This window comes from Citrus sinensis, chromosome 4 (genome assembly GCF_022201045.2).
Source record: "Citrus sinensis cultivar Valencia sweet orange chromosome 4, DVS_A1.0, whole genome shotgun sequence".
NCBI lineage: Eukaryota > Viridiplantae > Streptophyta > Magnoliopsida > Sapindales > Rutaceae > Citrus > Citrus sinensis.
Genome location: NC_068559.1, coordinates 15,544,068 through 15,616,156, shown reverse-complemented (window position 1 = coordinate 15,616,156; position 72,089 = coordinate 15,544,068). Strand labels below are relative to the sequence as shown.

Here is a 72,089-nt window from a genome sequence, read left to right as displayed (position 1 = left end):
GCATAACCGGCTAGCCGGTTTTGAGGCAAAAAAGAAGCTTTGCAAATCCGGCTTACCGGATTTCATAACCGGATGACCGGTTTGTGTCCAGTAAGTTCCAAACTGAATCAGACTTTCTAGATTTCATAACCGGTTGACCATTTTTTGTCCTGAGAGGAGACATTCACAAAGGTTTGTCGATTTTCCAATTCGGTTATCTGAATTTTGACCCGAGAGCAAGCAAACCCAATTCGGTTTACCGATTGCCAATATCCGGCTGACCGGTTGTGCTCCAGTGAGCACCAAAATAAATTCGGCTTACCGGTTTTAAATGTTTGATTATCCGGATATGGTCCAGAGAGCTCTAAAATGAAAAACGGCTTTCCAGTTGATTAGAAGTGGTATACCGGTTAAGCTTTGGAAAATATTTTTGAAATTTTGTAAGCTCTTAGACTTGTATTATCCACACCAATTTATTTTTGGCTTAGAAATTGATTGATTTTAAATCATTTTGTGATTTAAAACATTTTAATAAGCCTTTTAATGCATGAAATATAAATGTAAACATATAACTCGTCTATCATGCATACACATCATACAATCATAAAACATGTAAGCATTCAAAGATTGAGAATTCAAGCATATCACTCATTTATCATGCTTACACATTTCATAATCATTAAAATCAAACAAATCTGTCATGATGAGTTGACAAGCTATCATCATATATAATATACATATAACCATGCATCATGATTACACACAATAATATGGCAAGAATTGTTACCAAAGCAATTAAATTATCTTACTCATCATTTTCTCTTAGATCATGATCGAATGATTATTCTCACAAGCTTTCATCAAGAAACTCTCCACCATTTCTTGATTATGGTACCTACAAAAAAATATTCAAGTTGTGCTTCTTGGTACCCAAATACTCTTGGGTCCTTGAGTGTTAGCAATGGTTCATTTTCGAACCCAAACACATTTTACTCCATAACATACTTTTCTTTTAATAGGACAACCAAGCTTCATGTGACTGTTTTGATTACAATAATGACATACAACTTGATTGTTAATAGATGTACTCTTCACAAAGTAGTTCTTATAATACTTTTGTTTCAAATTTGGCTTATAGCCAAGTCCTCCTTTATCAAACACACATTTTCGTGAATTAATCAAGTTATCCAACGTCTTTTGTCCATTTGTAAATTTTAAAATAATCTCATTTAACTCATTGCTCTTCTTCTTAAGCATTTCATTTTCCTTTTTCAAGTTATCTATGTGAGATTCTAGATGCTGATGTGAAGTGTTAGGTTTCTCATTTGATAATGCAACTCTATCATGCAATGTTTTATTCTCAAATTCTAGGCATGTAATTTTTGCACATAGAGATTTATTTTTATTTTTGAACTCTACCATTTTCTTTTTAAGACATGCATTGTTTTTACCAATTTTTATCCACTCATCATGCAGTTCTTTAAAAGCATCATATAATTTATCATAAGTAGAAAGATCATTTACCTCATCAAGTTCATCATCCGATTCATCTCCAATTGCCATAAGTGCCAAATTTGACATTTCATGAGATTCCTCCTCATTTGTAGTCTCTTCATACACAACTTCAAGTTTTCTCCAAATTTCATAAGCATTAGAACAATTTGAAACTCTATGAAATTCCTTTTTATCTAAGGCACAAAATAAAGCATTTATAGCATTGGAATTTAAAGACATATTTTTCTTATCCGACTCACTTAAACCATTCTTCCTAGGAATGAATGAACCATCACAAACTATTTCCCATATTTCATAATCTAAGGCTTATAAAAACACTCTCATCCTAGTTTTCCAATAAGGATAGTCATTACCATAAAAGAATGGAGGTCTAGTGGTGGATTGGCCTTCTATGAAAGTTGAACTAATTTGGGTTGCTATTGATCTTTAACTCTAGACAGTTAAGTCAACACAAGAGCACATCACTCTGATACCAAATGAAATACTAACTAGGCAACCCAAGAGGGGGGTGAATTGGGATTTTAAAATTTAAGCTAAGCAAACCACACAACAATTTAATCTATTGCCTTAATCAAATTGAAAACAATAAATTCAATCATGCACAATATTAAAAGAGTAAGGAAAGAGAAAACAAACACAAAGATTTTTACGTAGTTCGGCAATCCCCGCCTACGTCCACGCCTCCAAGCTCACCCGCTTGAGGATTTCACTATCCAAGCCTCCTAAGGCTTCAAGTTTTTACAATTGACTTCCAAGGTGTCAATGAACCTTTACAATCAAGAGATTATCTCCCCAATCTCTTCACCCCAAATGTTTCTCACACTTGTACACTCACAATTTGATGAGAAATGAAAATTACAACAATGAAACTCTCTTTAAGAGTGGATATACAAATGATAGCTCAATGAAGATTTAATCTATGATCATTTTCGAATTTGAAGCTCAATATAAGTTGTGTGCACTTGTTTATGCTTGCAAAGTTACCAAAAATGAATTGGATTTGAGTTTATATAGTTTGAACTCAAAAACTAGTCGTTATGCACATTTTGCTCATAACCGGCTTACCGTTTATGGACATCCGTTTAGCCGCTTATATGTTACCGTTACAACAAAAATTTGAATTTCAGATTATCCGGCACGCCGCTTTTCATATCCGGTTAGCCGCTTTCATTCCGGAAGCTTACTGCCCAAAATTCGGCTAGCCGTTTGTCACATCCGGTTAGCCGCTTGCTACAGTAACCGGTACAGTGCACTATTTTTCAATATTATATTTTGACCCTAAAACTTTATAAAACTATATTATGGCCCAAAAAGTCATAAACTTTTGCAAACAGGTCCATTTTCGGAATTTCTAAATAGTGCTTGTCATTCCTCAACATTTCTGCAATTATGATATGGCCCAAAATGCTATGAAACATTTCAAATAAGTCCTCAAAATTTCAAGCAATACTTGTTGATTTCAAAGTTTCCAAAACTCTTTCAATAAAACCATAAACTTGAAAAACAACTAATTTCATAAAATTATTTTTCCATTAAATATAAAACCTTTATAATGTGAAAATAATGATTTATTTAAAATATATAAAAAATAATTTGAGCTTAAAAGATTAATCATTCTTAATCTTATTTGTTATCATCAAAATCAACATTATGAAAACATATATGTTAACAATGTCTCGCAATTTATGCAACTTCTCAAACATGTGGAAGCTATTTCACTTTCCATTTCTTAAAGATAATGTTTTGTTTATCACTTGCTTTCTGCCTCAAATTAATTATTTGAGACGGTGACCACATTACCATTAGTCTAGTAATTTTGTTTTAATTTTATTGTCAAATCGTTTCCTTTTTACTATAGAATTAATCACATGTTCATCACGAACATGATTTGACAAACGTTTAGCCAGGATATCAATTTCACCCTAATCAACCAAGAAAAAAATAAGACAAGTCTTGTTTCGCATGCTCTCCGCTTATGTTTTTTAAATATTAAGCTTAGAAAAAATTTATCTATAGTGATTTGCAAAACTGAATGATTTGTCGATGTATCATGGCATTCACGTTATAGGAACTTTTCTATTCCTAGTTTCGTAATTTAGAACTTTGTTACACAAGAATAACTGCAACAATAAATCAGTACGTGCATGCATATAAAAAAACTTTTTGTTACCCAATTCATCGGTGTATCTGGGTCAACTATAACTATTGGGTTTCTTTTTATTAATTACGTTGGGCAGAGAAACAATTGAAAAGTTCTTCACAAGCAAAATAAATGTTATCAATTTGAATCTGAACTGCCGTTTAATTTTTGCATAAGAATTAACCTCGTGGCGCAAGCGCGACTATTTTCCTTTATACTAAAAACAAAATACACGGCTTTGATGCCGTGTTAATCATTGCATGTACACCAAATCTCACCTGGCATGTATAAGGAATAAACTGGTGGGTTGATTGGATGACGAGCCCACCATTCTTTTATAGCTCACTGCATCACGTTGAAAATTCGTCATAAAATACCTCATTTCGAAGCTTTTTTTTTCATGCAAGAACCAAAGTCATCACCTTTTCAAAGAAGCGGTGCTCCTAGCTTTCCTAGCTTCACTGCAGAGGCGCTCAATTACTAATGGTAGTTGATTTATAGATTTTACGGTCCTATTATAATCCCTACATTCAATTCGAAATGTCAAACTTGGGTTCTTGGGTCTCATTTCATCATTTTTTTATGTAATAGTGCAATAATTTGTCTTGGAGTAAATTCTAGGCACTTAGCCAAGTAAGGAAATTGGATTAAACATTTTAGAAAACTCGAGCGAGAGAAATTTAAAAGATAAAAAAATGCAACTCTAATTTGAACAATAATTTCAGCCAATGTGAGAATGTGGTATATTATCTAAAGCAAGACTAGGAGACCACTTAATTCCACCGCGCCGCTGCGATCAAAGATCAAGTTAAGATTAAGATGTTCTCTAGAAGACTCATCACACATGTCTCGCAATTTATGAAACTTTTCAAACATGTGGAAGCTATTTCACTTTCCATTGCTTAAAGAAAATGTTTTGTTAATCAGTTGCTTTCTGCCTCAAATTAATTAATTGAGACGGTGACGACATTACCATTAGTTTGGTAATTTTGTTTAAATTTTATTGTCAAATCGTTTCCTTTTTACTATAGAATTAATCACATGTCCATCACGAACAGGATTTGACAAACGTTTAGCCAGGATATCAATTTCACCCTAACCAACTAAGAAAAAAATAAGACAAGTCCTGTTTCGCATGCTCTCCGCTTATGTTTTTTAAATATTAAGCTTATCAAAATTTTATCTATAGTGATTTGCAAAACTGAACGATTTGTCAATGTATCATGGCATTCACGTTATAGGAACTTTACTATTCCTAGTTTCGTAATTTAGAACTTTGTTACACAAGAATAACTGCAACAATAAATCAGTACGTGCATGCATATAAAAGTACTTTTTGTTACCCAATTCATCGGTGTACCTGGGTCAGCTATAACTATTGGGTTTCTTTTTATTTTATATTTTTAGTAAGTTAGATCTTTCTTCCATTTACGAGAGCCGACGTTATCACTTCAGTGGATTGTTGCAATTTAAGTTATTGACACTAGTCTATCCACATATATAAATAGGGGCCAAGGCGAGCTTACCATCACAGAAACATCAAAAAAAATTCAAGAAAAATTTTAAAAGAAGGAATGGCCCAAACAAAAGTTCTCACATACACAATTTTGCTCGCCCTTCTGCTATGCATGTGTAAGTTTTTATGTTTAATCTACTCTTTTGTTCTCCTTTGTTATAAAGGGTTTTTCTCTACACCCAAGCCAGTTCACGACATATTATGATATTATTCAGTTAGGTTGCCATTAAATATAAGCTTGTCTACATTTCTCATGTATTTTACAGTTTTATTGACTCCTAACGAATTACTAATGCATGTAATGCGGCATATTGCAATGAAGTGAGCGCATCAAAATGCTGCAGAAACTATCATGACCTTGGAAAATGCCTCCCAGGAGCGGATGATAAACCTAACACTGGTAAGTGCTGGAAATTTTGCAGCACCGAATGTAAGGGAGCCAAATGCCAATTGCTGGGCCATCGTCACCAATGTCATTGTCTGTGTTGACGATCATGTAGAGCGCTTGCGACTGTATTTATAATAAAGTGTATAATATAATGAGAATAAAGAGTTTTGATATAATTGTTGTGCAAATTTTATTGAACTCGCAAGTGTACGAATCTATTGTAGAATAGATTAATGGTGACGAGTGTTGATCCCACGAGGAGGTTGATTTTAATTATGTGTAGAATTAATTTATTATGAGGATGGTTGGATTTGTGGTGAAAATGATTTGGATTATCCTAAAATTCGAATTAAAATGGCAAGAATAAATTGAAGTGAAAATCTATTAAATTGACGTACTTGCATATCTGGATCCGTATCAACATGCACCATGGGCTAAATATTCCTTATTAATACCAATTAAATCATGAAGGGGGGAATCCACACCTCATGAACCACACTCTAATCAATATGGTGTTAAGGGCTTATCGTGCCAAATAATAATAGCTTTGTACTAGGGAGCTGGTGAAACCAGGGCGGTATCTAGACAAGATTATTATTATTTGTCGACGAAAAGTCAAATCATCCACAAAAACTAGAGGGGAAGAGAAAATAAATTTACCAAATAAAGCCCATGACACATGTTGAGACTTTACCTTCAACCCAAGCTTGAAAGAAAATTCGGTACTCATAATTGAACTAGGGGCAAAAAGGAAATTTATTAAAATACATAGAAAATACAAGATGGAAAAGGAATTACAAGAAATGGATCCCAAAAATGGATTTAGAGATATCAAATTAGGGGGGTAGAGACCCCTTTTTATAGATACATTCAGTAAATCATGGCCATTGGATCGAAAACATTTCGGACGCTCAGGATTGCGCCACATCATCAGTCAATAGTACGCGGTTTGACCACGCGGGTGAACAGTAACACTGTTTGACCCGGCTTGAACAGTGACGCGGTTTGGTTGAAAATAATCCTGTGTAATGCATGTACCGTACACGAGATTTTTGGTCCACTGATATGCTGCCACGTCATCGATCAACAGTGCATAAGAATTTTAGTCCAACAGGATCGTGACACCTCATCAGTCAATGCCACATCATTGGTCAATGCCACATCATCGATCCATCTATGTGAACAGTGTCGTGAATAGTAACATAGATAGTACTGTACATGTGAATAGTACCGTACATGTGAACAGTGCCATTTTTCCTTTTATGCTCCTCCTAAGGTTTTCGACCATCCTGAGTTCAAAAGTGATGTCCGTTTTGCCGTCTGATCTCTCATTCATTGTGAAATGACTATGATGCCCCTAAAATACATAAAATACTTAATTAAAATAAAACACACGTAATTAAATCACAAGAAGGTTAATTACATAAAAGTAAGGGTGTTAGTAAAACTTGAAGTGTAAAATGACGATTTTCTCCTTTATAAATATACATTTTCTAACACTTCACACACCCCCCAACCAGCTTATTGCTAGTCCCTAGCAAATAAAGCGAAAACAAAATTTAAATCCAAAATAATTTTTTAATTTTTTTTTAACACTCATGTTTATTCAATTAGACTAATGATAGTAATCAAATAAAAGCATAAACATTATCTCCAGTCTAAAGAAACATCACACCCACATCAACCATCCACATGAATCAGCTCAGTAGACTCTGTCATAGCTACTTTTAAGAATGACATGTCAAACCCCAAAATCTCACTGGAAGTAGTGGCACTCTCATAAAGAAATTAAACCCAATAAAAATAGTCACTCCAATGAATGGTAATTGAGAGAAAATAATAAAGAAGTGATATTACATGCTCTCACCAAGATGAAAGAAATATGCCCTCAGCTTAGAAATAATACGATCTCAAGTCAAATAAAAATGCTAGTCAACCCAATTTATTTATTTATTTATTTTATGCACCACTACATCTTTTTAGCCTATATAACTAGCTTCTACTTCATACTACAGTTCCCTAAAATCAAGGACTTTTATTAGGACATAACGTAGGTTAGGGACATGACTAACAAAAGAGGGGAAATAAGGAAAACAAAGTGTATGTTTGAGAAAAATACAGAGATTTTTGTTTTTTTTTTTAAGTTGCAAGGTGGATTTTACCTATTATTGTTGTTTTTTTTTCTTTTTTTTAAATAACAATTTTTTTTTTGTTTTTGTTTTTGCTTTTGTTTGGTACAACGTTACTGAACAAAATAATTATTTACATTTTTCTCAAACATAAATAGGTGATGGAACTTATAAGACATCTGGTAATACTCCAAATTAGAGTGGGTCAAGATGATAAGTTGACAAAGAAAATGTTTTTTTTTAATTTTTTTATTTTAAGGCTCAAAAGGGTTAACTATGGATATTTCACAAAAGGGATGGCTAGAAAGGCTCAAACTAATCAAAGATGGCATTTCCATGACTTTTTAGGGCACTAAAGAATCTTCCATATCTACTAGTTAGATGGGCCTCTAGATGTAGCAACACACATTTTTTCTTTTTTTTCCTCTTTTTTTTTAATTTTACAACAATTTTTTTTAAGGGTTAACTCAAAAGAAATCTAGAGATCATGTATAAAATAATAAACTGCTAAGCTGTATAAAGAATGGGCAAAAGGGTTACTCTCCAATAAAAAAAATAGGCTCAAAAACTCACTTGGTACTTATTATGACATGTTCATTCCTTCAAGCAACTCATATTTGTCTCCGACATCAACATGTAAAGTAGCAAACATAGCGTAACATCACTTAAGACCAAAGATAATACAAATATTAAAATTTGAAATTAATCATGTCATCTAATGTTAAAACAAATCCACATATTTTTTTCAAACAACATTCTACCCCCCAACCTATTCGTGTATCATGTTCCTTCGTGTAATGCTCCCCATTCGTTGACACCTATCACATGAAGAACAGAAAGTGTACGTTGACACCTATCACATGAAGAACAGAAAGTGCAAGTTGACACCTATCACATGAAGAACAGAAAGTGTAAGCGTCTCAAAATATAGTTGGCCAATAGAAACCACATTGTAAAACTTTAGTCGCTGTTTTCTTAGCACTGAAATGGCCTCCACAAGCTTGTTCATGGCAGAATAAAAGAATATTCTTAATTTCTCTTTCTGGGACACATCATCTAACAATTTGATCTGCACAATATTTGAAAAAATACGGGTCATCCTAAAAGAAATTCTTTATTTCTGCAAAAAATTTGGTTTGTCTTGCTTGGTCCAATGCTTTGGAAGTTGACCTGTAACAAGATAATAATGATAGCAGCATACCAAGGTAATACTTCCACAATCATTAATTGTTCATCTGGAAATGACTCATTCAATGTTAAAGGTTCAGAAATTGTGTCAAAATGGAGACGAGAGAGATGATCTGCCACAACATTTTCTGTGCCTTTCTTATCTTTAAATTCCAAGTCGAACTCCTGCAAAATAACACCCAATGAATTAGTCTAGCTTTTGCATCTTTCTTTGTGAGAAGATATTTAAGAGCAGCATGATCTGTGAATACAATTATTTTACAACCAATGAGATAAGATCGAATTTCTCTAATGAAAACACTACTGCTAGCATTTCTTTTTCAGTAGTTTAATAATTCAATTGTGCATCATTCAATGTCATACTAGCATAGTAAATAACATGGGGAATTCGATCAATTCTTTTTCCTAACACTGCTCTTACTGCATAATCAGATGCATCACACATGAGTTCATATGGTAAACTCTAGTTTGGGGGCTAAATGATGGATGACGATGTCAACAACTGCTTTAATTTTTCAAATGCCATAAGACATGAATCATTAAAGATAAAATGTACATCCTTAGCAAGTAGATTGCATAAGGGTCTAGAAACTTTGCTAAAATCTTTAATGAAACGTCTATAGAAGCCAACATGCCTAAGGAAAGATCTTACTCCTCTGACTATTTTGGGAGGAGGAAGATTAGAAATGAGATCCACCTTAGCTTTGTCAACCTCAATACCTTTGCTCGAAATGATGTGACCGAGAACAATACCTTGTTTTACCATAAAATTGCACTTCTCCTAATTCAAGACTAAGTTCTTCTCGATACATCTCTGCAGAACCAGTGTTAAATGATGCAAACATTGATCAAACGAGTCACCAAAAACAGAAAAATCATCCATAAAGACTTCAAGGAATCGTTCAACCATATCAGAAAAAATACTTAACATGCATGGTTGAAATGTAGCAGGTACATTACATAATCAAATGGCATCCTCCTATATGCAAAAGTGCCAAAAGGGCAAGTGATAGAGGTTTTCTCTTGATCTTTTGGTGCTATAGGAATCTGATTATATCCTGAGTAGCCATCTAGAAAGTAATAAAATTCATGGCCCTGCCAATCTATCAAGCATTTGATCGATAAATTGTAAAGGAAAATGGTCTTTACATGTGATAGAATTTAACTTTCTATAATCAATGCATACACGCCATCCTGTAGTTACTCTAGTTGGTATCAATTCATTATCGGCATTGGTAACCACTGTGACTCCTGACTTTTTAGGGACAACTTGTACAGGACTGACCCATGAACTATCAGAAATTGGGTAAATGATACCTGCGTATAATAGCTTAAGGACTTCAGTTCTAACAACTTCTTTCATATTAGGATTTAATCGACATTGCATTTCTCTAGTAGATTTAGCATTTTCATTAAGGTGAATGTAATGTATGTAGTCTACTGGGTTTATACCTTTAATGTTTGCTATGGTCCATTATAATGCTCCTTTGTTCTCTTTTAAAACATCCAACAACTTATCTTTTTGTTCGTCATTTAAGGATGATGAGATGATTACCGGCAGAGTGCTTTCTTCTCCCAAAAATGCATATTCCAAAGTGTTGGGTAATGGTTTGAGCTCGAGTTTCGATGGTGATTCTGATGATAGGATGAGTTTCTTCTCTGATGGTGCTAGTTGTTCAACTATTGACTTCCATTTATTAATGTCTATGGATGGTGCTGAGTCAAGCAGGGCGTTGACCTCATCGACTGATCTATCAATATCAAAATCCAAATCAAAGTGAGCTAAACATGTTTGTAAAGGGTCATCACTAAGGTTTGAAAGAAAAGTGTCATCAACTAATGCTTCAATTAAATCCACATTAACAATTTCATCATCTGCATTGTGAGGTTGTTTGGCAATGTTGAAGATATTCAGCTCCATAGTCATGTTGCCGAAGGACAACTGCATATTTCCAGTTCTGCATTGAATGCGAGCATTGAAAGTTGCCAAGAAAGGTCGGCCTAGGATAATAGAGATGTGCTTCCTAGAATCCTGTATTGGTTGAGTGTCAATTACAATGAAATCAACAGGAAAATAAAACTTGTCTACCTGGATAAGTACGTCCTCCACAATACCACGAGGTATTTTCGTGGACCGATCTGCAAGCTGTAACACCACTGGAGTTGGGTGTAATTCTCTCATTCCAAGTTTCACGAAAACTGAGTAAGGTAACAAATTTACATTAGCTCCTAAATCCAACAAAGCATTCTCAATTGTGTGGTTTCCAATACTATATGAGATAGTGGGGCAGCCTGGGTCTTTGCATTTTAGTGAAGTTTTGTGTTGGAGTATAGAACTAATATTTTCTGTTAAAAATGTCTTCTTTTGAACATGAATGTTTCTCTTTTTAGTACAAAGGTCTTTAAAAAACTTGGCATAAGATGGAACTTGTTTGATAGCATCAAGTAAAGGGATGTTAACACTTACCTGTTTGAAGATTTTAAGAATCTCACCAGTGGATTTTCCCTTCTTTCCTTTAGCTAACGTCTGAGGAAATGGAGCTTTAGGAACATATTCTCGTGGGTTGGTTTCTTCTTTCTCCTCCGGTGATGAGTCCTCAACATTTACAGGTACAATTTGATTTTCTTTTGTCACCGGCATCTCCACTTTGTTGTCGACTTCTTTTCCTTTTCGCAAGGTCATGACTGCTTTGACCTCTCCATGTTGCTGTGGTGAACTAGTACTTGCTTTATGTACTCCTTTAGGATTAGGCACTGGTTGACTTGGAAATTTACCTTTCTCAACTGTCATTGCCAAGGTCTAAACTGAAGAAGCAAGTTTTCCCACCATCTTCTCGAGGCTTGAAACTGATTGAGCTTGTGAGTTGAAGCCTGCTCGCAACTCATTTCGTAGTCCATCAATGGTGCGGTTCTATTGCTCAATCGTAGAGTGAGTACCATTCTTGAAATTCTGGAATGCATCCTCCCATGGTCTAGGTTGAGAGTAGTTCTGGTTCTGATTGTATGGTCTAAATGGTGGCTGAGAGGCTTGAGAATTTTGAGGAATTGGTGGAGCTGGAGCTGCTGGTCCATTCTGTTGGAATCCTTGAGACCATGAAAAATTGGGGTGGTCTCTCCATCTAGGGTTATATGTGTTGGAGTATGGGTTGTAATTCGATGGTTTTCTCATTACACCGATGGCATTGGCTTTATCTGAGTATGAGTCATGGTCATGTGGCTCTGTTGATTTAACAGTCGATAAAGATGCTATTTGTCACGAGAGACTTTCAACTATCTCCTTGACTTCTTTGATTCCCGAAGTTGATTCGTCAATGTGAACCTCATTCACTCCTTTAATTCTTTTAGTATTTCTGAGTGACCGACTCCGTTGTTGGGAATTATCCGCTTGTCGCTGGAAGAATTCCCAAATCTCTGATGCACCTTTTTGACATTAGCTCTCCTCCACTTGTTGCCATTAGCCATTCTTGCACATTCGGCAATAATCCCTCCAAAAAGTATTGGCATTGATGCCATTTCTCATACATGTGATGTGGACACTTCAACAGTAGCCCATTGAATCGCTCCCATGTTTCGAAAAACTGCTCGTCTTCTCTCTGGGCAAACTCTGAAATTTCCCTGTGAATAACATTGATTTTATACACTAGGAAATATTTATTCAAAAATTTTGTAACCATTTGTTCCCATGATGTGATGCTATTGGCAGGTAATGTATTCAGTCATGAACGAGCTCTATCTTTTAAAGAAAATGGGAATAGTCTAAGTTTAGCATCATCATTTGAAAAATTCTCATATCTAAATGTTTGACAAACAGCATGAAAATCATTCAAATGATTATATGGGTCCTCATTTTCTAGGCCATAGAATGTGGGGAGACAATTTAGCACACTAGGTTTTAGTTCAAAACTCCTAGCAACTACATTTGGGTATCTTATATATGATGTGCTCAAATTAGTTAAGGGACTAAAATGGTCCTTAAATGGCCTCTCCTGTGGTGCTTGTAAATCTATTCCAAATTTATTTTTAACGTGCTTGTGTGTGCGGAGTGTTTTTTCTAGTTCAAGGTCTATAGGTTCAAGATTAGGAAATAATGACCTACGACCATGCATGCAAGAAATACAAAAATAAATGGGAACAAAACAAATAAAAATAAAGAAGAAGGAGAAATTACGTTACTAACCTTATCACGCTGTTAAAACCTTTCTATAAAAATACACAAAAACAAATACGTGAAATATATTAACTAAAAATAAATTAATAAGATAAACAAAAAAAATTACAAATAAAAACAAATTAAAAATTAAATTACAGAATTTTAAAGAAGAGAAAAAAAAAAGAAATACTAACCTTTAAATGTAGATTCACTTTTTGTTCTTTTTTCTTTTTTTTAAAGAAAAAAAATACAAGAAAACAATTAAATGGAATTATTCACAAAAATTAATTCTATAAATTAAAATTACTTACCTCCCCGGCAACGGCGTCAAAAACTTATTCTGTAAATTTTATTGAACTCGCAAGTGCACAAATCTATTGTAGAATAGATTAATAGTGATGAGTATCGATCCCATGAAGAGGTTGATTTTAATTATATATAGAATTAATTTTGTATGAGGATGGTTGGATTTGTGGTAAAAATGATTTGGATTATCCTAAAATTTGAATTAAAATGGCAAGAATAAATTGAAGTGAAAATCTATTAAATTGACGTACTTGGGTATCTGGATCCGTATCAACATGTACCATGGGCTAAATATTCCTTATTAATACCAATTAAATCATGAGGGAGGAATCCACACCTTATGAACCACACTCTAATCAATATGATGTTAAGGGCTTATTGTGCCAAATAATAATAACCTTGTATTAGGGAGCCGATGAAATCAGGGCGGTATCTAGATAAGATTATTATTATTTGTCGATGAAAAGTCAAATCATCCACAAAAACTAGAGGGGAAGGGAAAATAAATTTACCAAATAAAGCCCATGACACATGTTGAGACTTCACCTTCAACCGAAGCTTGAAAGAAAATTAGCTACTCATAATTGAACTAGGAGCAAAAAGGAAATTTATTAAAATTTGTAGAAAATACAAGATGGAGAAGGAATTACAGAAAATGGATCTAAAAAATGGATTCAGAGATATCAAATTAGGGGGGGAGAGCCCCCTTTTTATAGATACATTGAGTAAATCATGGTCATCGGATCGAAAACATTTCGGACGCTCATGATTGTACCACGTCATCAGTCAATAGTACGCGGTTTGACCACGTGGGTGAACAGTAACACTGTTTGACCCGGCTTGAACAGTGATGCGGTTTGGTTAAAAATAATCATGTATAATGCATGTACCGTACGCGAGATTTTTGGTTCACTGATATGCTGCAACGTCATCGATCAACAGTGCATAAGAATTTTAGTCCAACAGGATCGTGACACCTCATCAGTCAATGCCACATCATCGGTCAATGCCACGTCATCAATCCGTCTATGTGAACAGTGTCATGAACAGTAACGTAGACAATACTGTACATGTGAATAGTACCGTACATGTGAACAGTGCCATTTTTCCTTTTACGCTCCTCCTAAAGTTTTCGACCGTCCTGAGTTCAAAAGTGATGTCTGTTTTGCCGTCTGATCTCTCGTTCATTGTGAAATGACTATGATGCCCCTAAAATACATAAAATACTTAATTAAAATAAAACACAAGTAATTAAATCACAAGAAGGTTAAAGAGATAAAAGTAAGGGTGTTAGTAAAACTTGAAGTGTAAAATAACGATTTCTCCTTTATAAATATACATTTTCTAACACTCAACAATAATGAAATGCAATTAAGAATTTTCCTCAGTCTTTATGTTGCAACGATGATCAGTGCCCTGTTGTGATAACCAAATATTCAATGCTTATACATTTTGTCGACAGTTGAGGTAATATTAATTCTACAGCATGATTTGAAATAATCAGATGTGCATTTTGAAAATGAACACCAATAGCTCATAACACATGCCCTGTTTCGCATGCTCTCCGATTATGTTTTTTAAATATTAAGCTTATAAAAATTTTATCTACAGTGATTTACAAAATTGAACGAACTGTCGATGTATCATGGCATTCACGTTATAGGAACTTTACTATTCCTAGTTTCATAATTTAGAACTTTGTTACACAAGAATAACTGCAACAATAAATCAGTACGTGCATGCATATAAAAGAACTTTTTGTTACCCAATTCATCGGTGTACCTGGGTGAGCTATAACCGTCGGGTTTCTTTTTATTTTATATTTTTAATAAGTTAGATATTTCTCCCATTTACGAGAGCTGACGTTATCACTTCAGTGGATTGTTGCAATTTACGTTATTGACACCAGTCTATCCGCATATATAAACAGGGGCCAAGGCGAGCTTACCATCACAGAAACATCAAAAACAATTCAAGAAGTATTTTAAAAGAAGGAACGGCCCAAACAAAAGTTCTCACATGCACAATTTTGCTCGCCCTTCTGCTATGCATGTGTAAGTTTTTATGTTTAATCTACTCTTTTGTTCTCTTTTTTTATAAAGGGTTTTTCTCTACACCCAAGCCAGTTCACGACAAATTATGATATTATTCAGTTAGGTTGCCATTAAATATAAGCTTGTCTGCATTTCTCATGTGTTTTACAGTTTTGTTGACTCCTACCGAATTACTAATGCATGTAATGCGGCAGATTGCAATGAAGTGAGCGCTTCGAAATGCTGCAGAAACTATCCTGACCTACGAAAATGCCTCCCGGGAGAGGATGATAAACCTAACACCGGTAAGTGCTGGAAATTTTGCAGCACCGAATGTAAGGGAGCCAAATGCCAATTGCTGGGCCATCGTCACCAATGTCATTGTCTATGTTGACGATCATGTAGAGCGCTTGCTGGTGTATTTATAATAAAGTGTATAATATAATGAGAATAAAGAGTTTTGAGATAATGAAACGCAATTAAGAATTTTCCTCAGTCGTTATGTTGCAACGGTGATCAGTGCCTTGTTGTGATAACCAATAATTTGTCTCGGAGTAAATTCTCGGCACTTAGCTGTTGAGTGTTAGAAAATGCATATTTATAAAGGAGAAAACCGTCATTTTACATTTCAAGTCTTACTAACAACCCTTACTTTTATGTATTTAACCTTCTTGTGATTTAATTATATGTGTTTTATTTTAATTAAGTATTTTATGTATTTTAGGGGCATTATAGTCATTTCACAATAAAGGAGAGATCAGACGGCAAAACGGACATCACTTTTGAACTCAGGACGGTCGAAAACCTTAGGAGGAGCATAAAAGGAAAAATGACACTATTCATATGTACGGTACTATTCACGTGTACGGTACTAACTACGTTACTGTTCACAATACTGTTCTCATAGACGGATCGATGACGTGGCATTGACCGATGATGTGGCATTGACTGATGAGGTGTCACGATCCTGTTGGGCTAAAATTCTTATGTACTGTTGATGGTGACGTGGCATCATATCAGTGGATGAAAAATCTCGCGTACGGTACATGCATCACACAGGATTATTTTCAACCAAACCGCGTTACTGTTCATTCGAGTCAAACCGCGTTACTGCTCATCCGAGTCAAACCGCGTTACTGTTCATCCGCGTGGTCAAACTGTGGACTGTTGACTGATGACGTGGCGCAATCCTGAGCGTCCAAACTGTTTTTAATCCGATGGCCATGATTTACTCCATGTATCTATAAAAAGGGGGCCTCCCCCCCTAATTTGATATCTCTGAATCCATTTTTGGGATCCATTTTCTGTAATTCCCTCTCCATCTTGTATTTTCTTCGTATTTTAATAAATTCCCATTTTGCTCCTAGTTCAATTATGAGTGGCTAATTTTCTTTCAAGCTTGGGTTGAAGGTGAAGTCTCAACATGTGTCATGGGCTTAATTTGGTAAATTTATTTTCTCTTCCCCTCTAGTTTTTGTGGATGTTTTGACTTCTCGTCGACAAATAATACTAATCTTGTCTAGTACCGCCTTGGTTTCACCGGCCCTCTAGTACAAAGTTATTATTATTTGGCACGATAAGCCCTTAGCACCATATTGATTAGAGCGTGGTTCATGAGGTGTGGATTCCCCCCTCATGATTTAATTGGCATTAATAAGGAATATTTAGCCCATGATGCATGTTGATACGGATCCAGATACCCAAGTACGTCATTTCAATATAATTCTCTTCAATTTATTCTCTCCATTTCAATACCAATTTTAGAATTTATTCTCGCCATTTTAATTTAAGTTTTAGCATATTCCAAATCATTTCCACCACAAATCCAACCACCCATTTACAAAATTAATTCTATATATAATTAAAATCTACCTCCTCGTGGGATCAACACTCGTCACCATTAGTCTATACTACAATAGATTCGTGCGCTTGCGAGTACATTAAAATTTGCACAACATTAGCCAAGTAAGGAAATTGGATTAAACATTTTAGAAAACTCGAGCGAGAGAAATTTAAAAGATAAAAAAATGCAACTCTAATTTGAACAATAATTTCAGCCAATGTGAGAATGTGGTATATTATCTAAAGCAAGACTAGGAGACCACTTAAGTCCACCGCGCCACTGCGATCAAAGATCAAGTTGAGATTAAGATGTTTCCTAGAAGACTTATCACACATGTCTGAAATACTAACTAGGCAACCCAAGAGGGGGGTGAATTGGGATTTTAAAATTTAAGCTAAGCAAACCACAGAACAATTTAATCTATTGCCTTAATCAAATTGAAAACAATAAATTCAATCATGCACAATATTAAAAGAGTAAGGGAAGAGAAAAAAAACACAAGGATTTTTATGTGGTTCGGCAATCCCCGCTTACATCCACGCCTCTAAGCTCACCCGCTTGAGGATTTCACTATCCAAGCTCCCAAGGCTTCAAGTTTTTACAATTGACTTCCACGGTGTCAATGAACCTTTTCAATTAAGAGATTATCTCCCCAATCTCTTCACCACAAGTGTTTCTCACACTTGTAGACTCAAAATTTGATGAGAAATAAAAATTACAACAATGAAACTCTCTTTAAGAGTGGATATACAAATGATAGCTCAATAAAGATTTAATCTATGATGATTTTTGAATTTGAAGCTCAATATAAGTTGTGTGCACTTGTTTATGCTTGCAAAGTTACCAAAAATGAATTGGATTTGAGTTTATATAGTTTGAACTCAAAAACTAGACATTATGTACATTTTGGTCATAACCGGCTTACCGTTTATGGACATCCGGTTAGCCGCTTTTATATTACCATTACAGCAAAAATTTGAATTTCAAATTATCCGGCACGCCGCTTTCATTCCAGAAGCTTACTGCCCAAAATCCGGCTAGCCGTTTGTCATATCCGGTTAGCCGCTTGCTACAGTAATCGATACAGTGCACTATTTTCCAAAATTATAATTTTACCCCAAAACTTTATAAAACTATATTATGGCTCAAAAAGTCATAAACTTTTGCCCATTTTCAGAAGTTCTAAATAGTGCTTTTCATTCCTAAAAATTTCTGCAATTATGATATGGCCCAAAATGGTATGAAACTTTTCAAATAAGTCCTCCAAAATTTCAAGTAATATTTGTTGATTTCAAAGTTTCCAAAACTCTTTCAATAAAACCATAATCTTGAAAAACAACTAATTTCATAAAATTATTTTTCCATGAAATATAAAACATTTATAATGTGAAAATAATGATTTATTTAAAATGTATAAAAAATAATTTGAGCTTAAAAGATTAATCATTCTTAATCTTGTTTGTTATCATCAAAATCAACATTATGGAAACATATATGTTAACAATCTCCCCCTTTTTGATGATGATAAACATTTCATGTATTTAAAGAATGATTCCACAAATTGCTCCCCCTAAATACAATCTTCTTTTACAATATGCCAATTAGTTAAATTAACAAATTTAAATACATGCATTTTTCTCCCCCTTCATCATAAAAAAGAAAACTTAATTGGCAAAGAAAAAGAGTAGCAAATTTTTATAAATTTAAAAACATGTATTCTTCTCCCCTTTCATCGTCAAAAAGAAAACTTAAAAGAAAAGAATAAGAGTAGCAAATTTGTTACCCATGTTGTCCGAGTATAAATTTTCATAGAATCTCCCCCTAACAACAAGCATCACCTCAAATACAAGTTTAATAATATTACAACCATGTAATTATTATAACATAAAATTATCATATAAAACAACCATGTAATCAAATCATCATTATATCCCAAAATCATCAAAATCATCACCATAATCAAAACAATACTCAAAGTGCATATTATTCTCCTCCTTTTGACAATATCGAAATGATATATTACTTTGTCTCCCCCTTTGGACAACAAAAAAGTTCAAAATGCATATTATTCAAAATCATATTATATGCTCCCCCTAAATAGATGGCCAATTTAAAATTTTAACCAAATGATTTTATCCAAAAAAATACATATCATATTTATCTCCCCTTTCCTCGTAAAAAAGAAAAGATAGATAGTGCAATCAAAATAAGATCATCAAAAATAATTCGATGAACATATTACCCATTTTGTGAAATACAAGTATGCAACCCAAGAGGTGGAGTGAATTGGGATTCTAAAAATTATTTGGTTCTAAAACAAATTATCATGCAAAACTAGAATGAATTTAATGGAATAACAATTAAATCAATTACAATATAAAAAGATAAGGGAAGAGAGATTCAAACACAAAGATTTTTACGTGGTTCTGCCAACCTCGCCTACATCCACGCCTCCCAGCTTTCCGGGCTTGAGGATTTCACTAGGCAAGCCTCCAAGGCTTCAAATGCTTACACTTGACTTCCAAGGTATCAATGAACCTTTACAACAAGAGATTATCCCCAATCTCTTAACCCAAATGTATCCCAACACTTACAATCACTCAAAGTAGAAGATTAAAAATTCTTTTTCTCTCACAAAATATTTAAGATTACAAATCAATGCCCAATGTGTGAATAGATGAAACAAGAATGTGTTTTAAAGCTTTATCAAGATTGTATTCTCGAATATAAGCTCAATGGTCGTGTTGTGATCAATCTTGTTTGAATTTGAATGAGCTTATTTATAGTTGGACCTGGAAAACTAGCCGTTATTGACTTTTTGCACACTGTCGGATCACCGTTAACAAGATGTCGGATCACCGTTTGACTGGTCAATATGACCGTTGGGCTGGATTTTTAAATTGTCGGATCGGCGTTATCTAGTTGTTGGATTGCCGTTAGTGTCCAGAGACTAATCTTCAATTCTGTTCAATGACGGCGAGTCGTTAACCAGATGTTGGATCGTCGTTAGTGTCTAGAGACTTATCTTCAATTCTGTTCGATGTCGGCAAGCCGTTAACCAGATGTTGGATTGCCATTTTCTACAATAACTACTACAGTGTACTATTTTTGCAAAAATACCGTTTGACCCCAAAACTTTATAAATTTATACTATGGCCCAAACCGTTATAAAACTTTTCAATTAAGTCCATTCTCAGGATTTTAAGCAATACTTGTTATAATCAAAAGTCTTAAAGCTTTTTCAATTTGAAACCATTAAAATGAGAATAACCAAAATATAACGCCTTTATAAAATGCGAATGATGATTTAAAAATATATGAAAACTATTTTGAGCTTTTAAAAGATTAATAAATCTTAATCACGTTTATTATCATCAAAATCAATAAAGAAATATTTATGTTAACAATCTCTCCCTTTTTGATGATGACAAACTGTTCAAGAAAATATTTGTACAATTTTGCTCCCCTTAAATATGTGCTCCCCCTAAGTAAAATATTTAAGGAATTTAACTTCCCCTAAAAATGTGCCCATCAATTTTTAACCTCATAAAAACAATTTAAAACAGAATAGATTCAAATTGAATTGATAAATTATCTCCCCCTTCATCATAAAAAAGAAACGAGCGTGAAAAGATTAAAAAGATTACCCATTTTGGAAAAATTTCGGCAGAATCTCCCCTTAAAAATGAACATATCCTCAACAATGCAAATAGGTAAGAACACTTCCATATATATATACGCCAACTTATCAACCAACCTTCATTCCAATAATCAAGCATAGCATCAAGATAATCAAGAACAACAATCAACCATATCGTCAAAATCAACTCAATCATAAATAAAATCCACATATCCAACAAAAAGCAGCATAAAAGCATTATACGCACAATCAATACTAAGTGTCATAATAAACTACATGAAATGAGTAATGTTTGTGCAAAAAACAAAGGGGCAGAAAACTAAGACGGGGGCTGTGAAGAAGAACTGCCGGGGTCATAGCCAAAGTAACCAAGAATGCGGTGCTGGCCAGCAAGTAACTCCATTTGCTGATCTGAAATTTGTTGTCGAAAGGTCGCAAAATCATATTGAAGCTGCTGCTGCTGGGACAGAACATCCATTCTGTCGAAAAGCTGCTGAAAGCGATCCTCAGGAACAACCGATGCTGCAGGAGGCATAGCAAAGTCGGCGAGCTCATCATCCTGAGAGGATGCTACTGCTGCTGATGGGGCTGCTGCTCGGCGGGGGGCACGTGGTCTAGTGCCAAGATGAAATTCGGGTAACTCATCCTCGGAATAAACTTTATTAAGCATGCGGTTATCATCTGGAGCTACCAAAGTATCCTCATTCTTAGAGGAGGGAACCTTGACTCACTTGCATTGCTTCAAATGAAAACCAATCCCCGAGATTATTTCCCTACCCAGCTTTTTGGTCTCAACATATACAGGTTCAGTCAAAGGAACATGAAAGTATTGCAGAATCTTACTAATAATGCTTCCATAAGGAAGAGATCGGTTAGACACAGCAGTGGTAGAGAGCATGTGACGCACAATAGTGAATGAAAGATGCACTTGCCTTCCTCGGATGAGAGAGTCAAGTAAACCGACATCCAACCTAGTTACCTTATCAGCATGTCCATGCCTAGGTGTAATCATGTACTGGAGAATAGTGTGAAGAATACGGACTTGAAAAGGTAACAATTGAGACCGAAATGACAATGAGCAGACCTCGTCAGAGAGATCGTGGCGTCTATAGATATTCCTAACGCCCTCAATGTGTCTAAACTGATTAAAATGAAGCTCTTTTCTAGCAATATACAGGTTTAGCCCTTCACAAGATATGCCAAGAATACGATCAAACTCAAATATGTCAAACTCAAATATGTCGAACTCAATCTTAACACCTCCAACATGTGTTACGACTCTATCCTTTCCATTAACCGAAATCTCCATATTACAGTCAAACACCATAACTAAATTTTCATTGACTCATTCTTCAATGCCTAAAGCTTCATCCCATTATCTTAGCATTTGAGGCAAAGTTCTACCACAAATAGTAATATCAGAGAAATCATCGATATCCATATAGAATGAGGGAGTTACCGCTTTTCCCATGAATTTCTCATGAAACCGTTGAGCCAGTGGACCATTTGGAAAATGCAGGCTGTCAAAGTCTTGAGAAAGAGGCCTGGAGGAGCTGGGATTGCTTGGAGCTGCTTGCTTGGTTCGGGTACATTGTGGTCGTGAAGCCATTGATGATTTCAGAGAAAAATAGATCGGTGGAAATGAGGTTTGAGAGATGAGAGAGTAATTGCAAGTTGGAATGTGATTGGAAATGGAAGAAATTTGGGTCAATTTGGGCAAAGGAAGTGCGGCTGGTTCTAGGGTTTCAAGTTGGGATTTTTCAAAATTTGAAGAAAAAAAATGGTTTTTAATCGGTTAAAAAGGTGCGAGGGATGATAAAGATGGTTTTTAATGCTTCAATAAGGTGAAAAATGACAAAGAAATGATGGATTTGAGAGAGAAATGAAGTTTGCAGTTGCAGTTTGGGAGATGAAGAGAGAGAGAGAGAACGACAAAGTGAAGAAGAAGACTAAAGATTGTTCAGTTAACGCGCGCTAACGGCGAGCCGTTATATATATATCGGTGAGCCGACAACGTCCAAAGAGTTCCCAAAAATTTTCATGAAAACGGCAAGCCGTTAACTAATTATCGGCTAGCTGACAGTTTCCAGAATGCTTGCCATGGTTTCTACCCGAAAACGGTTAACCGTTTATTGAAATAACGACAATTCGTTTTTTACAACTTATGATTTCGCACATTTATTTTAGTATTTGGCCAACAATTAAGACATTTTAAGATCATTTCATTGATCCAAATTGTTTTAAGTGCCAGTTCAATGCATAATTCATGAACATATATTTCAACACTTAATCATACATATTCAAAAATACACACACTCCACATGTATATTATGATTGAGCATTCCATAGATATTAAATCATCAAATCATAAAATCAATCAATTTTAATAGACTCAATAGCATGAATAAAGATGTTAATGTGTAAATTTCATCATCCCAAGTTCATGCCGAATTTTTGAAAATTGTTCTTCGCAAAGTGGTTTTGTAAAGATATCGACAAGTTGTTTTTCCGTAGAAATATACTCTAATACAATATCTCCCTTTTGAACATGATCTCTCAAGAAATGATGTATTATCTCTATATGCTTGGTTCGAGAGTGTTGAATGGGATTCTTTGAAAGATTTATAGCACTAGTATTATCACACTTGATAGGAATTTGTTCTAGATTAATACCATAGTCTCTAAGTGTTTGTTTCATCCAAAGTGCTTGTGCACAACAACTCCCGGTAGCTATATATTCAGCCTCGGTAGTTGAAAGTGCAACAAAATTTTGTTTCTTGCTAAACCATGAAACAAGTGAGTGACCTAGAATATAGCAAGCTCCACTAGTGCTTTTCCTATCAACTTTATAACCGGCAAAGTCCACATCCGAATAGCTTGTTAAATCTATATGAGTTCCCCTAGGATACCAAAGGCCGAGATCTATAGTTCCACTTAAATAGCGGAAGATTCTTTTAACAGCAAGCAAATGGGATTCCTTGGGACATGATTGAAATCTTGCACACAAACATACACTAAACATGATATCAGGTCTACTTGCAGTTAAACAAAGTAAAGATCCGATCATACCTCGATACATTTTGATATCTACTTCTTTGCCTTTTTCATCTTTGTCAAGCTTGGTTGTTGTGCTCATCGGAGTATTTTTAGTCTTTGAGTCATCAATGCCGAATCTTTTGAGTAGATCTTTTACATACTTGGCTTGATTTATGAAAATTCCTTCCTCATTTTGTTTTATTTGCAGCCCAAAAAAGTACTTCAACTCTCCCATCATACTCATTTCAAATTCATTACTCATGCAAGATGAAAATTCTTTACACAACAATTCATTAGTAGAACAAAAAATAATATCATCAATATAAATTTGAACAACAAGTACGTCTTTGTCCTTATGTTTAACAAAGAGAGTAGTATCCGCTTTACCCATGGAAAAATCATTTTCTAACAAGAAATTCTTAAGCCTATCATACCATGCTCTAGGTGCTTGTTTTAATCCATACAAGGCTTTAAACAACTTATAAACATGATTTGGAAATTTTTCATTTTCAAAAGTAAGGGGTTGTTTTACATATACTTCTTCCATAATATACTCATTTAAGAAAGCACTTTTCACATCCATTTGAAATAAGATGAAATCTTTATGACATGTAAATGCCAACAACATTCTAATTGATTCTAGTCTAGCAACGGGTGCAAAAGTTTCATCAAAATCAATTCCTTCTTCTTGGTTGTAACCTTGAGCCACTAATCTAGCTTTATTTCTTACAACCACATCGGATTCATCCATCTTATTTCTAAATATCCATTTAGTACCTATGATGGATTGATGTTCCGGTTTAGGAACTAATTCCCGCACATTATTTCTTTCAAAATGATTTAACTCCTATTGCATTGCCATAATCCAAGATTCATCATTTTCCACATCCGCAAAAGATTTGGGTTCAATTTGAGAAATAAATGTATTATGCTCACAAGTATTTCTAAGTAATGATCTAATTGTAACATCTCGTGAGGGATCTCCTAAAATTACATCCTTAGGGTGAGAAGAAACATACCTCCACTCCTTGGGGAGTGATTGAGAAGCACCTTCATTTTGCTGTACATTCATTTCTTCATGTTGCCCATCTTGATTCCCATGAGACATATCCTTTTGGTTATCTTTTGATGATTCTTTTTGTAAGTCTTCATCTACATCATTATCAACAACAACTTTCTCCGTAGAGGAGGGGTTAGACTCATCAAATGTAACATGCATAGATTCTTCTACAACTACTGTATTTTTGTTATAAACTCTATAAGCTTTGCTTAAGTTTGAATATCCAAGAAAAACCCCAACATTAGATTTTGGATCAAATTTGCCAAGATTGTCTTTTGTGTTCAAAATAAAACATTTGCATCCAAACACTTTGAAATAACCAATATTGGGTTTTCTATGTTTCCAAAGCTCATATGGAGTTTTGTTAAGGTTAGATCTGATCAACACACGATTTAAAACATAACAAGCGGTGTTGACGGCCTCGGCCCATAAATACTTAGGCAATGAATTTTCATTTAACATAGCCCTAGCCATTTCTTGAATGGATCTATTCTTTCTCTCAACAACTCCATTTTGTTGTGGAGTTCTAGGTGATGAAAATTGATGCTCAATGCCAAGATTATTGCAAAAATTCTCAAATGCGTGATTTTCAAACTCTCCTCCACGATCACTCCTAATGCATGCAATACCATCTCCTTTTTCATTTTGTAATTTCTTACAAAGCACTTTAAAGTCATCAAGAGCATCATCCTTATTGACTAAGAATAATACCCATGTATATCTAGAATAAGCATCCACTATTACAAATGCATAATATTTGCCATTTAGACTAGCATATCTAGATGGCCCAAATAAATCTATGTGAAGAAGTTGAAGTGGTTTTGAAGTAGAAATATGATTTTTATTTTTTAAAGATGTTTTGATTTGTTTTCCAAATTGACAAGCTTCACAAATCTTATCCTTTTGAAAACCAATTTTCGGAAGACCTTTAACTAAATCATTTTTTAAAATTTTTGAAATCAAATCCATACTTGCATGTCCTAACCTTCTATGCCATAACCAACTATCATCATGTAATGGGGAAAAGCATTTATCAAGAGTAGATGCACATTTTATGTCAATGATATAAACATTACCACATCTATTCCCAATAAATAAGATCTTGCCATCACATGAATTCTCAATAACACAACTAAATTTATCAAAGATAACTTTGTAACCTTTGTCACATAACTGACTAATACTAATTAAGTTGTGTTTTAAGTTCTCAACCAAACATACATTCTCAATTAGAGTTGAGGAAACTTTACCAACATTTCCAATTCCAAGAATTTTTCAATTTTGCATAGTTTCCGGTCATGTGCCTTGAACAACCACTGTCCAAGTACCATTTATTTTTCTTCTTCTTTAAGCCCTATGTTGTGCAAATTTTATTGAACTTGCAAGTGCACGAATCTATTGTAGTATAGATCAATGGTGACGAGTGTCGATCCCACGGGGAGGTGGATTTTAATTGTGTATAGAATTAATTTTGTATGAGGGTGGTTGGATTTGTGGTGAAAATGATTTAGATTATCCTAAAATTGGAATTGAGATGACAAGAATAAATTGAAGTGAAAATCTATTAAATTGACGTACTTGGGTATCTGGATCCGTATCAACATGCATCATGGGCTAAATATTCCTTATTAATACCAATTAAATCATGAGGGGAGAATCCACACCTCATGAACCACACTCTAATCAATATGGTGCTAAGGGCTTATCGTGCCAAATAATAATAACCTTGTACTAGGGAGTCGGTGTAACCAGGGCGGTATCTAGACAAGATTATTATTATTTGTCGACGAAAAGTCAAATCATCCACAAAAATTAGAGGGGAAAAGAAAATAAATTTACCAAATAAAGCCCATGACACATGTTGAGACTTCACTTTCAACCGAAGCTTGAAAGAAAATTAGCTACTCATAATTGAACTAGGGCAAAATGGAAATTTATTAAAATACGTAGAAAATACAAGATGGAGAAAGAATTACAGAAAATGGAGTCCAAAAATGAATTCAAAGCTATCAAATTAGGGGGGGAGGCCCCCTTTTTATAGATACATTGAGTAAATCGTGGCCATCGGATTAAAAACAGTTTAGATGCTCAGGATTGCGCCACGTCATTAGTCAACAGTACGCAGTTTGACCACATGGGTGAACAGTAACACGGTTTGACCCGGGTTGAACAGTGACGCGGTTTGGTTGAAAATAATCCTGTGTGATGCATGTACCGTACACGAGATTTTTGGTCCACTGTTATGCTGCCACGTCACCATCAACAATACATAAGAATTTTAGTCCAACAGGATCGTGACACCTCATCAGTCAATGCCACATCATCGGTCAATGTCATGTCATCGATCCGTCTATGTGAACAGTAATGTAGACAGTACCGTGCATGTGAATAGTGTCATTTTTCCTTTTATGCTCCTCCTAAGGTTTTCGATTGTCCTGAGTTCAAAAGTGATGTCCGGTTTGCCGTCTGATCTCTCGTTTATTATGAAATGACCATGATTCCGCTAAAATACATAAAATACTTAATTAAAATAAAACACACATAATTAAATTACAAGAAGCTTAAATACATAAAAGTAAGGGTTTTTAATAAGACGTGAAATGTAAAATGACAATTTTCTCCTTTATAAATATACATTTTTTAACACTCAACACACCCCCCAACCAGCTTATTGCTAGTCCCTAGCAAATAAAGCGAAAACAAAATTCACATCCAAAATGATTTTTTTTTAAACACTCTTATTTATTCAATCAGACTAACGATAATAATCAAATAAAAGTATAAACATTATCTCAAGTCTAAAGAAACATCACACCCACATCAACCATCCACATGAATCAGCCCAGTAGACTTTGTCATAGCTACCTTCAAGAATAATATGTCAAACCCCAAAATTTCACTGGAAGTAGTGACACTCTCACAAAGAAATTAAACCCAATAAAAATAGTCACTCCAATGAATGGTAATTGAGATAAAATAATAAAGAAGTGATGTCACATGCTCTCACCAAGATGAAAGAAATATTCCTTCAGCTTAGAAATAATACGATCTCAAGTCAAATAAAAATGTTAGTCAACCCAATTTTTTTTTTATGCACCACTACATATTTTTAGCCTATATAACTAGCTTCTACTTCAGACTATAGTTCCCTAAAATCAATGACTTTTATTAGGACGTAACGTAGGCTAGGGACATGGCTAACAAAGAAGGAAAATAAGGAAAACAAAGTGTATGTTTGAGAAAAATACAGAGGAATTTTTTTTTTAAGTTGCAAGGTGGATTTCACCTATTATTGTTAATTTTTTCTTCTTTTTTTTGAAACAACAATTTTTTTTTTGTTTTGGGCATAACTTCACTATACAAAATATTTATTTACATTTTTCTCAAACATAAATAGGTGATGGAACTTGTAAGATATTGGGTAATACTCCAAATCGGAGTGGGTCAAGATGATAAGTTTGACAAAGAAAAGTTTTTTTTTAATTAATTTTTTTAAAGGCTCAAAAGGGTTAACTATGGATATTTGATAAAAGGGATGGCTAGAAAGGCTCAAACGGATCAAAGATGGCATTTCCATTGTCTTTTAGGGCTCTAAATAATCTTCTATATCTACTAGTTAGATGAGCCTCCATATGTAGCAACAGACACTTTTTTTTCTTCTTTTTTTTTTAATTTTATAATTTTTTAAGGGTTAACTCAAAAGAAATCTAGAGATCGTGTATACAATAATAAACTGCTAAGCTGTATAAAGAATGGGCAAAAAGGTTACTCTCCAAGAAAAATGATAGGCTTAAAAACTTATTTGGTACTTATTATGACATGTTCATTCCTTCAAGCAACTCATATTTGTCTCCGACATCAACATGTAGAGTAGCAAATATAGTGTAACATCACTTAAGACCAAAGATAATAAAAATACTAAAATTTGAAATTAATCATGTCATCCAATGTTAAAACAAATCACCAATTTTTTTTTTTAAACAACATTCTACCTCCTAACCTATTCTAAACATGAAAGGAAAATATGCATGCAGAAATTTGAGAATGATGCAGAAAAATTAATTAGAAAAGTTACACTTAAAATGATAGAAAACGAAAATGGTTTTTTTTTTTAAACTTAAGAAGATATGTTTCTAGAGGCACTATACTCCATATTCAGTCATCTTCGCCTAAAAAAAAAATTGAAAATATATATTTATAAAGGAGAAATTAAAAAGAAAAATTAACATCAAAACATAATAAAGAAAAAGAAAATGTTTGAATTTTTTTTTTCGTTCTTTAATTTTTTTGTTATTTTTTTCAAATGATGAAGATGCGTTTCTAGAGTCACTACACTCCATATTCAGCCATCTTCAACACAAAAAGTTAGCAACAGTTAGTTTCTTCAATAAAAAATCAGTAAAAACTTAACCAAGATTCCACAATTGTCGACTATTCCCTCCCCCCAACTAGAACGAAACATTGTCCTCAATGTTTTAAAGGAAAGAAGTAGAGTTTAGAAGATATCACCTGGCACAGAAGAAATATTTACAGGCGGAGAGGTAAATCTAATTTGTACTTCTTACTGCGGCTACTGTTACCGTCATTATTTGGACGCTCCAACACAAAGGTCCAGAGGTCAGGCTCCGGTTTATAAGCTTGTAACATATTAAGTAGCTCATTAGCAGTGTGAGCACAAATAAAAAGCTTTTTCACATTTGAAGGAACGAAATAGTTTTTTATTGCATGGTTAAGAAATGTGATAAAGCCATCATAAAAATTATTGACATTTAACAAACCGATGGGTTTCTGGTGAATGTGCAGATGGGCCCAAGATGCTAGTGTGATAAGTGCCTCTAGTGTTGAAAGATCTCCTGGAATGAAAATAAAAGCATCGGTATGATTAAGCATTTCAGTTATTCTTTCTTGCATACCTGAGACGACTAACTCTTCTCCAGTCGATGGGTCAGACAAACTGCCCAAAGGTTTTAGGGCTCTTGGGATGATGCCTAACACTTGACTTCCTCTGATGGCATTGGCTTGATCTGAGTATGAGTCATGGTCATGTGGCTCTGTTGATTTAGCCGTCGATAACGATGCTATTTGTCGAGCGAGACCTTCAACCATCTCCTTGATTTCTTTGATTCCTGAAGTTGACTCGCCAATGTGAACCTCATTTACTCCCTTAATTCTTCTAGTATTCCTGAGTGAGCGACTCCGTTGTTGGAAATTATCCGCTTGTAGCTGGAAGAATTCCTAAATTTCTGATGCACTTTTTGACATTAGCTCTCCTCCACTTGTTGCCATTAGTCATTCTTGCACATTCGGCAATAATCCCTCCAAAAAGTATTGGTATTGGTGCCATTTCTCGTACCCATGATGTGGACACTTCAAGAGTAGCCCATTGAATCGCTCCCATGTTTCGAAAAACTGCTCGTCTTCTCTCTGGGTAAACTCTGAAATTTCCCTGCAAATAGCATTGGTTTTATGCACTGGGAAATATTTATTCAAAAATTTCATTACCATTTGTTCCCATAATGCAATGCTATTAACAGGCAATGTATTAAGCCATGAACGAGCTCTATCCTTTAAAGAAAATGGGAATAGTCTAAGTTTTACATCATCATCTGAAAAATTCTCATATTTAAATGTTTGACAAATAGCATGAAAATCATTCAAATGATTATATGGGTCCTCATTTTCTAGGCCATAGAATGTTGGGAGACAATTTAGCACACTAGGTTTTAGTTCAAAACTCCTATCAGCTACATTTGGGTATCTTGTGAATGATGTGCTCAAATTAGCTAAGGGACAAAAATAGTCCTTAAATGGCCTCTCCTATGGTGCTTGTAAATCCATTCCAAATTTATTTTTAACGTGCTTGTGTGTGCGAAGTGTTTTTTTTAGTTCAAGGTCTATAGGTTCAAGATTAGGTAATAATGACCTAGAACCATGCATGCAAGAAACACAAAAATAAATGGGAACAAAACAAATAAAAATAAAGAAGAAGGAGAAATTACGTTACTAACCTTATCACGTTGTTAAAATATTTCTATAAAAATACACAAAAAAAATATGTGAAATAAATTAACTAAAAATAAATTAATAAGATAAACAAAAAAAAATTTACAAAGTAAAATAAATTGAAAATTAAATTACATAATTTTAAAGAAGAGAAAAAGAAAAGAAATACTAACCTTTAAATGTAGATTCACTTTTTTTTTCTTTTTCTTTTTTTTAAAGAAAAAAATACAAGAAAACAATTAAATGGAATTATTCACAAAAATTAATTCTACAAATTAAAATAACTTACCTCCCCGGCAACGGCGCCAAAAACTTGTTGTGCAAATTTTATTGAACTCGCAAGTGCACGAATCTATTGTAGTATAGGTCAATGGTGACGAATGTCGATCCCACGAGGACGTGGATTTTAATTGTGTATAGCATTAATTTTGTATAAGGGTGGTTGGATTTGTGGTGAAAATGATTTAGATTATCCTAAAATTAGAATTGAGATGGCAAGAATAAATTGAAGTGAAAATCTATTAAATTGACGTACTTGGGTGTCTAGATCCGTATAAACATGCATCATGGGCTAAATATTCCTTATTAATACCAATTAAATCATGAGGGGAGAATCCACACCTCATGAACTATACTCTAATCAATATGGTGCTAAGGGCTTATCGTGCCAAATAATAATAACCTTGTACTAGGGAGCCGGTGTAACCAGGGCGGTATCTAGACAAGATTATTATTATTTGTCGACGAAAAATCAAATCATCCACAAATATTAGAGGGGAAAAGAAAATAAATTTACCAAATAAAGCCATGACACATGTTGAGACTTCACCTTCAACCGAAGCTTGAAAGAAAATTAACTACTCATAATTAACTAGGGGCAAAATAAAAATTTATTAAAATACGTAGAAAATATAAGATGGAGAAAGAATTACAGAAAATAGAGTCCAAAAATGAATTCAAAGCTATCAAATTAGGGGGGGAGGCCCCCTTTTTATAGATACATTGAGTAAATCGTGGCCATCGAATTAAAAACAGTTTAGACGTTCAGGATTGCGCCACGTCATCAGTCAACAGTACGCGGTTTGACCACGTTGGTGAACAGTAACACGGTTTGACCTGGGTTGAACAGTGACGCGGTTTGGTTGAAAATAATCTTGTGTGATGCATGTACCGTACACGAGATTTTTGGTCCACTGATATGCTGCCACGTCACCATCAACAGTACATAAGAATTTTAGTCCAACAGGATCGTGACACCTCATCAGTCAATGCCACATCATCGGTCAATGCCACGTCATCGATCCGTCTATGTGAACAGTGTCGTGAACAGTAATGTAGACAGTATCGTACACGTGAATAGTACCGTACATGTGAACAGTGTCATTTTTCCTTTTATGCTCCTCCTAAGGTTTTCGACCGTCTTGAGTTCAAAAGTGATGTTCATTTTGCCATCTAATCTCTCGTTTATTGTGAAATGACCATGATGCCCCTAAAATACATAAAATACTTAATTAAAATAAAACACACATAATTAAATTACAAGAAGCTTAAATACATAAAAGTAAGGGTTTTTAGTAAGACGTAAAATGTAAAATGACGATTTTCTCCTTTATAAATATACATTTTCTAATACTCAACACCCTACAAAGAAAATCTCAAGTTTTAAGCACCCAAAGTTTTTTGGGTCCTTGAGAGTTAGCAATAGTTCCTTTTGGAACCCAAATACATTTAACACCATAATATGCATTCCTTTTCACGGGACATCTATATTTCATGTGACCGTTTTGATTACAATAATGGCAAACAATCTTATGATCACTTGTGGAGGTACCTTTAACAAAATAATTCTTATAATATTTTTGCTTCAAGTTAGGCTTATACCCAAGTCCTCCTTTATCAAAAATACATTTTTGTGAGTTAAGCATATTATCCAATATCTTTTGTCCATTTGTAAATTTCAAAATAATCTCATTCAACTCATTGCTCTTTTTCTTAAGCATTTTGTTTTCATTTTTCAAATCATCTATGTGTGATTCTAAATGCTCATGTGAGATGTTAGGTTTCTCATTTGATAATGCAGTTTCATCATGCAATGTTTTGTTCTCTACTTCTAGGCATGCAATTTTTGCATTTAGAGATTCATTTTCATTTTTCAGTTTTTCCATTTCCTTTTTAAGACATACATTTTTTTTACCAATCTTCATCAACTCATTATGCAATTCTTTAAAAGCATCATACAATTCATCATAGGTGGGATCACTTACCTCATTAAGATCATCATCCCCTCCTATTGCCATAAGTGCTAGGTTTGATACTTCTTGCGATCCTTCTTCATCACTTAAATCTTCCTCGCTATCATCCCAAGTTGAAACCATTGCTTTCTTCTTGAGTTTGTTGATAAGTGGGCACTCCGATCTTATATGGCTAGGCTTCTTGCATTCATAGCATGTGATTACCTCTTTCTTCTCCTTTTGGTTCTTGAAGTTTCTAAAATTTCTTCGCTCTCCGGTTTTCTTGAAGAATTTTTTGAACCTCCTTGCTAGCATGGCTAGCTCTTCATCATCCGGTTCACTCTCCCCATCACTCTCATATTTTGAAGCTTTGAGAGCAATGATTTTCTTCTTCTCCTCATGCCCTTTTTCTGCTGCCAAATTTTCTTCATATGAAATGAGAGAACCAATTAAATCATCAAGAGGTAAAGCATTTAAATCTTTGGCCTCTTCAATAGTGGTTCTTTTAGGTCTCAATTCTTTTGGAAGTGACCTAATAATTTTCTTAACTTTTTCGCTATTTGAGAAGGTCTTTTCTAGGGCTCCTAGGGCGTTTACTATGTCCGTAAATCTCGTATACATAGAGTACACACTCTCATTTTGTTCCATTTGGAACAACTCATATTGTCGAGTGTACCTACTAATTTTTTACTCTTTCACTTGATTTATGCCTTCATAAACTACTTCAAGTTTGTGCCAAATTTCATTGGCACTTTCACAACTAGATACTCGATGGAATTCTTTCTTATCAAGTGCACAAAATAAAGCATTCATAGCTTTGGAATTTATAGAAGCTTTTCTCTTTTCCAATTCATTCCATTCCCTTGAAGGTTTTGGAATATCTTCCCCGAATTCATTTTTAGTTAGGGGCAAAAACGGACCATCACATACAACTTCCCAAATTTCATAATATAAAGCTTGCAAATAGATTCTCATTCTAGTTTTCCAATATGCATAGTCATTACCGTCAAAGAACGGTGGTCTAGTTGTGGATTGCCCTTCTGTAAAGGTTGAGTCATTTAGGGTTGCCATGGATCTTTTACTCTAGACGATTAAGTCCTAATAAGAGAACAAGGCTCTGATACCAATTGAAATACAAGTATGCAACCCAAGAGGGGGGTGAATTTGGATTCTAAAAATTATTTGATTCTAAAATTAATTATCATGCAAAACTAGAATGAATTTAATGGAATAACAATTAAATCAATTACAATATAAAAAGATAAGGGAAGAGAGATTCAAACACGAAGATTTTTACGTAGTTCGGCCAACCTCGCCTACTTCCACGCCTCCAAGCTTTCCGGGCTTGATGATTTCACTAAGCAAGCCTACAAGGCTTCAAATGCTTACACTTGACTTCCAAGGTGTCAATGAACCTTTACAACAAGAGATTATCCACAATCTTTTAATCCAAATGTATCCCAACACTTACAATCACTCAAAGTAGAAGATTAAAAATTATTTTTCTCTCACACAATATTTAAGATTACAAATCAATGCCCAATGTGTGAATAGATGAAACAAGAATGTGTTTTAAAGCTCTATCAAGATTGTATTCTCGAATATAAGCTCAATGGTCGTGTTGTGATCAATCTTGTTTGAATTTGAATGAGCTTATTTATAGTTGGACCTGAAAAACTAGCCGTTATTGACTTTTTGCACACTGTCGGATCGTCGTTTGACTTGTCAATATGACCGCTGGGCTAGATTTTCAAATTGTCGGATCGCCGTTATCTAGTTGTCGGATTACCGTTAGTGTCCAGCGACTTATCTTCAATTCTGTTCGATGTCGGTGAGCCGTTAACCAGATGTCGGATTGCCATTTTCTACAGTAACTACTACAGTGCACTATTTTTGCAAAAATACCGTTTGACCCTAAAACTTTATAAATTTATACTATGGCCCAAACCGTTATAAAACTTTTCAATTAAGTCCATTCTCAGGATTTTAAGCAATACTTGTTATAATCAAAAGTCTTAAAGCTTTTTCAATTTGAAATCATTAAAATGAGAATAACAAAAATATAACGCCTTTATAAAATGCGAATGATGATTTAAAAATATATGAAAACTATTTTGAGCTTTTAAAAAATTAATAAATCTTAATCACGTTTCTTATCATCAAAATCAATAAAGAAATATTTATGTTAACATTTTGTGCGAGAAACAATTTCGGCATAATCTCCCCTTAAAAATGAACAAATCCTCAAATATACAACATGGTTAAAACACTTCCATATATGCTTAAACAATTATTACAAACCAACTATTTCACCAATTCATCAAGCAACACACATATAATCATTAATCATCAAAATCATCAAGAAATCCATTTTAATAGTATTAATAACATGACTAGAGATATTAATAAATTTCATCATCCCAAGTTCATACCAAATTTTTTAAAATTGTTCTTCGCAAATGGGTTTTGATTTGTTTACCAAACTTGGCATGCAAAAGTTATAAGAACATATTATCAACTATCCAAGCTCCATAATTATTAATCACATTTTAGAAATCAAGACAACTAAACTTATCAAAGATCTAATGTGACATTTCAATATAACTTAAAAAAATCTCATATGTTTAAGAATCCCAAAGTAGATGTATTTCTCCCTTAAATCTCATATCTCCCGCTTTATCATCAAAAAGAGTAACAAACTCCCCCTATCAATCATCAAAATCTCAAGATAAGCACATTAGTTCCACATTATCTAAATATAAAACATTCAAATATCAAACAATAAGCATCATCAATCCACAATGAAAGCAACAATGCATATGGAAATGTAAGTGCATAATATAATAGAAAACTATGGTAAAATCCATAAGGAGAGCACACTGTGGAAGTGGTAATTTGAAATACTCAAAATGTACAAATTCATATTTTCAAGATATTGAGTAAAATGGGTAATTTTAAATCAATTAAAATGATCGTAGAGATGATTTAAGGTGATGTATGGTGTTGATTAAAAAAATAGTGGACTTTAGAGAGAGAGAGAAACGGATTGCCGTATGAAGAAAAGAATATGAATAGAACTTAAAAAAGCTCGAATCCGGCTTAACGTTTAGCATAACCGGCTAACCGGTTTTGAGGCAAAAAAGAAGCTTTGCATTTGGCTTACCGGATTTCATAACCGGATGACCGGTTTGTGTCCAATAAGTTCCAAACCGAATCCGACTTTCTGGATTTCATAACCGGTTGACCGGTTTTTGTCCTGAGAGGAGACATCCACAAAAGGTTTGCCGGTTTTCCAATTCGGTTATCCGAATTTTGACCCCGAGAGCAACCAAACCCAATTAGGTTTACCGGTTGCCAATATCCGACTGACCGGTTGTGCTCCAGTGAGCACTAAAATGAATTCGGCTTACCGGTTTTAAATGTCCAGTTATCCGGATATGGTCCAGAGAGCTCCAAAATGAAAAACAGTTTTTCCGGTTGATTAGAAGTGGTATACCGGTTAAGATTTGGAAAATATTTTTGAAATTTTGTAAGCTCTTAGACTTGTATTATACACACCAATTTATTTTTGGCTTAGAAATTGATTGATTTTAAATCATTTTGTGATTTAAAACATTTCAATAGTCCTTTTAATGCATGAAATATAAATGTAAACATATAACTCATCTATCATGCATACACATCATACAATCATAAAACATGTAAGCATTCAAAGATTGAGAATTCAAGCATATCACTCATTTATCATGCTTTCGTATTTCATAATCATTAAAATCAAATAAATCCGTCATGATGAGTTGACAAGCTATCATCATATACATATACATATAACCATGCATCATGATTACACACAATAATATGGCAAGAATTGTTACCAAAGCAATTAAATTATCTTACTCATCATTTTCTCTTAGATCATGATCGAATGATTATTCTCACAAGCTTTCATCAAGAAACTCTTCACCATTTCTTGATTATGGTACCTACAAAAAAATATTCAAGTTGTGCTTCTTGGTACCCAAATACTCTTGGGTCCTTAAGTGTTAGCAATGGTTCCTTTTCGAACCCAAATACATTTTACTCCATAATATACTTTTCTTTTAATAGGACAACCAAGCTTCATGTGACCGTTTTTATTCCAATAATGACATACAACTTGATTGTTAATAGATGTACTCTTCACAAAGTAGTTCTTATAATACTTTTGTTTCAAATTTGGCTTATAGCCAAGTCCTCCTTTATCAAACACATATTTTTGTGAATTAATCAAGTTATCCAACGTCTTTTGTCCATTTGTAAATTTTAAAACAATCTCATTTAACTCATTGCTCTTCTTCTTAAGCATTTCATTTTCCTTTTTCAAGTCATCTATGTGAGATTCTAGATGCTGATGTGAAGTGTTAGGTTTCCATTTGATAATGCAACTCTATCATGCAATGTTTTATTCTCTAATTCTAGGCATGTAATCTTTGCACATAGAGATTCATTTTTATTTTTAAACTCTACCATTTTCTTTTTAAGACATGCATTCTTTTTACCAATTTTCATCCACTCATCATGCAGTTTTTTAAAAGCATCATGTAATTCATCATAAGTAGGAAGATCATTTACCTCATCAAGTTTATCATCCGATTCATCTCCAATTGCCATAAGTGCCAAATTTGACCTTTCATGAGATTCCTCCTCGTTTGTAGTCTCTTCATACACAACTTTAAGTTTTCTCCAAACTTCATAAGTATTAAAACAATTTGAAACTCTATGAAATTTTGTTTTATCTAAGGCATAAAATAAAGCATTCATAGCCTTGGAATTTAAAGACATATTTTTCTTATCCGACTCACTTAAACCATTCTTCCTAGGAATGAATGAACCATCACAAACTATTTCCCATATTTCATAATCTAAGGCTTGTAAAAACACTCTCATCCTAGTTTTCCAATAAGGATAGTCATTACCATCAAAGAATGGAGGTCTAGTGGTGGATTGGCCTTCCATGAAAGTTGAACTAATTTGGATTGCTATTGATCTTTAACTCTAGACGGTTAAGTCTACACAAGAGCACCTCGCTCTGATACCAAATAAAATACTAACTAGGTAACCCAAGAGGGGGGGTGAATTGGGATTTTAAAATTTAAGCTAAGCAAACCACACAACAATTTAATCTATTGCCTTAATCAAATTGAAAACAATAAATTCAATCATGCACAATATTAAAAGAGTAAGGAAAGAGAAAACAAACACAAGGAGTTTTTACGTGGTTCGGCAATCCCCGCCTACATCCACACCTCCAAGCTCACCCGCTTGAGGATTTCACTATCCAAGCCTCCCAAGGCTTCAAGTTTTACAATTGACTTCCAAGGTGTCAATGAACCTTTACAATCAAGAGATTATCTCCCCAATCTCTTCACCCCAAGTGTTTCTCACACTTGTACACTCACAATTTGATGAGAAATGAAAATTACAACAATGAAACTCTCTTTAAGAGTGGATATACAAATGATAGCTCAATGAAGATTTAATCTATGATGATTTTTGAATTTGAAGCTCAATATAAATTGTGTGCACTTGTTTATGCTTGCAAAGATTACCAAAAATGAATTGGATTTGAGTTTATATAGTTTGAACTCAAAAATTAGCCGTTATGCACATTTTGGTCATAACCGGCTTACCATTTATGGACATCCGGTTAGCCACTTTTATGTTACCGTTACAGCAAAAATTTGAATTTCAGATTATCCAGCATGCTGCTTTTCATATCCGATTAGCCGCTTTCATTCCGGAAGCTTGCTGCCCAAAATCTGGCTAGCCGTTTGTCACATCCGGTTAGCCACTTGCTACAGTAACCGGTACAGTGCCCTATTTTTCAATATTATAGTTTGACCCTAAAACTTTATAAAACTATAATATGGCTCAAAAAGTCATAAAAGTTTACAAACAGGTCCATTTTCGGAATTTCTAAATAGTGCTTGTCATTCCTCAAAATTTTTATAATTATGATATGGCCCAAAATGCTATGAAACATTTCAAATAAGTCCTCCAAAATTTCAAGCAATACTTGTTGATTTCAAAGTTTCCAAAACTCTTTCAAGAAAACCATAAACTTGAAAAACAACTAATTTCATAAAATCATTTTTCCATTAAATATAAAACCTTTATAATGTGAAAATAATGATTTATTTAAAATATATAAAAAATAATTTGAGCTTAAAAGATTAATCATTCTTAATCTTGTTTGTTATCATCAAAATCAACATTATGAAAACATATATGTTAACAATGTCTCGCAATTTATGCAACTTTTCAAACATGTGGAAGCTATTTCACTTTCCATTGCTTAAAGATAATGTTTTGTTTATCACTTGCTTTCTGCCTCAAATTAATTATTTGAGACGGTGACGACATTACCATTAGTCTAGTAATTTTGTTTTAATTTTATTGTCAAATCATTTCCTTTTTACAATAGAATTAATCACATGTTCATCACGAACAGGATTTGACAAACGTTTAGCCAGGATATCAATTTCACCCAAACTAACCAAGAAAAAAATAACACATGTCCTGTTTCGCATGCTCTCCGCTTATGTTTTTTTAAATATTAAGCTTATACAAATTTTATCTACAGTGATTTGCAAAACTGAACGAACTGTCGATGTATCATGGCATTCACGTTATAAGAACTTTATTATTCCTAGTTTCGTAATTTAGAACTTTGTTACACAAGAATAACTGCAACAATAAATCAAAACGTGCATGCATATAAAAGAACTTTTTGTTACCCAATTCATCGATGTACCTGGGTTAGTTATAACTGTTGGGTTTCTTTTTATTTTATATTTTTAGTAAGTTAGATCTTTCTTCCATTTACGACAGCTGACGTTATCACTTCAGTGGATTGTTGCAATTTAAGTTATTGACACCAGTCTATCCGCATATATAAACAGGGGCCAAGGCGAGCTTACCAACACAGAAACATAAAAAACAATTCAAGAATGATTTTAAAAGAAGGAATGGCCCAAACAAAAGTTCTCACATGCACAATTTTGCTCGCCCTTCTGCTATGCATGTGTAAGTTTTTATGTTTAATCTACTCTTTTGTTCTCCTTTTTTATAAAGGGTTTTTCTCTACACCCAAGCCAGTTCACGACAGATTATGATATTATTTAGTTAGGTTGCCATTAAATATAAGCTTGTCTGCATTTCTCATGTATTTTACAGTTTTGTTGACTCCTAACGAATAATTGTGCTTTGATTCACGCAAAATTTATTAAGACTCAACTAAAATGAATGTTTATGCAAAATATAACCAAAATGTAATAAAAACACCTCATTTGCTCTATAAGTGATCTTGATTTAAGTCTATAATTGATGTAATAACTCTCATTTCATATAGTTATCACACCCCCAAACTTAAACCTTTAATTGTCCTCAAGTAATGACAACATACTAACACTTCATGCAAACAATCATGCAACACAACTTTAGCTATTTTATCAAATTTACAGGGATTCTTCCACCTTCATATCACAATCCCAATCATGCAAAGTGACCATAGTAAATCAGTTCTAGACTTAAGCTTCCTTCTGTCCACAGTGTGTGTGTGCTACTTTGATTGAATTCCAGAGATGTTATAACCTCACTAAGAGATTGCATGTAATTCAGCAGTAACAAAATTTCATTCATATATGGGGTAGCATACATTTCACATACTCAAACTGTGCTGATTTTAATATTGAAAACTTGAGAGTATTCAATCTCCTCACTGCAACATTTATTTTTCATGTGAATGTCAATCAATTGTAATGATGACACCCAATTACTCAAACCATGCACAGATCAGAGTTGCTGCAGCAATATCTATAATATAATCTTACCTAGAGATATTTTTTACTCAAGGCTGAACATGAGGCTCATGAACAGACCTGGCTACTCAATGTCCTAGACAGAGGACTTTCTTGTATTATTGTCTTTTTTTTTAGAACATAAAATGCTACAGCATTGCTCATAACTCTTGTTACCTTTGAATACAACTCTGCATATGGGGTACATACTTAGATCTGGTTACTCAGCAACTTGAGCCATTAGAATAGAGTTTATTTCATAGATAGCACAGTCAATCAAACTTGTTTTTCCCTCAAACTTAAGATCTTTTCTATTCTTTTGGTTCTGCTCTAGCAGTCTCATACAACTCCACCAAAGTTTATGTGTAAGGACAAAATTTCACTCTCCATCTATTACTGTCTCTACTCGGCATTTTTATGATCACCCTTTTTAACACTCAATTTATCTTCATTAGGATTCCAAATCCATACACAAATATTAAATATCAGAGCTTCACATGACCCATACATAAACACATATCCAAAACACCCAAATATACATCCCCCCCAAACTTAAAGGTGTTGTGTCCTCACAAGCATACATAGTGAAGTCACATAATTTGACAAGGACATAGAGGAAGACATTAGAAAATACCACAAAAATTGAAAATATAATTTAAGAAAAGTTTTTCAGAATGAAATAAATTGACTAGCAAGAAGGGAATACTTCCTTGTGGTTTGTTTTGCTCCAACATGACTAAATGACATCAGCACTTCTTGGATGCACTGCGCAGCTTACCCTTTGGTGAAACTTATGGGGAAGTAGCTGACAACATCTTTGCCTTTTTCTTCACTAGGCTGGTGAGAGGAGTTGCGGCTGGGGTAGCTTGCGTGGTTGATACCGATCTGGTCCGTTTTGGTTCTGTCGAGGCTGTTGTAACAATGCCTCTAGAAGTACTACCCTTTCTTTTGCTAGATTTTCACGGACTAGTACGAACAAGTTGGTTAAAAACTTATTGGTTAGGAGTTTGTTGTGGAGGAGTTGGGGTTGATGCATCAACTACCTGTCCCTCAACTGTGATGGCGGCAATGATGTCAAGTAGTTGCGTGGCTTCTGCGGGCGTATACGTAACTCTGGTTGCTGTAGCAACCAGCTCTGCATCAACTTGCTCAATTTCATCTTCAGAGGCTTGAGGGGTTGCTATTTTTTCCTTGCCCTTTCTTGAAAAGACTGGAATAGGGGGCTCCTTTTCAGGTTCCTCCTCTTCATCTTCTTGGATAATATGCCTTTTTCTAGTTTTGGAAGGGGTCCTGACTGAGGGTTCCTCACGTTCTTTCTCATAATCATCCTCTGCGTCTGTGGGTGAGCTGTCAGTCGCAAACTTGTCACATTCTTCCTCAGGTTGATCAGATGGTTCAACATCTTCTGATTCTACCTTTGCTTGTGGTTTGGTTGCAGCTTCTGCTTCTGGTTCATCTATGGTAGTGGCTTCTTCACTGGCTTCTGCTGGAGCACCCGTGGTGTTGGTGTCAAAATTGTACTGCCAGAGCCATGAATCAGGGAAATTCTAGTGGGTACTTTTCATGTAAAGATCAAATTAGTGGAGTTGGTTGTCTAAGTGTTGTAGATAGCTCCAACCAATTGTTTTCCCTCTGCTGAGCCTCAGCACATTGAGTTATACTGGTGCTTAGCGCCTGGATTGTCTGTTCTAAACCAATAACTCGTCTTACTCCTGTTACAGCAGCTGGTTCAGTTGTCGTTCCAGCACTCTCACCAGCAATTCTATCAATGGTGCGTGCAGTAAGGGCATTATCATTCTTGACATGTTCATCTTTTGTGTCAAGACGAACATCAGATACTACACAGATGCTGGTGACGAGTGATGGAAATAGCAAGGCAGCAGCTTTGTGATTCTTTATAGCACAATCTCTGATTTCTTTTTCGATGATGCTTCCCACATCTATGGGAAGCCCTCGAACAATGGCATATAATAACACCCACCTTTCTTGTGAAACCGTAGTAGTGTGAGTGGGTTGCATAAGCCTCGATTTCAGAAATTTCATCCACACCTTAGCAATAGGTTTCCAATCTATCCTATTAACTATACGCCCTTCCTCATTAGCCCATGATGCCCCTTTTATTGTAAGAGTTGTGAAGATGGTGCTCCATCTTTTCGGGGTCAATTTATTAAGCAACTTGGCATACTCACAATTAATTTCAGCAGGTAAATTATAAAAAACATTTATAACTTAGGAGTCTAATGGAACAAGTGTGTTTCTTACCTAAATGTTGTGCTGACTAGGGCTTACCAAATTGGCATAAAATTCTTTAACTACTGGTAACACAGGATCTCAAGGGTGGTTGCAAAACTTTAACCACCCACGCTTTGCTGCAGTATTGTGTATTGTTTGCGCAATTCCAATGAGTTGTTCTGGAAATTGAAACCCTTTTTCTTCCAGAATCTTACGCTGCTCAATGAATTCTTCATATTTTTCTTCGACGTGGTAACTCTGGAAGCGTGAAGGATCTTTGAGGCGGCTAGCTATTTTCTTATACCTTGGCATTACTATAGCAATAACAATTTAAAGGTAATGTCCCTGAGAGTAAAATGAGAAGATGAGGGTAAGAATTATTAGAGTTGTGCTTACGAAGGAGAGGGGAAATAGTGCCATAGATCACTACGCACAGTAATTCCCTTTTATAGTTGAATTTACATGAAGATAAATCTGGTAAATAAGGATAGATTATGGAAGGAAATATTTTGAATAAAATGAGTATATCCCATAAACATAGGCTAGCGAAATTAATGCATTAATTTGAGAGATTTTTTTTCTCAATTACTATCCAAATCCATGCATCCATTTGTCATGATTTATCTCCAACGATAAGTGAGAAGCTCCAATTTTTAATTTACTATAACGATAATATTGGTTACTGTAGCACCCATTTGCTTGCTCTAGCAACGGTTATATACTCCACTCCAATAGTCTTTGACACGTGGCTTGCCTCTGCTCTCTGTCACCATATAACCTCACTTGTCAATGTGGAATTCAATTGCCACACATACTTCCCACAAAAATTAAAACCAATTCTAAAAATAATTAAAAATAAAGATATCAAATGATAGCAAGAGTAAAGAGTTCAATAATGTGAAAGGATAAAACTAAATAGCTAGAATTGAAGAACAAAATTAAATAAAATAGAAGAGAGGAAGAGCCTTCAACAAAACCAAAGAGGGTCAAGCTTGGTTTGAGATGGCTGTTGAGTGTTAGAAAATGTATATTTATAAAGGAGAAAATTGTCATTTTACACTTCAAATTCCATTAACATTCCTAATTTTATGTATTTAAATATCTTGTCATTTAATTATGTGTGTTGTATTATAATTAAGTATTTTATGTATTTTAGGGGCATTATAGTCATTTTACAATGAACGAGAGATCAGACGGTAAAACGGACATCACTTTTGAACTCAGGACGGTCGAAAACCTTAGAAGAAACATAAAAGGAAAAATGGCACTGTTCACATGTACGATACTGTCTACGTTACTGTTCACGACACTGTTCACATTGGCGGATCGATGACGTGGCATTGACCGATGATGTGGCATTGACTAATGAGGTGTTACGATCCTGTTGGACTAAAATTCTTATGTACTGTTGATGGTGACGTGGCAGCATATCAATGCACCAAAAATCTTGCGTACGGTACATGCATTACACAGGATTATTTTCAACCAAACTACATCACTGTTCAAGCCGGGTCAAACCGTGTTACTGTTCAAACTGCGTGGTCAAACCGCGTATTGTTGACTAATGACGTGGCGCAATCCTGAGCGTCCAAACTATTTTTCATCCGATGGCCATGATTTACTCAATGAATCTATAAAAAATGGGGCCTCCCCCCCTAATTTGATATCTCTGAATCTATTTTTGGACTCCATTTTCTGTAATTACTTCTCTATCTTTTATTTTCTACGTATTTTAATAAATCCCATTTAGCCCCTAGTTTAATTATGAGTAGCTAATTTTCTTTCAAGCTTGGGTTGAAGGTGAAGTCTCAACATGTGTCATGGGCTTTATTTGGTAAATTTATTTTCTCTTCCCCTCTAGTTTTTGTGAATGTTTTGACTTCTCGTCGACAAATAATAATAAGCTTGTCTAGATACCGCCCTGGTTTCACCAGCTCCCTAGTACAAGGTTATTATTATTTGGCACGATAAGCCCTTAGCACCATATTGATTAGAGTGTGGTTCATGAGGTGTGGATTCCCCCCTCATGATTTAATTGGCATTAATAAGAAATATTTAGCCCATGGTGCATGTTGATACGGATCCAGATACCCAAGTATATCAATTTAATAGATTTTCACTTTAATTTATTCTTGCCATCTTAATTCGAATTTTAGGATAATCCAAATCATTTTCACCACAAATCGAACCACCCATTTAGAAAATTAATTCTACACATAATTAAAATTCACCTCCTCGTGGGATCGACACTCGTCACCATTAATCTATACTACAATAGATGCGTGCACTTGCGAGTTCAATAAAATTTGCACAACAGTGGTTGTCTCCACAATGGGTTACCTCCCATTGAGCGCTTGATTTAAAGTCCTTCAGCCTGACCTTCTTTCACTGCTCAGTAGCTGGGTTCTTTAAAGAGTAAAACCTCCTTTGAATAATCTACCACTGGGTGTATGTAGTGCTTAACACTGTGTCCATTAAATTTAAATTCTTGACCTGTTTGTTCATTTAGAAGATCAACAGTCCCATGAGGATAAAATTTTAACAGCTTAAAAGGTCCAGACCATCGTGATTTTAGCTTCCCTAGAAATAATCTTAGTCTTGTATTATAGAGCAGTACTAATTGACCAGGGCTGAATTGCATGTTTTGAATATGCTTGTCGTGCTAGTGTTTTGTCATCTCTTTATAGATTCTTGCATTTTCAAATGAGAATAGCTGTAATTCATCAAGCTCACAAAGTTGAAGCTTCCTTTGCTCTGCTGCAGCATGAAATCCCAATTTAATTGCTTCAGTGCCTAGTGTGCTTTATGCTCTAGCTCTAGTGGCAAGTGACAAGACTTCCCATAAACAATTCAGTAAGGAGACATGCCAAGTGGAGTTTTGTATGATGTTCTGTAGGCCCATAGGGAGTCATGTAACCGCAAAGACCAATCCTTTCTTGTTGGGTTCACCACTTTTTTCTAAGATTTTTTTAATTTCTCTATTGGACACTTCAGCCTGACCATTGGATTGTGGGTGATATGTTGTTGCTACCTTGTGTCTGACTCCATATTTTACCATAGTTGCCGCAAATACTTTGTTGCAAAAATGAGTACCTTCATCACTAATAATTGCTCTAGGAGTGCCAAACCTAAAAAAAATATTTTTCTAAAGAAAAGCCACCACTATTTTAGCATCATTGGTAGGTAATGCTGCAGCTTCTACCCACTTGGAGATATAATCCACAGCAACAAGGATATATAAGTTCCTAAAGGATGGTGGAAAAGGTCCCATGAAATCTATTCCCCAGACATCAAAAACTTCCACTTCCAGAATGTTAGTCAATGGCATTTCATGTCTTTTAGTTATGTTCCCTGTCCTTTGACACCTGTCACAACATTTAACAAATTCATAAGCATCTTTAAAAATAGTAGGCCAGTAATAACCTGATTGCAGAACTTTAGCAGCTGTTCTGTGACCCCCAAAATGTCCTCCATATACTGCAGCATGGCATGACTTCAGTATGTAAGGAATTTCTCCTTCTGAAGCACATCTTCGTATTACTTGATCTGAGCATAACTTATATAAATGTGGGTCATCCCATTGATAACTTTTAACATCATGAAGAAATTTCTTTTTCTCCTAAAACTTCAGCTCAGGTGGTAGAAACCCACTTACTAAGTAGTTAGCAAAATCTGCATTCCATGGAGATCCTGACTGCTGCAACATATGTGCTTGCTGTACTACCAACAGCTGTTCATCAGAAAAAGTTTCAGTGATGTCCCTCCTTGTCAATGTACTTGTGTCTGCTTCCAGCCGCGACAGGTGGTCTGCTCCTTGATTCTCAGTCCCCTTTCTGTCTTTAATTTCCAGATCAAATTCCTGAAGTAATAAGATCCATATGATTAATCTTGGTTTGGCATCCTTCTTTGAAATTAAGTATTTGATGGCTGCATGGTCTGTGTATACACTCACTATAGTACCCACCAAGTAAGCTCTGAATTTATCAAAGGTAAATACTACTGCTAACAACTCTTTCTCTGTAGTGGTGTAATTGATTTGAGTTTGAGTAAGAGTTTTGTTTGCATAGTATATGGAGTGAAAAACCTTATCCTTTCTTTGCCCTAATATTGCTCCCACAGAATGGTCCCTAGCATCACACATCAATTCAAATGGTAGAGTCCAGTTTGGAGATATAACCACTGGTGTAGTGATCAGAGATTTCTTTAATTCTCCAAATGCTTGGAGACAATCTTTGTCAAAGTGAAAAGGCTTGTCATGTTCCAGCAATGAGCATAATGGTTTAGCTACCTTGGAAAAATTCTTAATGAATCTTCTGTAGAATCCAGCATGACCCAAAAAAATCCTAATACCCTTTATTGAAGTAAGGGGTGGCAGTTTATCTATTACTTCTATCTTGGCTTTGTCTACCTTAATGCCATTCTTGGACACCTTATGACCCAACACTATTCCTTCTTGCACTATGAAATGGCACTTTTCCCAATTGAGTACTAAGTTAGTCATCTCACATCCTTTAAGAACTTCTTCCAAGTTGTGTAAACAATCATTGTATGTCTCTCCAAAAACTGAGAAGTCATCCATGAAAACTTCTAAAGTCTACTATACCATATCAGAAAAAATAGACATCATACATCTCTGAAAAGTTGCTGGAGCATCGCACAAAGCAAAGGGCATTCTTCTGAAGGCAAATGCTCCATAAGGACAGGTAAATATAGTCTTCTCCTGATCCTCTGGAGCCATAGCAATTTAGTTTTAGCCTGAATACCCATCTAGGAAACAATAGTACTGTTTTTCAGTAAGTCTGTCCAACATCTGATCTATGAATAGGAGTGGGAAGTGATCCTTTCTTGTGGCTTTATTGAGCTTCCTGTAATCCATACATACTCTATATCCAGTCATTTTCCTTGTAGGAATAAGTTCATCCCTCTCATTAGTTATCACTGTTATCCCTCCTTTCTTTGGAACACATTGGACTGGGCTCACCCACGAACTGTCTAATATTGGATATATGATTCCAGCATCCAACCATTTGATGATTTCCTTTTTCACCACTTCTTTCATAATAGGGTTTAACCTTCTCTGATGCTCCTCCGAATTGTTGTGGCAATCTTCTAACAGAATTTTATGCATGCATATTGATGGGCTTATCCCTTTGATGTCTACCATAGTCCATTCAATTGCTCTTCTGTATCTTCCAAGCATATCTACTAAACTCTTCTCTTGACCTGCATTCAAGGTAGAGGAAATGATTATCGAGAGTGTGTTGTTTTGACCAAGATAAATATATTTCAAATGTGAGGGTAACAATTTTAATTCAAGACTAGGAGATGATTCAATAGATGGTAAAGTTGTTTTTACTTCACTGTCTGAAAGATTCAGATGCTCAATAAACCTATTATGTCTATCAGATTGCTTTCCTTCCGTCCAATCTATCTAGTTTACTGCAACATCTTCCTCTTCAAAACCTTCAAATGTGGTAGCTTTATTGATCTCATTACTGCAGCATCTGTCGCTTCTGTCTACTACAACAAAATCCACAACACTTAGGAAATTGCAATCTTCTAATTCATCAGGGTTCTTCATAGCCTCTAATACATTAAATGTCACTTGCTGATCATTCCCTCTCATGGCGAGTTCTCCTTTCTGCACATCTATCAGAGTCTTCTCAGTTACTAGAAAAGGTCTTCCAAGTATAATGGGTACCTCTTTATCAGCTTCAAAGTCTAGTACAATGAAGTCTACTGGGAAGATGAATTTGTCAACCTTCACCAATACATCCTCAATTTTTCCTTCAGGATATGCATGAGATCTGTTAGCTAATTATAGAGTGACTATTGTTGGTCTACATTCCCTACTCCCAGCTGCTTAAATACAGACAATGGCATCAGATTAATACTGGCTCCCAAGTCACAAAGTGCTCTGCCAGTGTACCTAGTTACTATAGAACAAGGTATTGTAAAACTTCTTAGATCCTTCACTTTTGTAGGAATCTTACTTTGGAGCATATGACTGCTTTCTTGTGTTAAAGCAACATTTTAAAATTCTCTCAGTCTTTTCTTTCGTGCCAATATATCTTTTAGAAATTTCACACAATTAGGCATTTGCTCCAAAGCTTCCACAAAAGGTATGTTGATGTGTAATTGCTTCAGCACTTCCAGGAATTTGTTGAACTGTTGTCTTGTTTTTGCTTCTGGAATCTCTATGGGAAAGGGGGTGGATGTCTAAACTGCTGGGTAACTTCAGGAAGTGCCAAACTCTGCTTGTTTGACTTGTTGTAGGTCGTGGCTACTGGTGTTGCAACTTCTTTTTCAGCATGTACTGGTTGAGTTCCTTCTGTAGTTGCTGTAGCTTGGCCCCTGTAACCAATGTCTTGATGGTTAGGTTGTTGTAACATGCTTCCATCTTGAGGTGGTTCTTGTGAGGAATTAAATTACATCCCCTTTTTAGTCACATCAACAGGGATATCAACATTCTTTCTAGATCTCAAATTAATTACTTTGCAGTGTTCTTTGCCCTCTCTCCTAGAGTCTTCTGTGTTACTAGGTAAGCTTCCTTGAGTCCTGCTACTCATTGTTGTGGCAAGTTGTCCCATTTGGTTTTCCAGGTTCCTCAAGGATACAGTTTGACTCTGCACAATTGCTTCATTGTTTGCAATGTATTCCTTAATCAGTGCTTCCAGTGAAGTGATTGGATCCTGACTAATATGTTTTTGCCCTTGACTCTGCTGATGAAAACCAGGTGGTTGAGTGTTCCTATTTTGTCCATTTAATGCTGGAGCATTTTGATTCTGACTGCTCTATGAAAAATTTAGGTATTGTTTCCATCCAGGGTTGTAAGTATTTGAATATGGGTTGTTTTTAAGCTGTCTATTGAAATTACCCACATAGTTTATTAATACTGGATTTCCAGGACAATTATCAAAGTCATGTTCTTCACTACAGTATACACAAGCAAGTTCAGCAACTTGCTTTACTACTGCTGGAGCAGATGTCATGGCTTTTACCATGTTAGTCAATAAGGTTACTTGAGCTGATAAGGTTGTAATTGCATCTATGTTATGTACCCCTGTTGTTCCTCTTGCTACTGGTTGCCTAGTTGATGGCCACTGATAATAATTATTGGCAATTCTCTCCAGAATTTCATAAGCTTCAGTGTAAGATTTGGATAACAGAGCTCCATTTGCTGAAGCATCCATCATTAATCTTGCACTCGAATTCAACCCATTGTAGAAAGTTTCCAATTGAATGCAACAAGGAATGCCATGATGAGGGCACATTCTGAGCAATTCTTTGAATCTTTCCCAAGCCTCATACAAACTCTCATCTTCAAGTTGATGGAAAGAAGTAATCTTATTCCGCAATTTTGCATTTTTTGTCGGTGGGAAATTTTCATTAGGAATTTATCAGCCAACTCATTCCATGTAGTGATGGAATCAGATGGTAACGAATTTAACCATGCTCTTGCTCAATCTCTTAAGGAATAAGGAAAAAACCTCAGTCTTAAAGCATCTTGTGTTGCTCCAGCAATCTTGAAAGCATCACTCACTTCCAAGAACAATTTAAGATGGAGATGAGGATTTTCATTTTTGGTAATCCATTGAATTGACCTATTGTTTGTAACATTTGAAACATCACTGGCTTCAATTCAAAGTTTGCGGCTTCTACTTCAGGTCTAATTATCCCAGGGTGTAAACCTTGGGGAGTTAACAAGGCATAATCTCTAATAGCTCTGTCCCTGTATCAACCATGTAAATAATGTTGTTGTTGCCTGGCTGTCTCTGGTTAGCATGTTCATTATACACTTCTTCAACGTTGACTGGTTGTAAGGGCCCATGAGGGTCCAAATTTCCCACATCCTGTAAATTATTCATGCCTGAAATAATTTTTGAATTCCTTTGTTCTCTTCTCAGTCTCCTAACGGTCGTTTTAATCTCAGTATCAAATTGGAATACCACAGATCCGTCTTTGCGCATGCATGTATTGATCTGCCAATAAATAGAATGAATCAAATCAAATTGGCGTTATCAAGATTTACTTCACACTTCAAAAATAAACAATTAATCCCCGGCAACGGCGCTAAAAACTTGTTGTTTAATTTTATAATCAAATGCTACTAATGCCAATGTGTAAGTATACACAACAAGTAATAAAATGATGAATATTCAAGATCGTCTCCACATGGATTGATGTCACTTCAAATACTTCTACAATCACAATAATGCAATCTAACTTAAGTCCGAAGTTAACAAACGTAAAGTAGATTCTATCGAAATTGATGATTGTGAGAGAATAAAGTAAAACAATACCGTAATAAAATAAACTAAATTAAATGTGTCTAAGATTCAATTGAGACTATGGTAGTTGAATGATCAAACTCTCCTTATGGGCTGACTGCTTTTCATCAAGTTAACACCAGTTGCTACAGCAATTGCTGCAGCACTGGGCAGAATTAATCTGCATCCTTAGCTGTCGCGTATTAGAACTCTCATACCCTTAAATATATTAGCAATGACCAGTTGCTAATCTATTTATGATATGGCCTTATGACCCCTTAGTCTCTCCACCCTACAATGTGAGCACCTATGTCTAGTGTGTCACAAATCTTAACTTTAAGTATGGCCTTTATGGGAATCAAGATAACTTAATCCAGGAAACTTAAATTAAGATCAAGTAATACTCTAATAATATCCGTTAAGACATGCCATTTTGCGGCTCTATCTTAACTTGAACCATTAAATGGGTGGTCAACCGAAATAACAGTTATATTAATAATAACTACTAGAGTAAAATGCTACAACAATGACATAACAACACATAAGAACAGTTAAGAACCCATTAGATTGTTTGTCACTCAACTACAAGCAAATCTAGTTCATATTCTGAATGAGAAAAACAAACATTAATATATTATTCACGGGATACATCAGAACAGTCAAAGAAAGAAGAAAGGTATAAGTTGAGAACAACAAAAAGCAAATCCAAATAACTCTGCAGGATTTCTCAATGTTGTTGAAGCCATCCTCTTCAATTCTGATCTTCTTCTCATTTTTTCTCTAAATCTTGATGATAATTCCCCCGCCGTTGTTTTATGTTGTGCGCACCCTCCTTTTATACTGTAAACTAGCGTAAAATAAAAGTCTGTGGGCGTGCATGAGTTAAATTAGGAAACATGCAGATCGCAATTCTGCAGCTGACCCGCACTTAAGCTTTCTCCCTCAGTGCTCCCGGATTGCTACAGCAATGGATGCTCTAACAACAGCTACAACACTGCATTGTTCCCGATTGTGTTTTACTTCTTTTGCAGCCATCTTCTTTCCAGCTCTTGCTAGTCTAATGTCTTACCATCCTTTCATGAATTAAGAATTTCTAAAAACCTACAATTATGCACATGTTTTGAGCACAAATTACTTTGATTCACGTAAAACTTATTAAGACTCAACTAAAATGAATGTTTATGCAAAATATAACCAAAATGCAATAAAAACACCTCATTTACTCTCTAAGTGATCTTGATTTAAGTCTAGAATTGATGTAATAACTCTCATTTCATATAGTTATCAACAGTCGAATGATCACCATCAAAATTTGGGGTATTTTTCATTAATTTTTGCAAAATTAAACACCCACATCATTTCCTACACCGTTCATCTTCACTTTAATTGATTCAAATCCTTCTATTTCATCACTTCTCAAAAATCCCCGTCATTGTATCCATATCTATGACTGAAACCTCAAAGGCTTGAGTGAAACTAAAATAAGTAGTAAGGAACGAATCCAATATCTCCTAGGGAGGTCTCGGAGTTCAAAAGAATTTATTTCGTTACTGCCCTTATTATGAGAAGCTTCCAAACTTGCTTGTGGATTGTAAGCTAATTGGTTCTTACTATGTGGATTTGGATGATTTTGAGTTACTTGTGCATGGTAGAAGTGTTATGGAGATGTTGGAATCATAGGAACATGCCTTAAGTATTAAAGAGAGGGTATGTCCGGATCTAGTTAAAGTGGCTTACTCAAATATGGAACTTTTCGCAACTAGACTAAATAGGATACTTACTAATGTTGGAGGGATGCCTATTAAGTTTAATGTGGGAAATCTAAACTTGATTTTAGGAACTAAGAATAAGGGTGAAAAAATATATACCACTAGGAAAGAGTCTGATTTCAATCACTCTCTCCATACTCATACGGTTAGGAATATTTGTAGGTATAGTGATCTTTCTGATGATTTCTGCCATCTTCCCTTTCGTTTACAACTCTTACCTCTACAAGTTCAGGTACTTCATAGTATCCTATTACAGTTATATGTAGGGTTACAGTGATAAAGTCACTCCTAAAAGGGGTTATAATGACAAGGTTATGCAGTTGGATGTAGGATTACTAGATTGCCTTCTTTGAATGAGACCAGTTAACCTAGGTTATGTTATTCTTTGCCATATGTTGATTACTTCAGCAGTTAATAACAAGTCACTCCCATATGGCAGTGTCATCACTAAGATTTTGAGATGCTTTAGAGAGCCTTTGGGTGAGTCGGTCTATGTGGAGACCAAGAGGTTAGGAGGGAGGCCATAATGAGAAAAAGCTTTCATAGGAGGAATGGAGAGTGAGTTAAGACAACTTTGTCTAAAAACCAGGATACCCTTGTAACCCCAGAGGATGATCAAGTGCTTAACGAAATCTATCCTGCTGATCAGCTACCTGATTTTAAATTAGGAGCTAGACCTCAAGTGCCACGATGAGCTGCAGCAACATCGGCTAACGAGGCAAAGGAACATGAGGGACATGACATAGATATCGACGAGTTTCCAATTCATAAGAAGCCTCCACCTTCAGAGAGCCTTATGTAACAACTGTTGTGTAAGGTTCGATCACTCTCAGTCTCCGAGCAGCAGCAGCAACTTTAGAATCAGTTTACTACTTTTCAGCTTCAGCAGCATTATATATTTGATCAGCAGCAAATCTTATTTGATCAACAGCAACAACTTCTCAATGGCTAGTAGTGTATTCTCTCTACCCTTCACACTTTACCTCCTAGCTCTCCATATCAACCCCCGCAGTAGTTTCTCTTTTATTTCTCTTTTTATGTATTTTATCACAGGCATGTTCACATTCATGTTACTTTTTACCTGGGATGATATTTGATATGGTTGCTTTGTATGATGAATTGATAGTTAATTCTTGTTCTTATGGTAGCTTTGTATATTGGTTCGATGATGATTTAAGAATTTGGGTGTAAACTTGCTCACAATTGATTTTAAGGAGATACTTGTTAATAGGGGAGGTTCTACCAAAATTTTCATTTGGATGGTATGGGAAACAATCTAATTTCTCATTTTTTTTCTTTCCCTTTTGACTCCTATATTTTCTTTTTTGTGATGAAAGGGGAGAAAAAAACATGTTTTTACGCTTTAAGTTTGTTGTCGAAAATTGGTATTTATTAAATTGGAACTTATTTAAACTTGAAACTTGATATTTCATGTTTTTATGCGTTAAGTTTGTTGTTTAAAAATTGGTATTTATTAAATTGGAAATTGTTTAAACTTCAAAATTGAAACGTATAGGGGAGCTTACATGTAGGGGGAGCAAATCTTGCAATTAATTTCTAATACATGTAAGGCTTGTCATCATAAAAAAGGAGGAGAATGTTAATATAAATATTTCCATAATATTGATTTTGATGATAACAAGCTAGATTAAGAATTGGAGTGTTTAAAATTGGTTAATTTTTAGGTTGTATATAGGTTTTGGACAAGTTAAAAAATATGGAAAGATAATTGTTAATCTTAGAATGGAAAACCAATTTTATACGGATAACATATAGTTTTGATTCTAGAAGATAACGACAAACCATTTGTCAGAAAACAATTAACCAACAAAATCTAGAGCCCAATTTAACTAAAAACAGCAAACCAATTATTGGAAATGGTTAGCTAATATCTCTTTACTGGGTTACTAGAATTAATCGCCAAATCGATTACTAGAAAATAGTAAGCTAACTTCGAACATATTAGCTTTTAAATTAAATGGCAAACTGAAAACTCCAAACAGTGAACCGACTATTCAAATTATAGCGGTGATTCAACAGTAGCTCCAACTATAAAAAAAAGCTCAATTAAATTCAAATTATATCGGATTCTACAATCATCATTAAGCTTGTTATTGTGTATTCAACTTTTCTTGTGTTTAAAACTTTTTAGATCACACTTTTGGCTTTTAGTTGTAAACACATACATTGTGTGAAGGAAAATTTGTGTTATTTTCATTTTAACATCAAATTGAGTGTTTGAGAGCTTGGAAAGTACTTGGGTTAGAAGGCTTGTGATAACCTCTAGTTGTAAAGGATAGCTGACACCTTGAAAGTCAATTGTAAAAATTTTAAAGTCTTAGGGTGTAAAGGCTTGATTAGTGGAATCCTCAAGCTCGATGAGCTAGGAAGCATGGACGTAGGCAGTGTTAACATACTTGTTTTCATAACATTGATTTTAATGATAACAAACTAGAATTAAATGTTAGAGATATTAAAATTGATTAAGTGCTTTAAGTCATATAATGTTTTTAGGCAAGTTTAAGAATCTGAGCAAAAATGAATAATCGTTAATCTTAAAACGGCAAACCAATTTTATAACGAAAAACATATAGTTCCAGTTCTAGAAGATAATGGTGAATGATTTATTGGAAAACGGTTAACCGACAAATTCCAAAGAGCAAATTCTTTGGAAAGGGCAAATCGTTTACTGATAACAACTAACCGATAAATTCTAAAGTAGAAATTAGTTTGAATCGGTGAACTGCGTAGCAGAAACGATTAGCCAATTATGTTTTGCAGGTCTCTAGAATTAAACAACAAATCGACAACTGCAAATGGCAATCTGATAATTCAAAATCAACATATCGATAACTAAGACAAAGTCAAAACGGTGATCTAACAGCAGTTAACGGCGATTCGATTATATGCAAGAATTCAACAATGACTAGTCTTCTTCTCGAACTATAAAAGGCTCAATCATATTCAAATTAAAATGATTTGACAATCTTTGTTAAGCTTATTATTGTGCATTAAATCTTTCTTGTGCTTAAAACTTGTTGATTCTATCATCAAAACACACATTTAGCTTTCATTTGTAAACACGTAGAGTGTGTGAAACGAATTTATGTAATTTTCATTCTTAAATATCAAGTTGAGTGATTGACTATATGGGAAACACTTGGTATAAGAGGTTTGGGATAAACTCATATTGTAAAGGTTGATTGACACCTTAGAAGTCAATTATATAGATTTTGAAGCCTTAAGATATAAGGCTTCGATAGTGGAGCTTGTTGGAGGCGTGGACGTAGGCAAAGTTTGCCGAACCATGTAAAAATCTGGTGTTCAATTTTCTTTCCATTCTCTCTTTATTTTTTGATTGTTGATAGTAATTTGATTATTATTTATTTGAGTTTATTGGATATTTGCATTGATTTTGTTTTAATTATTTCATAAGTTTTAGAAACCCAATTCATCCCCTCTTGAGTTTTAATAGCTAGTGTTTTATGCGGGGTTTACTGAACCATGTAAAAATCTCGTGTTCGATTCTCTTTCCATTCTCTCTTTACACTTTGATTTTGTTATTTATTTTTTATTTGCTTAATTTAATCAAATATTTGCATCAGATTTTAATTTAATTACTCTATAAGTTTTAGTAACCCAATTTACCCTCTCTTGGGTTGCTTAGCTAGTATTTCAAAATCTAACACTAGTAAATGCTAAAATGTTTGTAGCACCAAATGTAACAAAGCCAAATGCCAATTGCTAGGCTATTATCACCACTGTCATTGTCTATTTGATGCTCACGTATAGCGCTTGTGGGTGTATTATAATTAAAGTGCATAATATAATGATAATAAAGAGTTTCAGACGACACGTATAGCGCTTGCATGTATCAATTTTTCCTAAACTAAAAAACAAAAGGGACATGTCCTATTTCCCATGCACTCTGCTTAATGTTTTTAGAAATATAAAGTAATCTATAATGATTTGAAAAAAAATGAACGAACTTTCTATACATTATACCATTCATGTTAGAGGAATTTTACGATTCCTAATTTAGAAATTTAATAATTTGCTACAAAAGAATAATTGTACAAATAAATTCGTATGTGTGTGCATAAAAATGAACCATTTGTTAGCCAATTCATTAGTGATTTCGAGTAAGTTAGATTTCTTTTCCCATTCATGAGAGTCGACGTTACACTATCGTTGATTGTTGTAATTTAAGTTATTGACACCAATCTATCCACATATATAAACAAGTGCCAAGGTGAGCTTATCATCACACAAACATAAAAAATAATTCAAGAAAAATTTGAAAGGAAGGAATGGCCCAAATGAAAGTTCTCACATGTTGCTCACCCTTCTGCTATGCATGTGTAAGCTTTTCTGTTTAGATATACTCTCTTATTCTTCCTTTTTATAAAGTGCATTTTTATACATCCAAGCCAGTTTAGGACAAATTAAGAGATTATTCATTTACTCCACCATTAAAAATAAACTTGTTGATATTACTTATGCATTTTACAGTTTTGTTCACTCCTAACAAATTACAAATGCATGTAATGTGGATTTTATTTAGATTGCAATGGAATAAACACATCTAAATGTTGTAGAAACTGTCCTGACCTTGGAAAGTGTCTCCCAGGCAAGGATGATAAATCTAAAACCAGTAAATGCTGGAAATTTTGTATCACCAAATGTAAGGGAGCCAAATGCCAATTGTTGGGCCATCGTCACCAATGTCATTGTCTGTGTTGATGCTCATGTATATCACTTGTGGGTGTATTATAATTAAAGTGTATAATATAACGAGAATAAAAGTTTTCCAGATAATGAAATGCGATTAAGAATTTTCCTCAATCGTTGTGTTGCAAAGGTAATCAGATCCATGTTGCCATAACCAAATATTCAATAATTATACAATTTGTCAACAAGTGACCCAATAATAATTCTATAATGTGATTCGAAATAATCGAGTTATTTACTTTGAAAATGGACACCATTTTCTTATAATAACATAAAAAAATAGTTATCAACGAGACATTAATGGCAATTATATTAATTATGTTTGCTAGAGAAACATTTGAAAAATTCTTAATAAGCAATTGTTATGCAATCCCATGAAGAGATAGATTTAATTATGTGTAGGGTTAATTTTCTAAGTATGTATGTGAGTTGGTTGGAAGTGATTTTTTTTTATTTTAAGATTTAGAATAGAGTATCTAGATTCACACTTAACTTTTCACCATGGGTTTAATATTTCATTTTAGTTTCAATTAATTTATGAGGGGGTATTTCCACTCCTCATAATCCTCACTCTAATAAATATGGTATCAAGCACTCAATCTACTAAAGGGTAATGATCTTCCGCTAAGTGTGGTGTCAAGAACACGTTGTGCTAGACAATAATAATCATTCTCTCAACAACGTGGCAAGACCGTCTACTAAATAGTTTAGATGCACTCTTTATCTAGACGACCCAAAAAATACTAGAGGAGAATTTTTTCTCTAATAAATATAGTGTAAAGTACTCATTGTGCCAGATAGTAACGATCGTTCACTAAAGAGCCGATATACCATGCAAAATCTAGTTAAGATACATTGTCTGTCAACAATGAGTCAAAACAACCATATAAACCAAAGAGGAAAAGAAAATAAACTTACCAAACTAAGCCTATGGATCATGTTGAGACTTTACCTTCAACCCAATCTTGAAACTAAATCAATTAATCATTTTTTAACTAGGGATAAAGTGAAATTTTTATTAAAATATGTACAAAATACAAGATGGAGACAGAATTACAGAAAATAGGGCTAAAAAATGGGTTCAGGGGTGTCAATTTGGGGGGGGGAGCCCAAATGAAAACAATTCAAACGCTTAAGATTGCGCCACGTGGCAAGTTTTGATTGGTTGGAACATATCATCAGTCAAAGCCACATCAGCATTTTAGTCTAATAATATGCTGCCATATCATCGGTCAACGCCACATCATCATTTCAGTCTAATAGAATCCTGCCATACCATCAGTTAATGCCACATAATCAGTAATATCACATCATTAGTCTAATAGGATGCTACCACGTCATTGGCCAATGCCATGTCATCATACCGTATATGTGATAGTACTTATGAATAGTTTCGTATACATGAAGAATATCATATACGTAAATAGTGTCGTATATGTGAACAGTAACACATACCCCTTTATGCTCCTTCTAAGGTTTTCAATCGTTCTGAGCTCAAAAATGCCATCTATTTTCCTATTCAACTTCTCTTTAATCATGAAATAGCCAAAATACTCATGAAATTGGATCTAGCCTAACTCTCAACTAAGATGCATAAGGAATAATCAAATAGGTCAAATTGGATGATGAGCCTGCCATTCCTCTATAACTTACACCATCTTATTCAAATTCGACATAAAATACCTCATTTCAAAGCTATTTTCCCTTCAATGACCAAAATCTTCACCTTTTTAAAGATGACGCTCTCTTATGTTTTATAATTTCAGTGTTTAGGTGTTGAATTACTATGTCTAGTTGATTTACAGATTTTACGGTATTGTTATGGTCTTTGCATTCCATTCAAAAAGTCAAACTGGAGCTTTTAGGTCTCATTTCAATATTATCTTATTGATAATGCTTATGTATTTTACAGTTCTGTTGACTCTTAATGAGTTACTAATGCATGTAATGTGGGTTTTATTCATATTGCAATGAAGTGAGTGCATTCAAATGCTATAGAAAATATCCTAACATTGGAAAGTGTCTCTTAAGCACAAATGATAAGCCTAACATTGGTAAATGTTAGAAATTTTTAGCATCAAATGTGAGGGAGCCAAATACCAATTGCTCGCCCATTGTCACCAATGTCACTATCTATGTTGATGCTCATGTACAGCGCTTGCGGGTGTATTATAAATAAAGTGTATAATATAACAAGAATAAAAAGTTTCTAAATAATGGTTGATAATTTTCCTCAGTCGTTGTGTTGCAACGGTAATCAGTGCCATATTATGATAACCAATATTCAATGCCTAAGTGTTTTGTCTATAAGTTAGTCAACAATAATTCTATAATGTGATTTGAAATAACTTAATGTGTGCTTTGAAAATTGACATCAATAGCTAATAATAACAATAAACAGAATAGTTATAAACAAGACATTAATGACAATTATATTAATTATGTTAGCTAGAGAAATGATTAACAATTCCTTCATAAGTAATGGCACTTGCAAAGGCATTCACAAAAAATACTCGAAGTATGTTTTTAACCTAGCATTGAGAGTACATGCTGACAGTATTCTTAAAGTGATTTTGATGATATGGAAAAAAAATAAATTATATCAATTTTCAAACTAAACCTATAATTTCATTTTTGGATTAGAATTAACCTCATGGTGCAAGCTCGAGTTTTTTCTTTGAAACTAAAAATGAAAGAAAAAAATGCACAACCTTGATGTTGTGTTAATCATTGCATCAAGCCCAACTCTCAACTAAAATGCACAAGGAATAATATGTTGGGTTAATTGGATGACAAGCCTGTTTTTTTTTTTATATCTCACAGCGCATATTCAAAATTTGGCATAAAGTACCTCATTTCGAAGCTTCTCTTCCTACAAGAACCAAAATCATCACCTTTTTTAAGATGAGGTGCTCTTATTTTTCCTAATTTCATTGGTCAAGTGTTGAATTGCTAACAATAGTCAATTTATAGATTTTACAGTCTATTATAATCTTTCCATTCTATTTGAAATGTCAAACTTGGGCGCTTCTGTCTCATTTCATCATTATTTTTTTATATAATAGTGTAATAATTTATTCTTTAAAAGGATAAATTAATGTTGAGTGTTAGAAAATGCATATTTATGAGGGAGAAAATCGTCATTTTACATTTCAAGTCTTACAAACAACCCTTACTTTTATGTATTTAAGCTTCTTGTAATTTAATTATGTGTGTTTTATTTTAATTAAGTATTTTATGTATTTTAGGGGCATCATGGTCATTTCACAATAAACGAGAGATCAGACGGCAAAACGGACATCACTTTTGAACTCAAGATGGTCGAAAACCTTAGGAGGAGCATAAAAGGAAAAATAGGACTATTCACATGTACGGTACTATTCACGCGTACGGTACTGTCTACGTTACTGTTCATAATACTATTCACATAGACGGATCGATGATGTGGCATTGACCGATGATGTGGCATTGACTGATGAGGTGTCATGATGCTGTTGGGCTAAAATGCTTATGTACTGTTGATGGTGACGTGGCAGCATATCATTGGACGAAAAATCTCGCGTACGGTACATGCATCATACAGGATTATTTTCAACCAAACCGTGTCACTGTTCAACCCGGGTCAAACCGCATCACTGTTCAACCCGAGTCAAACCGCGTACTGTTGACTGATGACGTGGCTCAATCCTGAGCGTCCAAACTGTTTTTAATCTGATGGTCATGATTTACTCCATGTATCTATAAAAAGGGGGCCTCTCCCCCCTAATTTGATATCTCTGAATCCATTTTTGGGATCTATTTTCTGTAATTCCTTCTCCATCTTATATTTTCTATGTATTTTAATAAATTCCCATTTTTCCCTTAGTTCAATTATGAGTAGCTAATTTTCTTTGAAGCTTGGGTTGAAGGTGAAGTCTCAACATGTGTCATGGGCTTTATTTGGTAAATTTATTTTCTCTTCCCCTCTAATTTTTGTGAATGTTTTGGCTTCTCGTTGACAAATAATACTAATCTTATCTAGTACCGCCTTGCTTTCACCGGCCCCCTAGTACAAGTTTATAATTGGTTTCACCGGCCCCCTAGTACAAGTTTATAATTGGTTTCACCGGCCCCCTAGTACAAGGTTATTATTATTTGGCATGATAAGCCCTTAGCACCATATTGATTAGAGCGTGGTTCATGAGGTGTGGATTCCCCCCTCATGATTTAATTGGCATTAATAAGGATTATTTAGCCCATGATGCATGTTGATACCGATCCAGATACCCAAGTATGTCATTTCAATAGAATTCTCTTCAATTTATTCTCGCCATTTCAATTCCAATTTTAGAATTTATTCTCGCCATTTTAATTTAAGATTTAGCATATTCCAAATCATTTCCACCACAAATCCAACCACCCATTTACAAAATTAATTCTACACATAATTAAAATCCACCTCCTCGTGGGATCGACACTCATCACCATTGATCTATATTATAATAGATTCGTGCACTTGCAAGTTCAATAAAATTTGCACAACAAGTTTTTGGCACCGTTGCCGGGGAGGTAAGTAATTTTAATTCGTAAAATTAATTTTTGTGAATAATTTCTTTTAATTGTTTTCTTGTAATATTTTTTTTATTAAAAAAAAGAGTGAATTTACATTTTGAGCTAAGAGTTTTATTTATTTATTCTCTCTCTTCTTTAAAATTCTGTAATTTAATTTTCAATTTATTTGTCTTTGTAATTTTTTTTATCTTATTAATTTCATTTTTAGTTAATTTCACGAATTTGTTTTAATGTGTTTTTATAGAAAGGTTGTAACAGCGTAATAAAATTAGTATCGTAATTTCTCCTTTTTCTTTATTTTTATTTGTTTTGTTCCCATTTATTTTTGTGTTCCTTGCATGCATGGTCATAGGTCATTATTTCCTAATCTTGAACCTATAGACCTTGAATTAGAAAAAACACTTCGCACACACAAACACGTTAAAAATAAAATAGATTTACAAGCACCACAGGAGAGGCCATTTAAGGATTATTTCAGTCCTTTAGCAAATTTGAGCACATCATGCATAAGATACCCAAATGTAGCTGCTAGGAGTTTTGAACTAAAACTTAGTATGCTAAATTGTCTCCCCACATTTTATGGCCTAGAAAATGAGGACTCATATAATCATTTGAATGATTTTCATGCTATTTGTCAAACATTTAAATATGAGAATTTTTCAGATGATGATGTAAAACTTAGACTATTCCCATTTTCTTTAAAGGATAGAGCTCGTTCATGGCTTAATACATTACCTGCTAATAGCGTTTCATCATGGGAACAAATGGTAACTAAATTTTTGAATAAATATTTCCCAGTGTATAAAACCAATGCTATTCGCAGGGAAATCTCATAGTTTACCCAGAGAGAGGACGAGCAATTTTTCGAAACATGGGAGCGATTCAATGGGCTACTCTTGAAGTGTCTGCATCATGGGTACGAGAAATGGCACCAATGCCAACACTTTTTGGAGGGATTATTGCCGAATGTGCAAGAATGGCTAATGGCAACAAGTGGAGGAGAGCTAATGTCAGAAAGTGCATTAGAAATTTGGGAATTCTTCCAGCGACAAGCGGATAATTCCCAACAACGGAGTCGATCACTCAGGAATACTAGAAGAATTAAGGGAGTAAATGAGGTTCACATTGGCGAGTCAAGTTCAGAAATTAAAGAAGTCAAGGAGATAATTGAAGGTCTCTTTCGACAAATAGCATCGTTAACGACTGCTAAATCAATAGAGGCACATCACCATGACTCATACTCAGATCAAGCCAATGCCATAGGTGTAATGAGAAAACTATCAAATTACAACCCATACTCCAACACATATAACCCTGAATGGAGAGACCACCCAAATTTTTCATGGTCTCAAGGATTCCAACAGAATCGACCAGCAGCTCCAGCTCCACTAATTCCACAAAATCATCAAGCCTCACAGCCACCATTTAGACCATACAATCAGAACCAGAACTACTCTCAACCTAGACCATGGGAGGATTCATTCCAGAATCTCAAGAATGTTACTCACTCTACGATTGAGCAACAAAACCGCACTATTGATGGACTACGAAATGAGTTGAGGGCGGGCTTCAACTCACAAGCTCAATCAGTTTCAAGCCTTGAGAAGATGGTGGGACAACTTGCTTCTTCAGTTCAGACCTTGGTAATGACTGTTGAGAAAGGCAAGTTTCCAAGTCAACCAGTGCCTAATCCTAAAGGAGTGCATGAAGCAAGTACCAGTTCACCACAACAGCATGGAGAGGTCAAAGCAGTCATGACCTTGCGAAAAGGAAAAGAAGTTGACAACAAAGTAGAGATGCCGGTGACAAAAGAAAATCAAATTGTACCTGTGAATGTTGAGGACTCATCACCGGAGGAGAAAGAAGAAACCAACCCACGAGAATACGTTCCCAAAGCTCCATTCCCTCAGAGGTTAGCTAAAGGCAAGAAGGAAAAATCCACAGGTGAGATTCTTGAAATCTTCAAACAGGTAAGTGTTAACATCCCTTTGCTTGACGCTATTAAACAAGTTCCATCTTATGCCAAGTTTCTTAAAGACCTTTGTACTAAAAAGAGAAACATTCATGTCCAAAAGAAGGCATTTTTAACAGAAAACGTTAGTTTTATCCTTCAACACAAAATTTTGCTAAAATGCAAGGACCTAGGCTCCCCCACTATCTCATTTAGTATAGGGAACCACGCAATTGAGAATGCTTTGTTGGATTTAGGAGCTAGTGTAAATTTGTTGCCTTACTCAGTATTTTTGAAACTTGGACTGGGAGAATTACACCCAACTCCTGTAGTGTTGCAGCTTGCAGATCGGTCCACAAAAATACTTCATGGTATTATAGAGGACGTACTTATCCAGGTTGACAAGTTTTATTTTCCTGTTGATTTCATTTTAATTGACACTCAACCAATACAGGATTCAAGGAAGCACATTCCCATTATTCTAGGCCGACCTTTCTTGGCAACTACCGATGCTCACATTCAATGCAGAACTGAAAATATGCAGTTGTCCTTTGGCAACATGACTATGGAGCTGAACATCTTCAACATTGCCAAACAACCTCATAATGCAAATGATGGAATTGTTGATATGGATTTAATTGAAGCATTAGTTGATAATACTTTTTTTTCAAACCTTAGTGATGATCTTTTACAAACATGTTTAACTCACTTTGGTTATTGACAGATCGGTCGATGAGGTCAACGCCCTACTTGACTCAGCACCATCCATGGACACTAATAAATGGAAGTCAAGAGTTGAACAAGTAGCACCATCAGAAAAGAAACTCATCCCATCATCAGAATCACCACCAAAACTCGAGCTCAAACCATTGCCCTACACATTGGAATATGCATTTTTAGGAGAAGAAAGTACTCTACCGGTAATCATCTCATCGTCCTTAAATGACGAACAAAAAGGTAAGTTGTTGGATGTTTTAAAAGAGCACAAAGGAGCATTAGGATGGACTATAGCAGACATCAAAGGTATAAACCCAGTAGACTGCATGCATTATATTCACCTCGATGAAAATACTAAACCTACTAGGAAAATGCAACGTCGGTTAAATCCTAATATGAAAGAAGTTGTTAGAACTGAAGTCCTTAAGCTATTAGACGCAGGTATCATTTACCCAATTTCTGATAGTTCATGGGTCAGTGATGTACAAGTTGTCCCTAAAAAGTTAGGAGTCACAGTAGTTACCAATGCTGATAATGAATTGATACCAACTAGAGTAACTACAAGATGGCGTGTATGCATTGATTATAGAAAATTGAATTCTGTCACACGTAAAGACCATTTTCCTTTACCATTTATTGATCAAATGCTTGATAGATTAGCAGGCCATGAATTTTATTACTTTCTAGATGGCCAGTCAGGATATAATCAGATTCCCATAGCACCAAAAGATCAAGAGAAAACCACTTTCACTTGCCCTTTTGGCACTTTTGCATATAGGAGGGTGTCATTTGCATTATGCAATGCACCTGCTACATTTCAACGATGCATGTTAAGCATTTTTTCTGATATGGTTGAACGATTCCTTGAAGTCTTTATGGATGACTTTTCTGTCTTTGGTGATTCGTTTGATCAATGTTTACATCATCTAACACTAGTTCTGCAGAGATGTATCGAGAAGAACTTGGTCTTAAATTGGGAGAAATGTCATTTTATGGTAAAACAAGGTATTGTTCTCGGTCACATTATTTCGAGCAAAGGTATTAAGGTTGACAAAGCCAAGGTGGATCTTATTTCTAATCTTCCTCCACCCAAAACAGTCAGAGAAGTAAGATCTTTCTTTGGGCATGCTGGTTTTTATAGACGTTTCATTAAAGATTTTAGCAAAGTTTCTAGACCCTTATGCAATTTACTTGCTAAGGATGTACCTTTTATCTTTGATGATTCATGTCTTGTGGCATTTGAAAAACTAAAGCAGTTGTTGACATCATCACCCATCATTCAGCCCTTAAACTGGAGCTTACCATTTGAGCTCATGTGTGATGCATCTGATTATGCAATAGGAGCAGTTTTAGGATAAAGAGTTGATCGAATTCCCCACGTTATTTACTATGCTAGTATGACATTGAATGATGCACGGTTGAACTATTCAACTACTGAAAAAGAAATGCTAGCAGTAGTGTTTGCATTAGAGAAATTTCGATCTTATCTGATTGGTTGTAAAATAATTATATTCACAGATCATGCTGCTCTTAAATATCTTCTCATAAAGAAAGATGCAAAAGCTAGACTAATTCATTGGGTGTTACTTTTGCAGGAATTTGACTTGGAATTCAAAGATAAGAAAGGGACAGAAAATGTTGTGGCGGACCACTTCTCTCGTCTCCATTTTGACACAATTACAGAGCCATTAATATTGAATGAGTCATTTCCAGATGAACAATTAATGAGTGTGGAAGTATTACCTTGGTATGCTAATATAGTTAATTATCTTGTTACATGTAAACTTCCAGAGCATTGGACCAAATAAGACAAGGCTAAATTCTTTACAGAGATAAAGAATTTCTTTTGGGATGACCCGTATTTGTTCAAGTATTGTGCTGATCAAATTATTAGATGATGCATCCAAGAAAATGAAATTCAGAATATTCTTTCATTCTGCCATGAACAAGCTTGTGGAGGCCATTTCAGTGCTAAGAAAACAGCAACTAAAGTTTTACAATGTGGTTTTTATTGGCCAACTATATTTCGAGATGCTTACACTTTTTGTTCTTCATGTGATAGGTGTCAACGAATGGGGAGCATTACACGAAGGAACATGATGCCACTAAATCCAATTTTAGTGGTTAAGATTTTTTATGTATGGGGTATCGACTTCATGGGACTCTTTCCCCCTTCTTTTGGCCATCAATACATATCGGTTGCTGTTGACTATGTATCGAAATGCGTAAAAGTAATTCCATGCAGAACCAATGATCACAAGGTGGTGATAGGATTTTTGAAAAGCAATATTATCTCACGCTTTGGATTCCCTCGAGCAATAATCAGTGATGGTGGTGCCCACTTTTGTAACAAAGCATTCAAAGCATTCAAAGCTCTTTTGACAAAGTATTCAATCACTCATAAAGTGGCGACCCCATATCATCCGCAAACCAGTGGCCAAGTTGAGATCTCCAATCGAGAAATAAAGCACATATTAGAAAAGACGGTGAGGCCAGACAGAAAAAGATTGGTCATTAAGACTTGATGATGCATTATGGGCATATAAAACGGCTTTCAAGACCCTGATTGGGATGTCACCCTACAGGCTAGTGTATGAAAAAGCTTGCCACCTACCTGTGGAACTCGAGCATCATGCGTATTGAGCCATCAAGAAATTCAACTTTGACATGCAGCAAGCCAGCTCAAAAAGAAGATTACAACTGGCAGAACTTGAAGAAATTCGCAATGATGTATACGAAAATGCCAAGATTTACAAGCAACGAATGAAAGTCTTCCATGACAAGCAAATTATGAGAAAATCTTTCACTCCTGGTCAGAAAGTGCTTTTATTCAATTCTCGCTTGCACTTATTCCTAGGTAAGTTACGTTCTCGTTGGTCTGGCCCATTTATTGTACATATTGTTTTTCCACATTGGGCAATTGAAATTAAGGACCCAAAGAACGGTGTCACGTTTAAAGTTAATGGTCAAAGATTAAAGCCATATCTAGAGTACCAACCACATGGCGAAGACACCGAAATAAATTTGAGTGACCCACCAGATTTGAATTGAATTTTTTTTTCTTTTCGGTGATTTGATATTTTTTTTCTTTATATTATTCTTTTGCTAATTGAAATTATTTTTGCATAAGTGTGTTTGTTTAACTATTACGTTTTCTCTTATCATTTTTAATCATGAGTACCATACTTAGACCGTTCCTCCTGAACATTCTTAAACTACTTCAACGTGTCAAAACTCATCTCATAAGGCAGATTCAATTTTATAAAACACATCGTATTTGGGCTCTACAACCACCAGAGTTAGTAGCCTATGTTGAGGGTTTAGAAAGCCAACTCAGAGACATTAAGAGAAGTGTTTACAACATCCAGTTGGAGCTTGAGGTAAATTCAATAAGAGGACGATTTTAATTTTCTTTGTGTGTTTCAATTTGTTTTTCTGTTTGTGTGCTTTAGTTTGTTACCCCGGTGAAGTGGTGGATAACGGTACTCCGTGACAATCAAGTCGGTTACTTCAGTTTCCCATAATTACTGATATTCTGAAGCGAAGGTATGGCAGAAACGAGACTCTAGAAAAGCTTCACAACCGATTCCCTTCACTTCCTTAGAATACCCTCCTTACGATCTATAAAGTTCGGTCCGAACGCATGCGATTACTCATGAAGAATAACATACCTGCTGACATCTGTTGGTTAATCGAGCCTAAAGTACGATCGGCAGGTGAGTTACCTCCTAAATTTATTGCATATATGCCTAGTTGTGGTAAAGGAAATTATGCAAGAAAACGACGAGCTCGAAGAATTTCTATTGCTTGTCATAAGTGTGCCAGAATGAATTGCAATAAAAACTCATGTTCTTTAAGAATGGTGTCTGATAACAGGAAAGATAAGATTCAATTCATTAGGGATGGCTTGAATAAGGAGTCATTGGATGATATCCTTTTGTCTCTTGAAATGCATCCCAGTGGGTATGTGCAAGGAGCGATTCTCCAGTTATGGCCATTATTCCAGAAAGAGCATGCACGATATAGTCTCGGGAATCTGACTATAAACGACCTTGTTTGCCAGTTTATAAGAAAACTGGATAGGAAACCTATCCTCAACCCATAGAGAGCATTCAAACCGTTTCTGGACGTAAAACCAGAGGAAGATGTGAGCCACAGTCGCAACTACCTGTAAATATCCTTTTACTTTACTGTTATTTTATTTCACTATTGTTTTATTGTGTGCATTATTGTCTTTAATAATTTTATTACTGTTTGCTTTTTCACTTTTCCTGTTTCCTTTTTGACTCGCGAGCCACGTGCTTTATGCGTTATTTGACACTGACATGTTACCTCATACACAACTGTGACCCACTGTCACCAAGACTCTTAAATGTGATTTTTTTTGTCAAGCACTCACAAATTATTTTTTGAGAAGTATCCCAATGGCCGCTACTCCAAATAGACAATTCAAGAACATTTGTGTGCTTTCTGGATTTAACTATGGCAAGCATAAAGAGTTCGTTGAGGCAGCCATCGATCTTGGTCGAAGTATAGCAGAGAGAAAATTACACTTGGTGTATGGAGGAGGTAACCGAGGGTTATCAAAAATGGTCTCAGAAGCAGCTTTTGTCAGAGGAAGTCAAGTGTTAGGCATCATCCCAAGAGTCCTAAAACCATTGGACAGTTCATCTGACTCATCAACTGGAGACGAGTTAGTCGTCTCAGGTATGCAAGAAAGAATAACTGAAATGCTTAATCATGCTGATGCTTTTATTTTCCTTCCAGAAGATCTTGCAACACAAGAGGCACTTATCACACTAGCATCTTGGGCCCATCTGCACATCCACCAGAAACCCATCGGTTTGTTAAATGTCAATAACTTTTATGATGGCTTTATCGCATTTCTTAACCATGCAATAAAAAATTATTTCATTCCCTCTAATGCGAAAAAACTCTTTATTTGTGCTCACACTGCTAATGAGCTACTTGATTTGTTACAAGCTTATAGACCGGAGCCAGACCCCTGGACCTTTGTGTTGGAGCATCCAAATAATGATGGTAACAGTAGCCGCAGTAAGAAGTACAAATTAGATTTAACTCTCCGCCTGTAAATATTTTCTTCTGTGTTGCACCACCCAGGTGATGTCTTCTAAACTCTACTTTTTTCCTCTAAAACATTGAGGACAATGTTTCGTTCTGGTTGGGGGGAGGGAATAGTCGACAATTGTGGAATCTTGGTTAAGTTTTTACTGATTTTTTATTGTAGAAACTAACTGTTGCTAACGTTTTATGTTGAAGATGCCTGAATATGGAGTGTAGTGACTCTAGAAACGCATCTTCATCGTTTCAAAAAATAATAAAATAAATAAAATAAATAAACATTTTTCTTCTTTTTTCTCCTCTATAAATATACATTTTCAAACTTTTGAGCCTTTAAAAAAAATCATTTTCTTTTTCTATTATTTTAAGTGTAACTTTTTAATTAGTTTTTCTGCATCATATTCACATTTCTGCATGCATATTTTCTTTCATGCTTAGAATAGGTTGGGGGTAGAATGTTGTTTAAAAAAAAAATTGTGTTATTTGTTTTAACATTGGATGACATGATTAATTTCAAATTTTAGTATTTGTATTATCTTTGGTCTTAAGTGATGTTACCCTATGTTTGCTACTCTACATGTTGATGTCGGAGACAAATATGATTTGCTTGAAGGAATGACCATGTCATAATAAGTACCAAGTGAGTTTTTAAGCCTATCATTTTTCTTGGAGAGTAACTCTTTTGCCCATTCTTTATACAGCTTAGAGGTTTATTATTGTATACACGATCTCTAGATTTCTTTTGAGTTAACCCTTAAAAAAAATTGTAAAATTAAAAAAAAAATGTGTTGCCACATTTGGAGGCCCATCTAACTAGTAGGTATGGAAGGTTATTTAGAGCCCTAAAAGACGATGGAAAAGCCATTTTTAATCCGTTTGAGCCTTTCTAGCCATCCCTTTTGTGAAATATCCATAGTTAACCATTTTGAGCCTTTTAAAAAAAAGAAAAGAGAAAAAAAAGCCTTTTATTTGTTAAACTTATCATCTTGACCCACTCCGATTTGGAGTATTACCTGATGTCTTATAAGTTTCATCACCTATTTATGTTTGAGAAAAATGTAAATAATTATTTTGTTCAGTGACGTTGTGCCAAGCAAAAGCAAAAAAAAAAATTGTTTTAAAAAAAAAGAAAAAAAATAACAATAATAGGTGAAATCCATCTTGCAACTTCCAAAAAAAAAAATTCCTCTGCATTTTTCTCAAACATACACTTTGTTTTTCTTATTTCCCTTCTTTGTTAATCATGTCCTTAGCCTACGTTACTTCCTAATAAAAGCCCTTGATTTTAGGAAACTATAGTCTGAAGTAGAAGCTAGTTATATGGACTAAAAAGATGTAGTGATGCATAATAAAAAAAGAAGAAGAAAAAAAAAGATAAATAAAGTGGGTTGACTAGCATTTTTTGTTTGACTTGAGATTGTATTATTTCTAAGCTGAGGGCATATTTCTTTCATCTTAGTGAGAGCATGTGATCTCACTTCTTTATTATTTTCTCTCTCAAGTACCATTCATTGGAGTGACTATTTTTATTGGGTTTAATTTCTTTGTGAGAGTCTCACTACTTCCAGCGAGATTTTGGGGTTTGATATGTCATTCTTGAAAGTAGCTATAACAAAGTCTACTGGGCCTATTAATGTGGATGGTTGATGTGGATGTGATGTTTCTTTAGACTGGAGATAATGCTTATACTTTTATTTGATTGCTATCATTAATCTGATTGAATAAACACAAGTGTTTCTATTAAAAAAAAATCATTTTGGATTTCAATTTTGTTTTCGCTTTATTTGCTAG

General features: G+C 34.7%; 1 protein-coding gene and 1 non-coding gene across 2 annotated transcripts; one reads left to right on the top strand and one right to left on the bottom strand.

The window, feature by feature from the left end:
• Positions 1-46,372: 46,372 nt before the first annotated feature.
• Positions 46,373-50,231, bottom strand: LOC127901862 (uncharacterized). Its single transcript, XM_052439890.1, has 6 exons — positions 50,124-50,231; positions 49,660-50,021; positions 48,691-49,034; positions 48,110-48,450; positions 46,854-47,821; positions 46,373-46,592 (listed from the first exon to the last, which is right to left on the bottom strand). The coding sequence occupies exons 1-6, from the start codon at positions 50,229-50,231 to the stop codon at positions 46,373-46,375; spliced, it is 2,343 nt and encodes a 780-aa protein (XP_052295850.1).
• Positions 50,232-50,481: 250 nt separating this feature from the next.
• On the top strand, positions 50,482-50,588 carry LOC112499137 (small nucleolar RNA R71). Its single transcript, XR_003066660.1, has one exon. It is a non-coding gene; the product is annotated as a small nucleolar RNA R71 (small nucleolar RNA).
• The last annotated feature ends 21,501 nt before the right edge of the window (positions 50,589-72,089 follow it).

Excerpts from the sequence above, each read along its gene's own strand:
- LOC127901862 (XM_052439890.1), bottom strand. The coding sequence starts at position 50,231 with ATGGTAAAAGCCATGACATCTGCTCCAGCAGTAGTAAAGCAAGTTGCT. Across the intron at positions 50,022-50,123 it reads ATAATTGTCCTGGAAATCCA|AGCAGTCAGAATCAAAATGC; the intron begins GTATTAATAAAC and ends AATTTTTCATAG. Across the intron at positions 47,822-48,109 it reads GGAAAATGACTGGATATAGA|ACTTTAGAAGTTTTCATGGA; the intron begins GTATGTATGGAT and ends ATGGTATAGTAG.